The 72,089-nt window shown below is 40.1% G+C and overlaps 1 protein-coding gene and 1 pseudogene across 4 annotated transcripts; both read left to right on the plus strand.

Moving 5' to 3' along the window:
- The first annotated feature begins 26,266 nt into the window (after positions 1-26,266).
- LOC113067390 (zinc finger protein 93-like) lies at positions 26,267-56,960 on the plus strand. Of its 4 annotated transcripts, XR_003279340.1 has the most exons (5): positions 26,267-26,337; positions 26,432-26,533; positions 27,389-27,550; positions 50,108-51,592; positions 56,881-56,960. XR_003279340.1 is itself a non-coding variant. In XM_026239777.1 (4 exons), the coding sequence occupies exons 2-4, from the start codon at positions 26,449-26,451 to the stop codon at positions 51,526-51,528; spliced, it is 1,668 nt and encodes a 555-aa protein (XP_026095562.1). In that variant the 5' UTR covers positions 26,267-26,337; positions 26,432-26,448; the 3' UTR covers positions 51,529-52,624. The 4 variants fall into 4 exon arrangements, 3 of the variants coding, with proteins under 3 accessions (XP_026095562.1, XP_026095564.1, XP_026095563.1); XM_026239777.1 differs by lacking the exon at positions 56,881-56,960 and having other exon boundaries at positions 50,108-52,624; XM_026239779.1 differs by lacking the exons at positions 26,267-26,337; positions 26,432-26,533; positions 27,389-27,550; positions 56,881-56,960 and adding an exon at positions 46,317-46,392 and having other exon boundaries at positions 50,108-52,624.
- LOC113067425 (zinc finger protein 93-like) lies at positions 56,954-59,337 on the plus strand (annotated as a pseudogene).
- The last annotated feature ends 12,752 nt before the right edge of the window (positions 59,338-72,089 follow it).

The following is a 72,089-nucleotide window of genomic DNA, read 5'->3' on the forward strand; positions in this document are numbered from 1 at the left end:
CAGGTACAGAAAACAAATAATTAAATAAATTAGCACTGCATAGTCTTCACTGTAAAAAATAAATTAACTGTCAAACCAAAATGTATTCAGACACTTTCAACATTTCTTACATTATCACAGTTTATTTGCTCTAGTTTATGAAATGGTAATAAAATATGATAAGAAATCAGAGTTGAACTGTCAGAACAAATTCATCTTGATAATATCAGTTAACTTTGAAGAAAACAGAAAGGTGTGTAATGGATTACAATCAACCAAAATATATAATATGTCTAATATGTCACAGTTTTGTCATGCTCACTTACCTAAATCAATTATAGTGTCCTGCACCTATTAAAACTTTTTTTTTTTATATAATATATGGTGTGTGAATAATTTTTGCTTTGACTGTGCACTTATTCTTGTTAAAACTACGGAGTAATTCAGTCAAGAGCAGTGAGTGATTTTCTTAATTTAACTGTAAGATAACACCGTACACAGCGCGCAAGTTGAGATTATCCACATCTTGTGCTTGAATGATTTAAACTCTTTTGAATGTTTAAATTGGAAAGTGGCCAGGCTTAAAAACATATGAAAATGATAAGCTTTCGTGACGACACGCAGCAGTGGCCTATCAACTGTCCTGATCGTCTTTTTAGGCTAGCTTCAGCCAGACGGTTGAGATCGCCGGGGGCTCCCTCCTTGGCCGTGGGCCCCTATAATCGTCACCACCTTTCACCCCACTTGCGACGGCCCTGCAGCCAGGCGTTTGCAATCACAGGAACTTGAAGACACATGTACAAATGTGGAGGGATGACTGAATGGAGATAGCACCAGATCGGCTATGTATTATTTGGTTTTCCATCAAGATAATCATCAGGTCAATAAAAATTTAAATTAAAATTACAAATTAATAATCAAGGTCCATCACCCAACACAAATTCAATTTGCTGAATGCTTTAACTGTATATTCCTGCGCTCAAACCTGCCAATAGGTATATTTTAGGTAATTTGTAAATTAAGGCCTCATCAGTGTCATTCATAAATCTTTGTTGATTGTAATGTAATTATGTAATTAATCCATTCTGTAATTGAATATTTTCTTTCTGTAATTCAAAATAATACATATAAAAATAAATAAATATATCTCTCCACAGTGGCACCTCATGCTGAGTGTGTGTTCTCCTGAAGGTCAACAACAATCTCCTTTGTCTTCTCCACGTTCAGAGAGAGATTGTTGTCACTGCACCACCCGGCCAGGTGGCTCACCTCCCTCCTGTAGTTTGTCTCATCTCTGTTGCTAATGATACCCACCACAGTCGTGTCATCCGCAAACTTAATGAAGAGGTTGGAGCTGTGTGACGGTGTGCAGTCATGGGTCAGTAGAGTGAAGAGGAGGGGGCTCAGCACACATCCTTGGGGGACCCCAGTGTTCAGTGTGATTGTGCTGGATGTGTTGCTGCCGACCCGTACTGCCTGAGGTCTTCCAGTCAGAAAGTCCAACAGCCAGTTGCACAGCAAAGTGTTGAGCCCCAGCTGGATGATTCTGTTGAATGCTGAACTGAATTCTTGAACAGAATTTTGACGTATGAGTCTTTTTTGTCTAGATGTGTGAGTGCTGAGTGGAGGGCAGTGGTGATTGCATCATCGGTCGAGCAATTGGACCGATATGCAAACTGGAACATTTCAACCATCTCTTTCAATGGCCTCCTAATAAAAACTATCTCATCTGGTTGAAAACAGCAGTTCTCTTATTCTATTTCAGTAAAGAAAGTTCATTGCAGAAAAGCAGCAAGCTGTTTTTTTCTTTGTAAAATGCAGAAAGCAGCTACCTTTATTATCTAAGCATACTACAATAAAACAAAACAATTCTTCCTTTTATATAAGAATGATATGCGTATGATAAAATAAAGACTTCAATCATATTTTTTCTTCTGTATTTACATCCATAATTCAGAATATACTGGTAAAGGTGAATTAATTTTTCCCAACCAACATAAAAGAATTCTTATTATTTTAAATTTCCATTCTTATTGTAAAATGCCTATGGCTTTTGAATCAAAATTCCTATTAACGTGGTCACCCAATCTTGCTCTCATTCACCATTGCTCTACACCAGTTATAGTGGTGAGACGAGACACTTATCCCATGAGACGAGGTGAGATTTTTAGTCTGTTTTTAAAGTATATATAGGGAAAATTTGTCTTTTATTCAACTGAAAAACACAAAATGCAAAAAAAATTAGCTTAATTCTAAAATCAAATTGTACTTTATGAAATTAAATATGTATTTTAATCAACTGTATGCAGTTGTAAACAACATGTAAACTCTGTAAAAGGCTTTGTCACAAACTCAAGCGACAGGCACGTAATTGCACAAAATTATATAGTATACACATAATATCCCTTTAAAGTAGCAGTCAGTCAAGTGATGTGTAATGTACGAGTCGAAAACGTTAGGCACGTTATCCTTTCATTGAAGCAAGTGAACGATATCGGCGTCAGTGCGGAAAGTGAGGAACTAACTGATCTCTGCTTCATTACAGTTTGCACATGTGTTTTCGTCGCGAACGTTGATCTTCATTCAAAACAGCCAGCAAAGTCATCACTTCGACACGGTATTAGATCTGGCTTTTTCTCACACAGCTCTCGTCCCGGGTTGAACCCGGCAATGTTACTAGGTCCCCGACCCAGGTTCAGTGCCGGAATCAATCCAGGGACGTTGTTGCTTTCACACAGAAGGGGACCCGGCAATGTTCCGCCAATTTGCCGGGTCCGACGTGCAGTGTGAAAGGGGCTTTACAGTGCTGTGTATGTGATATGACCTTTGGATATGACGCTAGTTTTACTCAAATCAAATGGTTTAATGCTCATGAAGTGACTCTCAGAGCAGTTCTGGAGATGTTTTATATTTATAGATACTAGTCCATATTGTGATTTGATTTTAGTGTAATGAACTTCTTTTGGTTAATTTATTCAAAATTTGAGAAATTCCGCGACATTCCCAGTTGAACTGAATCCTGTTTTTATGACTGGATAAAGACTTAACTGTGCAATGGGCCTGAGCAATGGGCCTGATTTGAACATATCTTACATATCTTACATTATATACCTGTGGTGAAAGGGCCAGTGAATGCAAATATATCTGAAAGGTCTGCATTATTGGGTGGTTGTTCTGCATACTTAGTAAACAAACTACAGCTAGTCCAAAATGCAGCAGCAAGAGTTCTTACTAGAACCAGGAAGTATGACCATATTAGCCCGGCCCTGTCCACACTGCACTGGCTCCCTATCAAACATCGTATAGATTTTAAAATATTGCTTATTACTTATAAAGCCCTGAATGGTTTAGCACCTCAGTATTTGAATGAGCTCCTGTTACATTATAATCCTCTACGTCCGCTACGTTCTCAAAACTCAGGCAATTTGATAATACCTAGAATATCAAAATCAACTGCGGGCGGCAGATCCTTTTCCTATTTGGCTCCTAAACTCTGGAATAACCTACCTAACATTGTTCGGGAGGCAGACACACTCTTGCAGTTTAATTCTAGATTAAAGACCCATCTCTTTAACCTGGCTTACACATAACATACTAATATGCTTTTAATATCCAAATCCGTTAAAGGATTTTTAGGCTGCATTAATTAGGTAAACCGGAACCGGGAACACTTCCCATAACACCCGATGTACTTGCTACATCATTAGAAGAATGGCATCTACGCTAATATTTGTCTGTTTCTCTCTTATTCCGAGGGCACCGTGGCCACCAGATCCAGTCTGTGTCCAGATCAGAGGGTCACTGCAGTCACCCGGATCCAGTACGTATCCAGACCAGATGGTGGATCAGCACCTAGAAAGGACCTCTACTGCCCTGAAAGACAGCGGAGACCAGGACAACTAGAGCCCCAGATACAGATCCCCTGTAAAGACCTTGTCTCAGAGGAGCACCAGGACAAGACCACAGGAAACAGATGATTCTTCTGCACAATCTGACTTTGCTGCAGCCTGGAATTGAACTACTGGTTTCGTCTGGTCAGAGGAGAACTGGCCCCCCAACTGAGCCTGGTTTCTCCCAAGGTTTTTTCTCCATTCTGTCACCGATGCAGTTTCGGTTCCTTGCCGCTGTCGCTTCTGGCTTGCTTAGTTGGGGTCACTTCATCTACAGCGATATCATTGACTTGATTGCAAATAAATGCACAGACACTATTTAACTGAACAGAGATGACATCACTGAATTCAATGATGAACTGCCTTTAACTATCATTTTGCATTATTGAGACACTGTTTTCCAAATGAATGTTGTTCAGTGCTTTGATGCAATGTATTTTGTTTAAAGCGCTATATAAATAAAGGTGACTGATTGATTGATAAAAGGCTTTGTCACAAACTCAAGTGACAGGCAATTAATTGCACAAAATTATCCCTTTAAAGTAGCAGTCAGTCAAGTTTATTATTTAGTTAATTGATTTTCACTATTTTTTCCATTTAATTTTTCTCAACTCCTTTTTAATAGTATACATTTTCACCTCAATTTATTAAAAGTTTAACAAAAATTACATGTCTAGGGCATTGTGAAATGTAAAAAAAAAATGCTCACCATATTATTATTATTATTATTTTTTTTTTCCAAATTATGTGTTTTAGCATGTCTAACTTTTTGAATGCATAAAATAACATTAATTTATTCATTTTATTTTTTCTTTAAGTAAGCAAAGTAGTATGATTTGTTTTTCCCTCAGAAATTCTGTGTTGTGTTTTTACATTTTTCTGGTTATCAAAATGAAGGCATAAAACATTAATTTCATAATTTATAATTTAATAAACTCATAAACTCATTTACTGTTCTCCAGTGTTACACCAGCCACGGCCGTCTCTGTGACCTGATCACACTCAAGTGCCAGTCCATGAGGGCTGACCATCTCTTCCTGAGTGACCTGTCAGTTCTACTCACTCTTTCATTTAAACACTTTCTCAACACAGTAAAAAAGCAGTACTCTGCAGGAGTTCTGCCTTCCCGTGCAAAAAGCTGTGGTATCCAAAGAACTTTTCACGCTTTCTTATACTTTTATCTGCTTAACATCTATTGATTTCCATCTAGGCCCCCTAATCAATATACATAGACCATTGCATGCAATGTATATCTGTGTAACGTCTACTGATTTCTGTCAAGGTCCACTACATACATAGCTGGATTCACATTGATTATACTGGAACAATTCACATTTTGCCCAATAAAAGATCTTCCACAGAATGTGGAGTGGAGGTCATCCACCACTGAGCTTGGGTGTTGGGACAGTCCACGAGGGAAGGCACGTGCGAGTGCAGTCCTCAGTGTCACCAGCACGCCTCCTTGCTTGCCCCGTCTCCTGCAATGTTTTCTTCTGTATCGGAAACAATCAATGAGCTTGCATCAGTCCTCCGAGGCACATGCCGTGTACTGGGGATTGCATATCTTATGACCACCCGAGTGCCAACTAAATGCCCCAACATCCGACTTTATAAGACTTAACTTAATAAAAAAAAACTGTTGTCTAACATCAGTACACTGTTGACAAAACTTGCTAAGTGTCCCACTTATTTTTAGTTTGGTAACACTTTAGAATAAGGTTCCATTAGTTAATGTTAGTTAATGTATTAATTAACATGAAAAAACAATGAATAATACATTTATTACTGTATTTATTCATCTTCATTAATGTTCACTAATGCTAACAAGCACAACTTTTGATTTAAATAATGCATTAGTAAATGTTGAAATTAACATGAACTAAGATTAATAAATGCTGTAGAAGGATTGTTCTTGCTTAGTTCATGTTGACGAAAGTAGTTAACTAACATTAACTAATGGAACCTTATTCTAAAGTGTTAACTTTAATTCCTCTTGACAGCTGTTCCATAGAATCACACCTTTAACTGAAATACAATGGTATATTGCATTGGTCCTCACTTTGTTCTTTTTAAACATACAAGTTCCCCTTAAGTCATGTTGACATTCTCTTTCTGTAAACAACCCTTGGATTCTTTCTGGCAATTGATGATTTTTTGCTTTGTACATAATTTGTAATGTTTTTAGTTCTACTACTTCTTTAAACTTCAGGGCCTTTAGTTCAATAAATAGTGAGTTTGTTGGCTCCCTATAGTTGGTTTTCTTTACTAATCGTATGGCTCTCTATTGAAGCATAAATATTGGATTGGTATTTGTTTTATATGTATTTCCCCATACTTCCACACAATAAGTAATGTATGGAAGAACTAGGGAGCAATACAAGGTATATAATGATTTTTTTATTTAAATATGTCTTTATATAATATTGCAACTGACTTAGAAATCTTGTTCTTAGTATAGGATATATGGGGCTTCTAATTTAAGTTATTGTCAATTATCACCCCAAGAAATTTAATTGCAGACACCCTTTTTAATTGCCGAAATATATTTCAGATATTCTCACAGAATATAAACCTAACTGTCAGGATTCCACCATCATCATCACTCCCTCCACCCATTCGCTCGTCATCCCCTGAATATTAATTGTCATCACCTGCATCTCTTCATCCTCATCACCGTCACCTGCTATCCTTCATCACTGCTCACCCTTATATACCCGCTCTCAACCTTCAGTCTCCGTCTGATCTCGTCATTACATGGCTTACAGACTCTGTCTCAACACTCGCCTGAGAATCCGCAATTCTTCTGAGAACCCTCAAAGATCGGCCATTCTTCTTCTGCCTTCAGTCCTCATTCGGTGATCCCACTTCCACTTCCTGGGTTTAGAGATCGTTCAGTAAATCGTTATTGGTCCATACTCGCTCTCATTCTGATATTCCCGTCTGGTTCGGAGCATTCTGCGAATAAAAACTCTCAAACTGATCATCCTGTCTGCCTCCTGTCTCGTCTGTGACAGAAGATCAGACCGAAGATGCAGAATCCTACGGAGCCTGGAGGGAATCCATCTCAAGACCCGTTTGCCGAACTAGTGCGAGCAGTGCGCCAGTCAATCCTCTCATCTTTACCGGACAACCCTTCCCCCTTCCCAGAAGCCATCCTTCACTCTGAACGCCGACACCAACTTCCGCAAACACCCGCTACTTCGCCGGCTGTCTCTGCGAGTCCCATGGCCCGACCAGCGCCGTTCAGTGGTGAGGCGGAGGATTGCAGTGGGTTTTTGCTTCAGGTTTCACTGTATTTCCAAATGCAAGCACATCAGTTTACCAATGATTCCGCCCGGGTGGCCTTTATTATTTCCCTACTCTCTGGCAGAGCTCTCCAGTGGGCACAATCCCTTTGGAATTCAGATTCCCCAGTGTTAAAGTCCCTGTCAGGTTTCATATCTCATTTTAAGGAAGTCTTTGGCCAGGCAGTTTCAGATCTCTCAGTCCATGATCAGCTTTACAATCTCCGTCAAGGAAACTCCTCTGTCAGCACGTATGCCCTCCAGTTTCGCACCCTGGCGGCATCCTGTGGCTGGAACGAGTCGGCCCTGATTACCGCTTTCCGCCAAGGCCTGAATCCGAACATCCGTCAGCTATTGGTTGTTTATGATGACTCCATTCGAGTTTCTCAACGTTTATCTGCCTGTGACAATCCATCTACCACTGTCAGTCCTCCGTCCTCGATTCCCATTGCTTCTCCTCCAGCACCTGAACCTATGCAAGTGGACTCCACCCATCTCACTGCTTCTGAGCGCCAGCGTCGCATCCAGCTTCAATCAATCAATCACCTTTATTTATATAGTGCTTTAAACAAAATACATTGCGCCAAAGCACTGAACAACATTCATTTGGAAAACAGTGTCTCAATAATGCAAAATGATAGTTAAAGGCAGTTCATCATTGAATTAATTGATGTCATCTCTGTTCAGTTGAAATAGTGTCTGTTTTAATTTGCAATCAAGTCAACGATATCGCTGTAGATGAAGTGACCCCAACTAAGCAAGCCAGAGGCGACAGCGGCAAGGAACCGAAACTCCATCGGTGACAGAATGGAGAAAAAAACCTTGGGAGAAACCAGGCTCAGTTGGGGGGCCAGTTCTCCTCTGACCAGACGAAACCAGTAGTTCAATTCCAGGCTGCAGCAAAGTCATATTGTGCAGAAGAATCATCTGTTTCCTGTGGTCTTGTCCTGGTGCTCCTCTGAGACAAGGTCTTTACAGGGGATCTGTATCTGGGGCTCTAGTTGTCCTGGTCTCCGCTGTCTTTCAGGTCAGTAGAGGTCCTTTCTAGGTGCTGATCCACCATCTGGTCTGGATACGTACTGGATCCGGGTGACTGCAGTGACCCTCTGATCTGGACACAGACTGGATCTGGTGGCCACGGTGACCTCGGAACAAGAGAGAAACAGACAAATATTAGCGTAGATGCCATTCTTCTAATGATGTAGAAAGTACGGTGTTATGTGAAGTGTTCCGGTTCCAGTTTACCTAATTAATGCAGCCTAAAAATCCTTTAACGGATTTGGATATTAAAAGCATATTAGTATGTTATGTGTATGCCAGGTTAAAGAGATGGGTCTTTAATCTAGATTTAAACTGCAAGAGTGTGTCTGCCTCCCAAACAATGTTAGGTAGGTTATTCCAGAGTTTAGGCGCCAAATAGGAAAAGGATCTGCCGCCCGCAGTTGATTTTGATATTCTAGGTATTATCAAATTGCCTGAGTTTTGAGAACGTAGCGGACGTAGAGGAGTATAATGTAAAAGGAGCTCATTCAAATACTGAGGTGCTAAACCATTCAGGGCTTTATAAGTAATAAGCAATATTTTAAAATCTATACGATGTTTGATAGGGAGCCAGTGCAGTGTGGACAGGACCGGGCTAATATGGTCATACTTCCTGGTTCTAGTAAGAACTCTTGCTGCTGCATTTTGGACTAGCTGTAGTTTGTTTACCAAGCGTGCAGAACAACCACCCAATAAAGCATTACAGTAGTCTAACCTTGAAGTCATAAATGCATGGATTAACATTTCTGCATTTGACATTGAGAGCATAGGCCGTAATTTAGATATATTTTTGAGATGGAAAAAATCTCAGAGGCTCCACCTCTGTCTGTACTGCGGGAGCGACAATCATCTCATCTGCTCCTGTCCTGTTCGACCTCAACGTTCTGCGGTAAGCTCCATTCAGATCCCTCCTAAAGTGGAATCTTTAAACCGTACCATGGTTCACCTGTTAACCCCCCATATCTGTGTCTCAGCGCAAGCCCTCCTCGACTCCGGTTCAGCGGGGAACTTCATTTCAACCCAGCTCCTCCAAAAACTGAATGTCCGCAAGCACCGCAGCCTTCAAGAGCTCAGAGTTCAAACCATCCAAGGAAAGCCGCTAGGTCGAGGTCGAATCAGTCATGTCTCTCCCACATTAACGCTCCGCATTGGCTGTTTACACGCAGAAGAGATCTCATTCTTGGTGCTGGAGGAGTCTACTGCTGACCTCATCCTGGGACGCCCCTGGTTGATCCAACATCAGCCCACCATTGACTGGAAATCCGGGGAGGTTCTTCGTTGGGGAGAAAACTGTACACATACCTGTCTAGCTCCAGTCAAGAGGAACCCGAAAGCCCTATCTTCCCCCTCTTCTTCGTCTTCCGTGCTCAAACCCAAACTTCCAGTTTGTTCGACTTCAGTTGAGAATCCAGAGGTCCAGCATCAAGTAGAGATTCCTGCTGAATACAGGGGGTTCCAGGATGTGTTCAGAAAGTAGTTGGCGACCAAGTTACCACCTCATCGGCCATGGGACTGCGCCATCGACCTGCTACCTGGAGCCACTCTACCTAAAGGCCGTATCTACCCTCTCTCCATCCCGGAACAGAAGGCCATGGAGGAGTATGTGAAAGAAGCCCTTCAGCAGCAGTTCATCCGTCCATCGGTTTCACCCGCCGCTTCCATCTTCTTATTCGTGGCTAAGAAGGATGGAGGCTTGAGACCGTGTATTGATTACCGCCATCTCAACTCCCAAACGGTCAAATTTCGTTACCCCCTTCCTCTGGTCCCAGCAGCCCTGGAACAACTACGTGGGGCCCGTATATTCTCCAAGTTGGATCTGCGCAGTGCATACAACTTAATCCGTATCCGTCGGGGTGACGAGTGGAAGACTGCTTTCGTCACCCCTTCCGGCCACTATGAATACAGGGTAATGCCTTTCGGCCTATCCAACGCCCCTGCAGTCTTTCAAAATTACATGAATGAAGTGTTCCGAGAGTACCTCAATAGATTTGTTGTAGTTTACTTGGATGATATCCTCATCTACTCATCATCACTTCCTGAACACAGACGCCATGTCACTCTGGTCCTGCAGAAATTGAGAGCCCATCAGTTGTTCCTGAAATTGGAGAAATGTGAGTTTCACACCACGTCGGTACAGTTTTTGGGCTATATCATAAATCAGCATGGAGTGCAAATGGACCAGAGGAAGGTGGATACCATCCGGAACTGGCCGCAGCCCACTACTGTGAAAGAGCTTCAAAGATTCCTCGGATTTGCCAACTTTTATAGAAGATTCATCCATAACTACAGCATAATCAGTGCTCCTCTGACCTCCTCTTTGAAGGGCCAGACCAAGTCTCTATCCTTCTCCTCCGAAGCCATCCAAGCCTTCCAACAACTAAAAGACGCCTTTTCAACCGCTCCCGTCCTCGCCCATCCTAACCCAGATCTGCCATTCGTCGTCGAGGTTGATGCGTCTCCTACTGGAGTAGTAGCAGTCCTCTCCCAGCGGCAGGGTGAACCTTCCAGACTCCATCCATGTGCCTTCTTCTCCAAGAAGCTGTCCCCGGCGGAGCGAAACTATGACATCGGAAATCGGGAACTGCTTGCAATCAAACTTGCCTTGGAAGAGTGGAGGCATTGGCTGGAGGGAGCCAATCACCAATTTCAAGTAATCACCGATCATCGTAATCTGGAATACCTCAAAGAAGCCAAGAGGCTCAATCCTCGTCAGGCCCGCTGGGCTCTCTTCTTTACCCGTTTTGATTTCGTTGTTACCTACCGACCCGGCTGTAAGAATGGAAAAGCTGACACTCTCTCACGCCTCCATCATTCCTCATCTGAGGAGTACCGCCCTGAACCCATTCTCCCTCCAGCCGTGTTCGCCTGTCCAATCCTCTGGGACATAGACGATCAAATATCCAAGGAAAACCGTCTCCATCCCGCTCCGCCGGGAGGTCCAGAGGGGCTCACCTTTGTACCTCAACAATTCCGCACCGCCCTTCTGGACTCTGCTCATACAGCTCCGGGCTCTGGACATCCAGGTAGCAGGCGTACCCTCTCGCTCCTCAGTCAACGGTACTGGTGGCCATCTATCTCCAAAGATGTCTCCCGGTTTGTCCAAGGGTGCTCAGTCTGCGCCATCACTAACACGCCCAGAAAACTCCCGGAGGGTAAACTCGTACCTCTTCCTATCCCCCGTCGTCCATGGTCTCACCTTGGTGTAGACTTCATGACTGACCTTCCTAAATCTAACAACTTCACCTGTATTCTAGTAGCAGTGGATCGGTTCTTGAAGGCTTGCAAGCTGATCCCCTTACCTGGACTCCCTACCGCCTTTGAGACCGCGGAGGCTTTGTTCCACCATGTTTTCAGAAATTTTGGAATTCCCCGAAGATATAGTATCGGATAGGGGTCCGCAGTTCATATCTCGAGTATGGCAAGCCTTCTTCCGACTACTTGGGGTGACTGTTAGTCTCTCCTCAGGATACCACCCTCAGACGAACGGCCAGACTGAGCGGAAGATCCAGGAGATAGGACGGTACCTCAGGTCATATTGCCACCAGTACCAGGACAGCTGGAGTCGCTACCTCCCCTGGGCTGAATACGCCCAGAATTCTCTCAGGCAATCCACCACCGGGCTCACTCCTTTTCAATGTATCCTGGGTTTTCAACCTCCTCTATTCCCTTGGTCTGGGGAGCCCTCGGAGGTTCCAGCCGTTGACTATTGGTTCCATCAGAGCGAGAGGGTATGGGACTCAGCTCACGTTCACCTCCAACAGGCAGTGCGAAGGCACAAAACCCAAGCCGATCGTCGACGGACAGACCCTCCACAGTACCAACCGGGTCAGAAGGTGTGGCTTTCAACCCGTGACATCCGCCTTCGCCTGCCCTGCCGTAAGCTCAGTCCCCGATACATCGGACCATTTACCGTGCAGAGGCAGCTGAATGAAGTCACTTACAGGCTCAACCTTCCACCTCATTACAAGTTTTCACCTTCATTCCACGTCTCCTTGTTAAAACCTTTCATTGACCCTGTCACTTCTCCTCCCTCAGATCCAGGACCTAGGGACTTACCTCCTCCTCCCGTTCCAGTAGAAGAGGAGCCTATCTACCGTGTCCGCAACATCATGGATTCGCGGCGACGAGGCCCCCGGCTAGAATACCTAGTAGACTGGGAGGATTATGGCCCCGAGGAACGCTCATGGGTACCCCGCGAAGATATCCTGGACCCAACCCTCCTCACCCAGTTTCATGCAGACCATCCTGATTGTCCTGCACCCAGAGGTCGTGGTAGGCCTCGCCGTCGCCAATACCCCTCTTCTCAAGCGTCAAGAGCCGCCTCGGGAGGGGGGGGTACTGTCAGGATTCCACCATCATCATCACTCCCTCCACCCACTCGCTCGTCATCCCCTGAATATTAATTGTCATCACCTGCATCTCTTCATCCTCATCACCGTCACCTGCTATCCTTCATCACTGCTCACCCTTATATACCCGCTCTCAACCTTCAGTCTCCGTCTGATCTCGTCATTACATGGCTTACAGACTCTGCCTCAACACTCGCCTGAGAATCCGCAATTCTTCTGAGAACCCTCAAAGATCGGCCATTCTTCTTCTGCCTTCAGTCCTCCTTCGGTGATCCCACTTCCACTTCCTGGGTTCAGAGATCGTTCAGTAAATCGTTATTGGTCCATACTCGCTCTCATTCTGATATTCCCGTCTGGTTCGGAGCATTCTGCGAATAAAAACTCTCAAACTGATCATCCTGTCTGCCTCCTGTCTCGTCTGTGACACTAACAGAGCACTCAGATCATTAGGATGGAGTCCTATGCTTCCGCCAGCTGGAATGAGCTTCCAGAAGAGATCTGGGCCGTATTCATAAAGATTCTAAGAATCCTCTCAGAAAACTCTTAATTTAGCTTAAAAACTTTTACGTAGGAGTCTTAGTTTAAGAGTGATTCAGGACCGATCTGAGAACAACTCTGAGTAAGGAAAAGACAAAAACTTTCATCTTAGTGAGGAGGCGGGGTTGACCCTGTTGCTATGTATGACACAATCTTTTGAAGACTGTGATTGGTTGGTTGTCCAAGAAGAAAAAAAAAGTGTGATTTTACTTATAGGGTCTATTGTAATTCTCACTTTGAATTGACATACGTAATTTTTCCTATTTGACCGCTCTCTCTCTCTCTCTCTCTCACACACACACACACACACACACACACACACACACACACACATTATATGTGTGTATATAAATCCTTTTTTATTTACCATGCTTTTAATTTCCTATAAGGTATTTGCTTGGCTTAGAATGATAAAAATTGTTCCACTCTTTCTAATTACAGTGATTACTGTCCTATTTAAGTGGCGGTTTGAATGTTGGTTTTAATGTATCAAACATGGAATAAAAACGAAGTAGGGTGAGAAAGCCAAACTGGACAGAGGAACAGTGTTTACTGTTAGCCCAGTTAGTGTATGAACACAAGGCCATTCTTAAAGGAAAACCTGGGGTCGGGTGTCACAGCAAGGGACAAGAAGCAGACATGGGAGCGTATAGCACAAACTACTAACGGTTCATTCCCCTGCTTGTGTGCATCTATAAGCCTGCTATATTCATAAATGCAGTTTTTTGAGCCTGCAAGGTGGGAATGTCCAGTGGAAACGAAATGAACTGCGACACAATAAGATATTCTGAAAGTGCTGTAATTGTTTGTGTGATCACTCTGCTTACAGAAGGTTGTGACAGACCCAAATCATCACTATTGCATTGTTGCATTTTCCCAGTTGCCAAATATCGTAACGTAGTGATTACTTTAATTTCTGGCGCTATGGCATTTCTGTTATTTTTTTAGTTAGGTATCCAGGAGCTAAACCATTTAGGGCCTTATAGGGAAATTATGTTTGTAACTGATACGGATCTTAATAGGTAGCCAGTGCAGAGACTGTAAAATTGGGGTAATATGATCATATTTTCTTGACCTGATAAGGACTCTAGCTGCTGCATTTTGGACTACCTGTAGCTTGTTTATTGAAGAAGCAGGACAACCACCTAGAAGTGCATTACAATAGTCCAGTCTAGAGCTCATGAATGCATGAACTAGCTTTTCTGCATCAGAAACAGATAACATGTTTCGTAGCTTGGCAATGTTTCTAAGATGGAAGAATGCAGTTTTTGTAACATTGGAAATATGATTGCTGTCTAATATAACACCCAGATTTTTGACTGTAGAGGAAGTAACAGTACATCCGTCTAGTTGCAGATTGTAATCTACAAGATTCTGTGTAGTGTTTTTTTTTTTTTTGGTCCAATAATTAATATCTCGGTCTCATCAGAATTGAATTGGAGAAAATTATTGGTCATCCAATCTTTTACATTTTTAACACACTCTGTTAGTTTAGATAATTGAGAAGTTTCATCTGGTCTCGTTGAGATATATAGCTGAGTATCATAAACATAACAGTGGAAACTAATCCCGTATTTTCGAATAATATTACCAAGGGGCAACATGTATATTGAAAATATAATCCTTGTGGCACTCCATATTTCGAGCTTTCGAGTAATCGAGCTATGAGTATGTCATGATCTATGGTGTTGAACGCAACACTAAGATCAAGTAAGACTAGAAATGAGATGCAGCCTTGGTCTGACGCAAGGAGCAGGTCATTTGTAATTTTAACAAGTGCAGTTTCTGTGCTATGGTGGGGCCTAAAACCTGACTGAAATTCTTCATACAGATCAATTTTGTGCAGGAAGGTGCTCAATTGACCAGACAACTTTTTCTAAAATTTTAGACATAAATGGAATTTTTAAATGGAAAGATTTGAAATAGGCCTATAATTTGCCAGTTCACTAGGATCTAGTTTTGGTTTCTTAAGAGGCATAATAACCGCCAGCTTGAATGGTTTTGGGACGTGTCCTAAAGATAACGACGAGTTTATGATATTGAGAAGCGGTTCTTCGGCTACAGGTAAAATCTCTTTCAGTAATTTAGTGGGTACAGGATCTAATAAACATGTTGTTGGTTTAGATACAGTGATAAGTTTATTTAGCTCTTCCTGTCCTATGGTTGTAAAGCACTGCAGTTTATCTTTGGGTGCGATGGATGAAACTGAAGTGTTAGACGCTGTAGAATCTACATTCGCTATTGTATTTCTAATGTCACCTATTTTATTAGTAAAGAAATTCATAATAATTCATATTAAATGTTGATGGAATATTAGAATCAGGTGGCACCTGGTTATTCATTAATCTAGCCACTGTGCTAAATAAAAACCTTGGATTATTTTCTATGAGTTTTTGGATATGCTCTGCTCTAGCAGTTTTTAGAGCCGGTCTATAGCTGGACATACGGTGTTTCCACGCATTCTAAAGACTTCCAAGTTAGTTTCTCCATTCGCGCTCAAGACTATGAGTTTCTTTCTTGAGAAAGTGAGTATTACTGTTATACCATGGCACAGTAAATTTCTCTAACCTTTTTCAATTGGATGTGGGCAACAGCTTCTAATGTATTAGAAATAGTGCCCATGTTGCTCATTCCATCCACTATCTGCAACCAGAGTTTGAGAACTGCACCGTGTTTTCCGTGGTTGAAGAGGCTCCTTGATCTAACCACCGCAGCTGATCTGAAACAGAGAGTGCATCAGTAGCAGAGCCAAACAATTCCTTGATGTGGTTAGTGAAAGCTTTGATTTATGGCATTGTTGGCACTCCATATTGCCTTCAACCATGATAGAGTGTGACCAGACAGGAGAGAGAGACCAGAAAAGCTACCTTGGCACACCCTGTGGGGAATTTCTGCAGTTGCATCTTGATGTACATGTGATGTGCAGGGGTGGGAGACCAGGGATCCATGGGAGTATCTGTTATGGTCTGGTCTTCGGTCACAAATCAGGAGCACAGAGAGAGGTTAGTGTTTAGACAGGGTTTGTTGAATGGATGAATTGTAGAAGAGAGTCACAGCAGTAGGAACTGTCCAATTGGCAATAGCCAGGCTGAGGTGAGCAATTACGTAGTAAATGGACACTGAGACAACAACCAGGAAACTAGGAGTACAATGAGGGAGAAACACAGGGGGATCTTCAGAAGTTTTGGAGACAGAGTAAGCACAGGTTTGTTTGCAAAGGGTCTGGGAACAGTTCATAGAGGTGAACGGTTGACCAGATGCAGAAGTATTCATGTGGTGATGGTTTTATACTGAGGAGGGTTATTAAGTGCATGTGCAGGTGATCCGTACTCCGGTGATTGGGATCAAGAGTGATTGGGAACAGGTAATGTTGATTCCCTGACATTAGCACAATGCTGGGGCCTGTACCATGAAGCTGGATTAGGTGGCTAGCAAGCTATGTTTCATCTTAGTTTCCGCCAACCCTGGGTTTTGGGTACTATGAAAGTAGCTCGGCTTTAATCTGTGTTTGTTGCCATGGTATTTTACGCTGCATGGCTAACCTGCTCCGGGGCAGGTTATGTTCTGGATTCAAGATCTCAGACTGTAACTAACTCTAAGGAAAGAGTATATAAGTAACAATTTCTTTTGAACTTTATTTTATTAGTCTCCTCTGTTAATGTAATGAGCCCTTTATTTCCGCCTCTATAGTGGAACGCTAATTTTGCGTCTAGAAAGGCGGGACTGGTTAATGAGACGCACACACGGAAAAAAGGAGGAAATCATCTCATGTTGCTCTGAAACGCTCTGAAATCGTTAAGGAAAGGAGCGGATAATTAAGGACCTAGCTGGAACGGGAACAAGGTATTGTTTAGTGTGTTTAATGTTTATGTGCATTAATATGTAGGTTAATTTATTCGTCTTGAAGAAGTGTTTAAATGTGTATCACTTGTCATGTGAAGTTATGTTAACATAAGCTTTTCTGCATTGTTAATACTGACTAAGATAACGTCATAAAAAGGGTTTTATAAATGGCTATTTGTGAAGTTGTTATATATTGTTATAAATATAATATACTGTTTAATGTGGCCTTCAGCTAATGTTTGTGTTTGTAAGAGCTAATTTATGTTATTTATCTGTCCTTTAGCTCTTACAGTGTTTCAAGAAGAAAAAGGTGTAAGAAAATAAAAGCTTTTTGAAATATCAGTACGCTTCACCACTGTTTGGCTGGGGTTTAGCTTCACCCGCATCGATACTGATGACGTGTTGTCTACGACGGGCTACGGAGGGTCTTCACGGCGCCGGCTACAGATTCTGCTACATTGTGTCAGCATGGACTCATCAAGCTGCATCTTCAAGCCTCGTTTCTGACCTACGTTTGACAGCGGTCTCACGGATTCGATGCAATGGTCAAGTACAGCCTCATTCACGGACATTGATGTAGGTCTGTGAGTATTAACCCACTAATACAGTCTATAATACTGCAAAAGGCAAACAACGGATTAACGGCTTCTCAGACTGAACATTTAATACTTACCGGCTCATCAACGAGAGCAACAAAAATCTGTGGTTTCATTTGCACTCATGCTTGCGTTCATCCACATGGACTGTTTCTAATTAAGGACACATAGACTTTTTATTTTTAGTTTTGGACTTTGCATTTATCCATTTAGTTAACTGTTTTTTAAGGATTTTACATTTTCATTTCTTGCTTTTTGGATTTAAGAACTTTGATAACTTTGTTTATTGTGGTATTTACACTGACAGTTATTACAGTTATTTGAGTGTCTATATGTAAATGCATACTTGCTAGTCACTTTAAACTGATGTTCTGATATTTTATGTTTATTCAGTTCATAACGAGGTTATATTTGCTATATAATATTATATCTGCTAAAGGGTCTTCTGCCATTAGAGTTTAAAAATTTAAGGTGATAATTTCAGAGTCAGGTAATGAGACAGGGGTGGAGGAACAGATGGCTGGTTATCAGCATGAAGATTTACAAGGTGAAGTCCACATAATGGTAGACTCATCAGAGAGACCGTGTCTGAAGGAAACAAATGAAGCTAAACAACAAAGTCCAACTGATCTCCAAGGCAAGCTTAACAAGGATGATAATGCTCTTGAAGGTCCAAGACGCTCTGAACGCACACGCCATCCTACAGAGAAGATGCGTGCACTTCAATATGAAGAGGCCAAGAAAAAAGAGAAAAGGCTGTATGCCATGTACGAGCAGTGGAAGCTCCACACACGGAAGGCAAGTGATCAGCTAAAAACTTATATGTCAGAGAGTCAGCTCTGGCCTCTCATTGAAGAGCTTAAGAAAGATAAAGAAGATGTAATGAACATTTATTATGAAATTCGAAATCTCACTACACCCTCCACCGACATAAGAAGAAGAGTTGATACGTGTGAATCGGTAATCACAGAAATCATCAACATTGCCTACAGCAGAGCTATAGATGATGAAAGCGGGTTTAATGAGCAGCAGGAAAGACACCGCCTTCATGAACTGCTTCGCCATGACTATGCAAAGTCTGTCTATGGATCCGCAGCTTCTTTGATGAGTCACAGCCAGTCTGATCGTTACTCCACAACTTCAGTCATGACAGCAAAACGCGCAGATGCAGCAGCTGAACTAGCAGTGAAAGAAGCAAATTATCAGATGCTGCTAGAGGAAGAAAGGCAAAAAGAAACCATAAAAGAGTTAGAGGAACAACAACGCAAGGCTCTAGAGGCACGAAGGCGTGAGTTGGAGCGATTGCAGGCAGAAAAAGAGATACGGGCAGCTCAAGCCAAGTTGAAGATCTATGAAAAGGAGACAGAACACAAGGATGCTACCTATGTTAAAAAAGAAAGGAACATGGAAGTAAAGAATGTGTCTGGATCTACGGTGCCTCTCTCTCAAGATGCATTGCCCCGTTGTACAGACATTCCCTCTCTCGCTCAGATCCTTCAAGACAACATAGTCTTAAATAGGCTTCCTGTTCCTGAGCCTTTTGTCTTTAATGGCGATCCCATACAATTCATTGAATGAAAGTCAGCATTCATCTCACTCATTGACCAAAGGGCAATCACACCAGCTGAAAAACTATACTATCTGAAAAAATACATTGGTGGTCCAGCACGGCAGGTTTTAGATGGCAACTTCTACCGAAATGACAATGAAGCATACCAAGATGCATGGGACAAACTAAATCGTCGCTTTGGCCAGCCATTCACCATTCAGAGAGCATTCAGAGAGAAGCTCACCAACTGGCCGAGAATTCAATCTAAGGATGCTGAAGGACTGAGACGCTTCTCAGATTTTCTGAATGCTTGTCAAGATGCCATGCCTTATGTCAAGGGTCTCGACATATTAAATGACTGGGAGGAGAATCGGAAGCTTGTTCACAAATTGCCAGACTGGGCAGCTTTAAGTTGGAACCGACAAATCACGCAAAGCCTAAATGAAAATCAAGAATTCCCAAGTTTCAAGGAGTTTGCTAGATTCACGTCAAATGAAGCCGAGATTGCTTGCAATGCCATTACTTCCTTTCATGCCCTTCGTTCATCAGATTCTATCACCGAGAAGGGAAATCTCAGAGATGTGAAGAAAAACAAGGCTAGTGTTCTTACCACTCAAACAGTCACTGACAATGAAAACCACAAGTCAGTACAGAGGAAGGTTAAGACTTCATGTGTTCTTTGTCAAGATAATAGACACCAGCTTCATGAATGCTCCAAGTTCACTGAGATGGTGTTGGATGAGCGACGCAACTACATAAAGGAGAAGAAACTCTGCTACGGATGCCTGAAACCGGGCCACAGTGTGAGAAACTGTCTTCATCGTCATTTTTGTGACCACTGTAAGGGAAAGCATCCTACAGCTCTGCATGATGACAACTATAAAAGAGAAAAGTCTACATCAGAACCAGAGACAAATCGAGGCGCAGCTGCAACATCACTCAGTGTAGCAGGTGAAGGCTCATCTAACACATCAATGGTGATACCAGTCTGGGTTTCATCTAAAAATGATCCAACAACTGAGAAACTTGTGTATGCACTACTTGACACTCAAAGCGACACTACGTTTATTGACCAAGAAGTGAGTGATGGTCTTAATGCTGCAAGTATCCAGTGAAATTGAAGTTGACGACTATGAGTGGTAAAGATACAGTGCTAACAAACGAAGGTGTTTCTGGACTTCGTGTTAGAGGATACAGTTCCGCAGTTCAAGTTGATCTTCCGGTCGCCTATACAAAGGACTGCATACCTGTTAACCGCTCACACATCCCCACCTGTGAGACGGCTAAACAATGGAATCATCTTGCAGAGGTAGTGGATGAAATCCAACCACTGAAGGACTGTGTAGTAGGTCTTTTGATCGGCTACAACTGCTCAAGAGCTATGGCACCAAGGCAAGTCCTTTTAGGAGAAGACGAGGAACCCTTTGCTGTAAGGACGGATTTAGGATGGAGTATTGTAGGGCGCTCACTACAAACCCATGATGCGTTGAGCACACATCATTTGTGTCACAGAATTACAGTTAAGGAGCTACCTCCGATAACTCCTACCGATGTCATTCACATTTCAGAGTCTGACTTCAAAGATGGCAGTGACGACAGCAAAATTGTGTCACAAGACGACATCACATTCCTCAACATACTGGATGAGGGAATAAGGAAAAATATACATGGCCATCATGAGATGCCTCTGCTTTTTAAAACCAGACCCAGTTTTCCTGATAACAAAGGCTCCGCTATGTCACGCCTCCTTCACCTTAAAAGGAAATTGCAACGGGATGAAAGGATTAAGAAGCTTTATGTTGAGTTCATGGAGGAAGTAATCGGAAACGGAGATGCTGAGCAGGTCAAGGACGGTGGGAGTGAAGGAGAGAGATGGTACATTCCCCATCATGGCGTGCATCATGCGAAGAAGCCAGATAAACTTCGTGTAGTGTTCGATTGCTCAGCCAGATACAAAGGAACAAGCTTGAATGATCACCTCCTCTCTGGGCCTGACATGTTGAACAACTTAAGTGGAGTTCTCATCCGTTTCCGACAGCACCCCATTGCATTGATGTGCGACATTCAAAAGATGTTCCATCAGTTTCATGTGGTCGAAGCTGATCGCAACTTCCTGCGCTTTCTTTGGTGGAAGCAAGGAGATTTGAACTCACAGCCCAGCGAGTTTCGCATGAAAGTGCATCTGTTCAGTGCAGCTTCCTCTCCGGGGTGTGCCAACTATGTGATGAAACACCTAGCTAAAGAGAATCGCGACATATTATCGCGACTTTTATGTAGATGATGGGCTCGCAAGTGTTGAAAACACTGAAGATGCTATTCAGCTTGCCAGGGAAGCTCGTGAACTCTGCGCCATGGGTGGTCTCCGACTACATAAGTTTGTGTCTAATGACAGAAAGGTATTAGAGAGTATACCACCCTCCGAACGAGCAATCAACGTGAAGGATATGGATCTCTCATTTGATGATTTGCCACTTGAGAGAGCTTTCGGGATTCAATGGGATGTGGAATCTGACAGCTTTAGGCTTAACGTCAGTCTTAAGGAACAGCCAGCGACACGACGTGGTATTTTATCTACAGTGGCTTCTTTGTACGATCCACTTGGATTTGTGGCGCCAGTCATCCTCAAAGCGAAGATCATTCTCCAGGAGATGTGCAGACTGGACACTGGCTGGGACGATCCCCTCACTGACGAGCTTCGCCCAAAATGTGAACAATGGAGAAGTGATCTAGGCCATTTGGATAATTTCACCATATCCCGTACCTATTCACCTGCTGGATTTGGAAGGATCTCAAAGACAGAGCTGCATCACTTCTCTGATGCCAGTGTGAAGGGTTATGGCCAGTGTTCATACCTGCGACTCCCAAACGAAGAGGGTGATATTCATTGTGCCTTAGTTGTAGGAAAATCACGTGTCTCTCCAACCAAGGTCACAACCATCCCAAGATTAGAATTGACAGCAGCAGTTGTTTCCGTGAAGATAAGCAACATGCTTAAGGAGGAATTGGGATGTATAAATGCAGAGAAGTTCTTCTGGACCGACTCTAAAGTGGTCTTAGGTTATATAAGAAATGAAGCACGACGATTTCACACATTTGTGGCTAACCGGGTTCAGAAGATTCAGCTCAGCTCAGCCCCACAACAGTGGAGATATGTCCCAACAAGCGAGAATCCTGCTGACCATGCTTCTCGAGGCTTAACTGCCAGTGAGCTTTTGTCGTCTACCTGGCTCACTGGACCCAAGTTCCTATGGAACAAGGAAATAAAGTTGGCTACAGATGAAATATCAGAGTTAACCGTCGGAGATCCAGAGGTGAGGAGTGTTCTAGCGCTCAGTACCAAAACCACTGAATGCGTGAGTCTCATTGATCGCTTGTCTCAGTTCTCATCATGGTCGCTAGCTACGCGAGCAGTTGCACACATTCTCAGGCACATAAGCAAGAACAGATCAAACAGTCTCACCTCTGTAACAGAACGAGAAGAGGCAGAACATTGCTTAATCAAACATCTGCAGAAAAATGTGTATCATGAAGAGTTGAACCTGCTGAGCAAAGGGATCCCTCTACCACATCACAATCCGTTACATGCTCTTGATGCTTTTCTCCACGACGACGGTGTCCTCAGGGTGGGAGGGAGGCTGTGCAACTCCTCTCTTCCCAACTTCATCAAGCACCCTGCAATCATTCCCAAAGATCATCATATCACGAGGATGATTATTGCTTATTGTCACGAGAAGATGAAACATCAAGGTAAAGGTCTTACCATTAATGAAATAAGGCGCAGCGGCTACTGGATTATAGGAATCAATCGGGCGGTTGCGTCCTACATTCGTCAATGTGTCATCTGTAGACGGCAACACAGACCTATGGAAAAACAAAGGATGGCCGATCTACCCCCTGATCGGTTGGAGCCATCACCCCCCTTCACTTTCTGCGGCATGGACTGTTTAGGGCCGTTCATTACAAAGCAAGGAAGAAAAGAGAACAAGAGGTACGGTCTTCTTTTTACTTGCCTTAGTTCCCGTGCTGTTCATATTGAGATTCTTGAAGACATGTCAACAGATGCCTTCGATGTTTCATTGCCATACGTGGTACTGTTCGTCCGATCAAATCTGATCAAGGGAGCAACTTCGTAGGAGCCAAAAATTAGATTAGAGCTCTAAAGGAAGTTGATGCAGACCGTCTGGCTGTATTTCTTGCATAGAAGGTCCATTCTAAGGTCCACTTTTGCCCTTTCCTCTGGTAGATTAAATGATGCTTTACTACGGGCCTTTTTCTATGAGGCTATGGCTATAGTCAATAGTCGTCCTTTGACCGTTGACAATCTCAGTGACCCCAATAGCCTCGAACCACTCACCCCTAATCATCTTCTGACAATGAAATCTGTTCAGGCCTTGCCTCCTCCTGGTGAATTCGTCAGAGAAGATGTGTATGGCAAGAAAAGGTGGAGACATGTTCAATATCTCGCAGAACAGTTTTGGAGTCGATGGCGAAAGGAATACCTTGCCAACATTGCTCTCAGACAGCGCTGGCATGCTCCAAGAAGAAATTTACAAGTTGGAGATATTGTAATCATGAAAGTAGAGGATGTGCACAGGAACGAGTGGAAGTTGGGTAGGGTTTCAGAAACCACTACTGACAAAGATGGACTTGTTCAGAGGGTTAAAATCCAGCTTGGTGACAGTAAGCTTGGCAAGAAAGGTGAACACTTTCACAAGGTGTCCGAAGTTGAGCGCCCAGTCCAGAAGCTTGTTCTGCTGTTGGAGACTAATTAAATCTGCTCCTTCCCTCCATAGTACAAAATATTACATAGTTTTAGATAAGTTTCCAACATTAGCATAAGTTGTCTTTGTTTTTTATATGGGCTCAGGGAAGGCAATTTTCAGTTAAAATCATTCGTGCCTAAGGTGTTCTGTGTACCATCCCATTATTCACTCATGATTGGTGGGAGTGTAACTAACTCTAAGGAAAGAGTATATAAGTAATAATTTCTTTTGAACTTTATTTTATTAGTCTCCTCTGTTAATGTAATGAGCCCTTTATTTCCGCCTCTATAGTGGAACGCTAATTTCGCGTCTAGAAAGGCGGGACTGGTTAATGAGACGCACACACGGAAAAAAGGAGGAAATCATCTCATGTTGCTCTGAAACGCTCTGAAATCGTTAAGGAAAGGAGCGGATAATTAAGCACCTAGCTGGAACGGGAACAAGGTATTGTTTAGTGTGTTTAATGTTTATGTGCATTAATATGTAGGTTAATTTATTCGTCTTGAAGAAGTGTTTAAATGTGTATCACTTGTCATGTGAAGTTATGTTAACATAAGCTTTTCTGCATTGTTAATACTGACTAAGATAACGTCATAAAAAGGGTTTTATAAATGGCTATTTGTGAAGTTGTTATATATTGTTATAAATATAATATACTGTTTAATGTGGCCTTCGACTAATGTTTGTGTTCGTAAGAGCTAATTTATGTTATTTATCTGTCCTTTAGCTCTTACAGTGTTTCAAGAAGAAAAAGGTGTAAGAAAATAAAAGCTTTTTGAAATATCAGTACGCTTCACCACTGTTTGGATGGGGTTTAGCTACACAGACTGAAGGTGAACCAATCAGATGTGAGAGAAGTGACACATGTCTGACACAAAGTCACTCCACTTTATCTTGCTTCAAATTAAAGGTCACTTATGCTTAAAAAAAAAATAGAAGTCTGGCTTTAATGATAATAACTGAGTCATTTTATGATTTATAGAATTATAGTGATTCATATTATTATTCATCTCTTACACACAAGCAATTTTAGTTTAACAGTTATTATAATTTATTTTAAATAAATATTAATGTATACAGATCATGTAATATAAATAAGCTGTAGTATCAAAAGATTGAACTATTTTAAAAATTACAAATCTGAATTTACATGTTCAAGTCTCTATCACTATATATTTTCAAATGTATAAACTAAGTTAAAAAGTTCCACTTGTGACTACACTGATGGAGCAAGATCACTTATTTTATTAGTCCTCCTTCATTTTTCATATGACATTTAAATTTGTCATATTCTTCAATCTCTTAACCTTTAGCAAAACCTTTAACCTTTAGTTTTAAATCTCGCTGGGTCTCTCACGAGAAGTAAATCAAACTTGCTTTGTATTGCAAGGCCATGATTGGCTGTTCGCCAGTGATGTCACACATTCATGTGCACACGCTCCACACACTCAGGATCAAAGCCTGAATTGACAAAGAAAGTTGATGATCATCATCATGGTACCAACAAAGCCGGAATGGAGAGGTTTGGTTTTGTCAACTCAAAACTAATCCTATAACTCTGAATTTGTTCAGCTACCATCATGCTACAGGCCCCTGTTCTCACTCTCCAGTTTGCTTAATCCACTGAAGAGTTTTGGAAACTCCTTTTTCACTTTTTCTTTGTAGATTAAGCCGACAACATCCAGCCTAGCTACCAGTTGAAGTGTGGTAACTGCTGACCTTCCCAACAAAGGCATGTACAATCCATCCACAACATAAATGTCCTATTAGGGCTAGGGTTAGGGCCTAATCCTAACTCACTGAGGTTGGCTGAAGGGGACACTTCATCTACAGTGATATCGTTGACTTGATTGCAAATGAATGCACAGACACTATTTAAACTGAACAGAGATGACATAACTGAATTCAATGATGAACTGCCTTTAACTGCCATTTTGCATTATTGACACACTGTTTTCCTAATGAATGTTGTTCAGTTGCTATGATACAATGTATTTTGTTTAAAGAGCTATATAAACAAAGGTGACTTGACTTGACTTGACTTTAGAGACGTTCAAATTAAGTTCACATGTAAAGTATAGTGTAGTGCATTTTAGGATTGCATATATGTGTGTGTCTGTGGTTTTTTTCTGGCTGTAAAAAGATTGACAAACCTTTTTTGTAATCAAGCTCCTTACAAATAAATAAATAAACAAATAAAAGTAAATAGTTTCTGGCTCCTTAAATGGTCTTTGCACACAAACATTAGTGTTCAGAATCCTTGTTCGTTTCAAACTCTTACTGGAGTTTAACATTGGCCAACGTTTATTAAAACAAATATAGTGGAGGAATTAATCTCTGAACACCCCTGATTATGTGTTTTATTATTCGTGTGTGTTTGATTTGAGCGCATGAACGGGACTTTTATTTGGGAACGTCTGTGTGACGTCATAAGGCTGCGCTGTAAACCAGACTTGGAGCCTCTTTTACTGTCTATGCTTGGAGCTTGTAATTCGACTGAAGAAAGGTTTGTGTGTTAAACATTTCAAACATAAGTGTTTCAGTGAAAGCGAACTGTTTTCCACAATCCAACAATCAGTTCCGTTTTCTTCTCTCTTTAGATACACGTGACATAAAGATGTCGTTTATTAAAGAGGAGAGTGAAGACATCAGGATTGCAGAAGCGTTCAACATCAAACATGAAGATACTGAGGAACAAAAAGGTTTGTGTCTTTTGATATTTCTGAAGAATGTCCTCAATTAAAGCCAATAAGACACAGATCCTGTTAAGATTATTATGGGGTGAAATGTCCTTTCTAATGAGGTCTCCATAAGCCCCATCTACAGAAAAACAAAAACAGGCTTAATAAATAAATAAATATTTATCGACCTCAGTTGGGACTAGATACTTGATTGACATGTCTATGGGAACAATAAAATATGTGTAATAAGACTGAATTTGATTTTAACGTGATTAAAATTTTATTGAAAAAAAAAATTCTGTAATGTTTTATAGTTACACAATAATTCTTTATAGCATAGCAAACAGAAAGTGACATTATGAGTAACTTTGATCTATCTCGCGATAGGTTAAGCACTGTCAAAAAGACAAGACTGTTGTTATAATCTCTGTGAAATGAGTGACTTTCAGCGAGGACTTATCTGAACGCCTCTGATTGGCCATTGCACTCCTAAACTCAACAGAATCGAGGTCCTAAAACTGCAGCCTCCGATTGTGCAGGAATACCCTGCTCGATGAAACAGGGCTGAAAAACAGTAGAAACATTGAGAACGATACAGTAAATAACTAGTGTAGTTATTTACCTGTAGCTGTTAATAACGATGGGTGTCAGCAGATTTCTGTTTATGCTTTCATTGTTCATTCTTACTGTTATTTAGAAATGCATAGATTATGAGCATTAGCACACATGTGAGAGCAGTGTTACTGAATGAGCAGTTTAATCTGATGTGCTCTACACTCTTTTAATAAAGTGATATAATGATTCACAAAGAGACAACACTTCTTGATTTCTTCTTGATTTCTTGTTGATTATGGTAAATCTGCTGCTTCCACACAGAAATTCAGCTGGAATATTCCCATCCGTTTACAAGTGAAGACGAGCATCAAAGCTTCAGGAATAAATCTGTAAAGACTGAGTTTATTAACGAGGAAAGAGAGGAGATGGGAGATCCAGAACCCTGCAGAATCAAACACACTGAACACACTGAAGAACTAACAGGTTGGTGTTTATTCTTTATGATATTTTATTAACAAGGTTTGGGAGGAGCGCGTCAGATACTTAGCCTAATTAGCACAGGTGGAGCACACTAGGGTATAAATACAGCTGACTTACCTCCATCCATTAAAGCTTTATCAGCATCCACCCCATCTCCTCCACTTAGAGTTCATATTACACTTTTATATGGGGGGGGGGGGGGTTACTCTAAGTTCGGGCCATTCCTCATACAGCAATCCAAATATCATTATAATACTTCAGGACACTTCCTGTGAACTGGGTATTTTTGTTGCAAAAAAAAATTTATGTTAGACAAAAGTGTTGTTGAACAAACACATTTTAACTTTCTTCCTACAACAAACATGGAATTTGTGCCTATGATGTTTATAAAATCATAATTTGTAGATCAATATACCTCATTCATGGAAAGTTTCAGGGACGTACTGTATAAAGAAATAAAGAAACAATCAAGTTAAAATAAGTCTAGCTCTCTCTGTTCTAATTCTATTTTATCTGTTTGTTTTATTTTTATGAAAAAAAAATACTTGTCCCTCTATCACTTTTACTCTGTTCATTTTCTTACTGCTTGTATTTAAAGAACGAAAAGAACAAAATCCTCTACAAAACACTAGCTTTCTATGGTCTTTTTTCTATTCTGTCTACTTGTTTTCTGTGTATGTGTTTGTGTAAATATATATACATTAGTGCTGTGTATTGCCAAGAATCTGTCGATATGATGCGTATCACGAGACTGGGGTTACGATACGATACATTGCGATACATTGCGATACTGTCAGCTACGGTCAACACAATTCAAGTTTATTTGTATAGCGCTTTTTACAATACAAATTGTTGCAAAGCAACTTTACAGAAAATGAAGTTTCTACCATATTTTGTAGTAGCTGATCAGTGGTGACTCAGTTTATGTACATATGGCAGAAATGTAAAGGAAATCAATTAAAGACGTAATCAAACAGATGATGATGATAAACTTAAGAGAAATTATGTGATGCAATCAAACTTATAGCAAAATTTGGTAGTTCTTTATGTTGTAAGAACACACCACCATATGCAAACCTTAGCAATAAGTAACATTTTTTTTAACCAGAACGCAGTGGGATCTGCATTAGGTGGGGTTGTTGGGAATTAAAGTGCTTGCAAGAGCCTTTAGTTAAATGTATAATACGCATAAAATGTATTTTATAAAAAGACTATATATATAAATTTAGTTTAAAATTGTCAAAACCACGACGCGAGCACCGCCCCAACTGCACAAAACACCCCCAAAAAGAGCTAAGAGCGCCCCTACCGCCCATCTCGACCCGCCCTGCGCAAGACCCTCTTCAGATGGGACGCGGCGGGACCAAGGCAGCGCCATTGCAACGGACCTACAGTGGAAGTTACCACAAAAGTACAAATGATGATAGCACACTTCAGCTTTGTACACCAAACCAGGAAATGGGACAATACTTTCATCCTCAATTACTAGCAGCGAATAGCAATATTAATGCTAACATTAGTGGCGTGCCCTAATGCTAGTACTCTTACTGTCATTCAGAGATGAAGACTGCCATCTAGCGGTCGGGATGTAAACCCAAACTAAACATCTGCCATGAATGTCTTGCAGAGACATCCACACCAGGAAATGTAAATCTAGGGCTGTTAAGATCCTCAAAGACTCCACCCACCCTGGAAACCCACTGTTTAATCTGCTACAGTCAGGCAGACGCTTCCACAGTCTGATGGCAAAAACAGAGATACTCAGAAGTAGTTTCATCCCTCGTACTATCAGACTACTAAACATGGATATTAAACACACTGCACTTTAGAGACTATTGCACTTTTTTGAGATAACCTAGCTTTGTAACTCATCCTGACTGCACAACATCTGTGTAGCAGTTTCTGTTTAGCATCTCTGCACATCATCTGCTCATTGTCCCCCAGGTCAATTGGGAAACTTCTTGGAGGAGTTGGATGTGCTGCTATCAAACTTTCCTGAAGATGGTACTCCTCTGGTACTGCTTGGTGACTTCAACATCCACCTAGACTCTTCAGTTGCTCCACTGTACACCTCAGACCACTTCCTCATTACTGCTAACCTAGCACTTACTCCTGAAGTGGCACACACTCCTAATGCAGGTCACCTTTCGACGAAACCTACGCTCCCTCTCTCCAACTGTTGTGATGCTCAGACACTCTTCAAAACTTTCTCTTCTCTTCTTAATCCGCCACCACCACCTCTTCCATCGACTCTCACAGCTGAGGACTTTTGCAGTTTTCTTCACAAAAATGACAAGAACCATCAGTGACCAATTCTCCACACCGCAGACTGAGGATAACTTCACAACGACTAATGCACACTCTCTCTCCTCCTTCCAAACTTATCCTGTCATATCATCACTTGATCTGATCCCCACTCAACTCCTTCAAGCGATCTCTTCTTTAGACATACCTTCACAGGGCTCCAAACTGCGACTAAAACGGTCGCATTTGTGACCATAAATATTAAAATGCGAGTGAAGTTTTTGCTGAGGTCGCCACTGGCGACAAGGCATATGTATTTACATGTTATCTCTTAAAAAATTGCATGTAATGCCTTTTTTCCTGATTGTTGTACATTCACATCTTTTATGTTCACGCATTGAGAGAATGCGCATCGAAGTTTTAGTGGGAAAAAGAGTTTTGAACAGTCCTGATCTGCCGCGCAGCAGCGCTGACACACATCTGATAAACGCGCGAGAGAGAGAAATGATGGAGACTTGAAGAGAAAGTGCAGAAAAACAGAGTCTATTTCGTTCATAACTTGAACAAACTACAACAGGTAAAGCTGTCATCTGTGTGGATATTGGCAATATCGTTAACAGTTCTCGTTTATAATCATAAGGCTTCTTCTTAAAAAGATCTTAGTCTGTGCTGTGTTCTGTTAATGCATTAACTTAATTATTTGAAGGGCACTTGCCGTCCAGTAATCGCTTTGTGCTTTACTTTTTAATTTGCAAAGTATCAGCTTTAAAATGATTCCAAATTCATAACAAAATTCAAACTATAAATACAGTTTTGGTGCTCTTTAAAGGTGCCATCTGTAATGTTTGGCAAAAAAAATCAAGTCATACTCCACATTCCATACCAGATGGGGGCAGTATGCCTCAATAAAGTGAATTGGTCTACTCTAGAGTAACAAACAAGAAACGGCATAGTCTCTATGCTGCGCCCCTACCTTCACAACAACACTACAGCCATAGCTGAAGCCTAACTGTGCGTTCACACCGCCGGCGTCTAGAGCGTCAAAAATCGTTCTTGCCGCTCTGCTCACGACGCTGCAGAAAGATTTGTGAGCGCTCAGATGCTCTAACGTAGATCGAATGCTTATTTTGTATTTAAAGCGGCCGCAAAGCAAACAAGCTTGTTGATCTCATGCAGACTAACCACAAGGAGTTATAACCTCATTAAATATTGTTGTGGACGAAATATTAGGATCCTTTACTTAAAATGAACAATCTCAGACACCTTGGTCCACGTATCACTTTTAATTAATTTTTTTATGTCCCTGTACGCAAACAGGGACACATCATAGATTAATATAAACGTTAAACAGCAATAATCAACCTGTCCTTTATTCTGCTTGAGAACTAATGTGCCAACTCTCAAGCATTCACCATGAGACACACGCAATTGACTCTTTTCACACACTTTCACGCCACACATCAATTTTTTCACGCACAGAAAAACCACGAAGCAAAGAGGACACGGAGACCAACAGACTAGACAGAGCAGGTTAGTTATGATACATAGGGCTTTGCAAAAAATCGAATGCGATTTTCATGCACCTCTCATCAGTAAAGACGCTCCTGTAATTAGAAGTATATCTCCAGCATGTGCATTCAGATCAGGGTTTCCAGGTTTTCACAACAAATCCTGCCCAGTTGCTTCTTAAAACTAGTCCAAAACTAGCCCAATCGCGTTTACGGGAGGTTCCCCAATAAAAATTGATTCCCGGTGTTAAAATATAAATTTTTGGGAAGGGTTTCCCTGGTAAAATTAGCATTTTAGGGGCTAAATATAACGTTATTGGGATTGCTTCAAACCGCGGACATGAAAAACAACTGCAGACTTGGCAACACTGGTTCAGGTGGAGCGGCAGTAACTGCACAGAGCCTTAGTCTACCGACAACTAACACAAAATCGCTTTCAAAATCGACAAAGAATCACCTGCGATTTTAACATCGATTTTGTGTAGATTGTCAGTGAATGTAGCGGGTGTTGGTCTCTTGCCAAGGGCTTCAGCTATCCTTTGTCTCTCTTCCCTGAACTGAAAGTAGTGGGCTGTACTTTCCACACGATTGACATCAGGTCCAGGTACGCCCTGCGAGTTATTCGTGTATTGCAGGTTGGCTGGTGGTTATGTTGCCAGCATACCGCCTCCCATGGCCAAAACTGGTATTACCACACCTGTCGGGCCGGGGCTAGTAATGCTAATGCTAATTAAGGTTGATAAGGTTGATGCCTTTGCTAAGCAACCATGACCTGCTCTCTCCATGAAGACGCGTAAATTTCAGCAAAGGATAAATGGATTTGCAGCACTAAAAATCGCTTGCAGTAGCTCTGTTACTACATTTATTTAAAAATGGCTATCCACATACAGCTATGATCAGCTGTTCCTTCATCTTGGCTGAGCTTTCAACTTTGGTACTGGAAAGCCCCCTAATGCGGCAGGCGCAATCGCGAGTAGTGCCTCAGTTCAAGCAGCACGTGAACCTATAATACCTTGCTCTTTACTACTGGAGTACATAATGAACATGAATTTACATCAAAAGGTAGGCTATTTTATAAGAGATTCTACAGTACAACACTTTCAAACTGCGGAAAACGTGTAAAGCTTGTTAACATTGCTACGTAATATTAACCTCAGTAACATTTCGATGTCCATCATCAGTCAGCTAGAAAAATAACTATAAAGAGGAGCATTTTGCTATATTTATGAGCTATTTAATTTTTATATTTTTACTTAAAGCTGCAGTAGGGAACTTTTGTAAAAATATATTTTTTACATATTTGTTAAACCTGTCATTATGTCCTGACAGTAGAATATGAGACAGATAATCTGTGAAAAAATCAAGCTCCTCTGGCTCCTCCCAGTGCTCCTATTGCCATTTGCAGAAAGTCATGCGCTCCCGGTAAAAAAAAAAAAAATCAGAGCTGTGGTCCGTAACTTTGTTTGTGTTCAAATTGTGGAAAAATGAACATAATAAGCGAGTACATCATGAATCCATTTTCCAAACCGTGTTTTTAGCTTGTCCTGAATCACTAGGGTGCACCTATAATAAGTGTTTATATTCAGACTATTTTAGATTGCTTCGGGGATACCGCGGCGAAGTAACCAGTACCTTTGTGATTCTTCATAGACATAAACAGAGAGAAGTAGTTCCGGCTATGATGTTCTTCCACAAGACGCAAGCAGTTCGGTTTATAAACCGCTAGAGCGTCAAAAGTTCCCTACCGCAAATTAACTGTTGTCTACATGATTCAACTCCTCCTATAAAATGTAATTTTACTAATTAAGAAAAACAGACTGAAAGTGTGAAATACATGCACTCCTAAAAATAAAGGAGCTTAAAAGGTTCTCAACAAAACAATTTTAGTTCCACAAAGAACCATTCAGTCAAAGGCTCTTTGAAGAACAATCTCTTTCCGACCTTTTCATAATTTGTTATTGTCTTCAAATGTTAAAGGTTCTTTATGAAACCATTTAGACAGGGAAAAAAAGGTTCTTCTATGGTATCATGAAGCACCTTTATTTTTAAGAGAGTATGACACATTTACAGGATGCATTGAGGAGGACCCCAAACTATACTCAGGGTCCAAGTGATACTTATGGGCCATGATATTGGTACAGATTTTGTGTAATAAACAACGCATGACTGTATATTTCGTGTTGGAAAAGACATTTAGCTCCCACTTTAAGTGGACCTTCATTCCCAGGTCATCTACAAGATGGATTAAAATGTTGATAAAGTCAACAAAAGATGAGACATAAACATGTAAGTATGATTAAAAAGTTAAAATGTAAAATAAAAAATTTAAATAAAACACATAAAACATGTTTTCTGCGGCACCTAAAAAAATCATTTGGCACCTAAGTTTTTTTCTTATAGGAGCCAATGGCTCCTAAGTCGATTTTTTTTGTTTTGTTTGGAGCCCTGCTTCACTTACTCACATGATCAACTCCTCTCTTCACTCTGGGACATTTCCCTCAGCATTTAACCAGGCTCGGGTAAGCCCACTGCTCAAGAAACCATCTCTAAATCCAGCGCTTCTTGAAAACTACAGACCGGTATCCCTTCTTCCATTCATTACAAAGACACTTGAGCGAGCTTTGTTCAACCAGCTTTCTATGTTCCTTGAACAGAACAACCTCCTGGACAGCAACCAATCTGGCTTCAAAAGTGGCCACTCAACTGAGACTGCTCTGCTCTCGGTTACTGAAGCCCTGCGACTAGCAAGAGCAGCTTCAAAATCCTCGGTACTCATCTTACTAGACCTGTCTGCTGCTTCTGACACTGTTAATCACCAGATTCTCCTGTCCACCCTCAGAAAGATGGGCATCTCTGGAACCACACTCCTGTGGTTGAAGTCCAACCTCTCTGATAAATCCTTCAGGGTGTCTTAGAAGGGTGAAGTTTCTAAGTCACAACAACTTGCTACTCTGGTTCCTCAAGCCTCAGTACTTGGACCATTTCTCTTTTCCATCTATATGGTCATGTTATTAAGATCTGTCATTCAGAAGCATGGCTTTTCTTATCACTACTATGCTGATGACACCCAACTCTACTTCTCATTCCAACCAGATGACCGAACAGTAGCTGCTTGCATTTCAGCTTGTCTGGGTGATATTTCTAGCTGGATGAACGACCATCACCTTCAGCTTAACCTTACTAAGACAGAACTCCTGGTGATTCCAGCTAACCCATTGCTTCATCACAGCTTCTCTATTCAGCTGGGTTCATCAACCATAACTCCTTCGAGGACAGCCAGAAACCTAGGAGTTGTGATGGATCATCAGTTAAGCTTCACAGACCACATTGCTACAATGACCCGGTCCTGCAGGTTTGCCTTATACAACATTAGGAAGATTAGACCCTTCCTGTCAGAGCAAGCCACCCAACTTCTTGTCCAAGCTCTTGTTCTCTCCAGACTGGACTATTGTAATGCTCTCCTGGCTCTTCCTGCATGTACTGTCAAGCCCCTGCAAATGATCCAGAATGCAGCAGCGAGGGTTGTCTTCAATGAGCCAAAAAAAGCTCATGTTACTCCTCTCCTCATCAGGTTACACTGGCTATCAGTAGCCGCTCGCATCAAATTCAAGGTACTGATGCTTGCCTACAAGACGACCACTGGCACGGCACCAACTTACCTAAACTCACTGGTTAAATCTTATGTGCCCTCCAGAAGTTTGCGCTCTGCAAGTGAACGACGCCTTGTGGTGCCATCCCAAAGAAATTCAGAATCACTCTCACGGACCTTTTCCTGGACTGTGCCCAGCTGGTGGAATGACCTCACAATCTCAATTCGTACAGCTGAGCCTTTTACTCATTTTCAAGAAACATCTAAAGACTAATCTTTTTCACCAGCACTTAACCAACTAATACTAGCACTTTTCTTGTCTTTCACATATATATATAAAACACCTGGCTAAGTGTTCTGTACTAGACTAACTGAGACTTGTCATAGAACTTTTATACAGTTGTTCTTTTGTTGATTTGATTGCTTCTGTTGTTGCTAAATTATTAAATGTAAATCATCTGAGAAGTGGCTTAAGTTATATTGTTTATCTCATTATTTGAATTTAAATTTGTATTTAATAATCTTATTTTTCTTTCGAGCTTCTGGCTTTGCTACCGTTCGGACGTTCTAGCTTACTGCTCTGCGCTTTGCTTCTTTCTAAGATTTTTCTAAGAATTTTACTTCACTTTCCAGTAATTGTTCCGGAGCTTGTTCTGCCGTAAATCTTTTACTGCTTGCCATTTTGATAAAACAAGTCTGTAATAATGTTATATCTCTCTTGAATTTATCTCTTTGTGCTCGCTAATACTCTGATCGCTCTCTGTAACACACCGATCGCTTTCTGCTTTCTCCACCCTGATGCTGATTCTCCGAATTACATGCTTATTGATTACATGTCTTTTACTATAGTCCAGCCAGCTTTTACAAGGCTACAGCAGAGCTACAGTGTCCTCTGAATGGCTAGAAGACATAATGGTAACCTTCCTCTGATTGGGTTAGAAAAAGATTCCTCCCAGCCGCAATTTTTCCATTGGTTGTTGCAATTTTATTGAAACCTTTTTAAAAACGGTTTTAAAATATTGTCATATTCTAGTGAATCAAGTATATGTACTTTCTCATATCATTAGCTAAGTGTATTGTCACACCCCTAGTGTCGATAAGCGATTATATAGCTCATAATTTTCCAAGTGTATGATACAGCTTTCTTTCTTCAGGTCAATCATATATTCATGAAAAAGAAAATCAGTTTGAATAAAGAAAGCAATAAGTTTGCCATAGTATCCTTTCAAATGTAAAAGTTGTCACAGTCATAGCATGCTTTGCATGTGGTGCCCCGCCGGTAAAAAGTTCAGGCTCAGGATTGTTTTTTTGCTTTAACCCCTGCCTCCGTCATCCTGCAGCAGAGTGTGTCAATCCATTCAGCACACACACACCTGGTCCGAGCCATCATGTGGTTGACATGTCCCACAAGGACACTGATAACTCACAACATAAGCACTGCAGACGGACACTATCCCAGCTGAACCCTTCATCTGCTGAGGGTGAACCAAAAACAACTGACAGCAGCTCTCAGTGATACATGTCGGGTCCCCGTTATATAGCAGCAACATTCACAAATGTTTACAGAACAAGCGGGAACCCAGTGTGCCTGTAGCTAGAAAGTCTAAGGCCTTCTCAAACAGAAGGGCAAACTCATCTTATCTGCGGCCTATTATGGATCAAATTAAGATTGATGTAAAGACACAAAGCACAGCAATCAAGTTAGCACTTTTAAAAATTCGCTCACTAAAAAATAAATCATTTCTAGTCAATGAATTTATAGCCACAAACAATCTGGATTTTATGTTTCTAAATGAAACATGGCTAGAAGACAGCTGCAATAGAACAGTCCTTAATGAAGCAGCCCCTCCTAACTTCAATTACATGAGTGTCTGCAGGACTGTTAGGAGAGGTGGGGGTGTAGCTGCTCTATTTAAAGATGTCCATCAATGCACGCAAGTGTCATTTGGTCTGTACTTGTCTTTCGAATATCTAGGGATTGTGCTGAAAGGTGCTCCACGCATTCTGTTTATTATTATTTACAGGCCTCCAAAATACTCTCCAGCCTTTGTTGAAGAGTTCACAGAAATGTTATCAATGATTTCCACAGAGTTTGACTGTTTTGCAATGGCAGGGGATTTTAATATTCACACAGATAATGCAGAAAACAAAACTACAAAAGAAATGATAACGGTTCTAAACACCTTTGACCTGATTCAGCATGTGCATGGACACACACACAAAGGTGGACACACTCTGGATCTAATCATCAGTAGGGGTCTAAACATTTCATCCATTGTTATTAAGGACATAGCACTATCTGATCACTTCTGTATTTTCTTTGATATATTGATCTTTGCTACCACTGAATCTAGATCTGTCTCTGTCAGAAGGAGATGCATAAACGAGAACACAAGTGTACTATGGAGGCTATATCTTTAACACCAAGCATTTCTGCAGACTCTGTTGATATTCTCCTGGATTCCTTCAATTCAAAAGTTAAGAATGTTATTGATGATATTGCTCCAATAATAATCAGTAAGAAAACAGACAGAAATCAGTTTGGAGAAGATCAACAGCAATTCAGACTATGAAAAGACAATGCAGAAAAGCAGAGCAGATGTGGAGGAAGACAAAACTTGAAATTCACTATAGCATCTATAAAGACAGCCTTCATGCTTTTAATGTGAAACTACCCACAGCTAGACAAAACTTCTTCTCAAACCTTATAAACAGTAACTTAAATAACACTCGTACTCTTTTTGCCACTGTTGAGAGACTGACAAACCCCCCAAGTCAGATTCCCAGTGATATGCTCTCAGATAGCAAATGCAATGGGTTTGCTTCCTTCCTCCTTTTCTGAGAAGATCATCAATATCAGGAAGGCAATTAGCACATCCTCAAGTAATGCAGAGATCAGACAGATTCAGCCACAATATCAAAAAGATAATGTTTATTTTTGTAGCAATTGATAGCAAAATTCTGGAAGACATAGTGCAGCACCTAAAATTGTCAACCTGCTATCTTGACATATTTCCAACAACTTTTTTCAAAAGTATGCTAAACTGTTTAGAAGCAGATCTTTTAGAAGTGGTGAATGCCTCACTTCTTTCTGGGACATTTCCAAACTCCCTGAAAACAGCAGTTGTTAAGCCCCTCCTGAAAAAGAGCAATCCTGATAACAACATTTTGAGCAATTTTAGACCAATATCTAATCTTCCTTTTATAGGCAAAATTATAGAAAATGTAGTTTTTAATCAGCTGAACAAATACTTAAACTCAAATGGATACCTGGACAATTTTCAATCTGGTTTCGACCGCATCACAGCACAGAGACAGCACTCATTAAGATAATAAATTATATTCACTTAAATTGTGACTCTGGCAAAATATCGGTGCTGGTACTGCTAGATCTCAGTGCTGCGTTTGACACTGTCGATCATAACATACTACTAGAGAGACTGGAAAACTGGGCCGGGCTTTCTGGGATGGTACTCGAATGGTTCACATCATACTTAGAAGGGAGAGGCTATTATGTGAGAGGAGAGCATAAGTCTAAGTGGACATCCATGACATGCAGAGTCCCACAAGGCTCAATTCTTGCACCGCTCTTGTTTAGCCTGTATATGCTTCTACTAAGTCAAATAATGAGAAAGAACCAAACTGCCTATCAAAGCAATTCTGATGATACCCAGATTTACCTAGCCTTATCTCCAAATGACTACAGCCCCATTGACTCCCTCTGCCAATGCATTGATGAAATTAATAGTTGGATGTACCAGAACTTTCTTCAGTTAAACAAGAAAAAACTGAAGTCATTGCTTTTGGAAACAAAGATGACGTTCTCAAGGTGAATGCATACTTTGACTCTTGGGGTCAAACAACTAAAAATCAAGTCAGGAATCTTGGTGTGATTAGATTCAACTTTATTGTCATTATGCTGAATACAAGTACAGAGATAATGAAATGCAGTTAGCAACTAACCAGAAGTGCAATGATGTAGTGTTTTATATACATCTGAGTGAAGAGTAAGAGTAAGTGAAGGTATAATTTACAGAATGTGCAGTGGAGCTGCTATATACAGTATTGAGCAGAATATTTACAGAATATAAATAGGAATGTAGTGTAGGGATAATATGAACATTATGAACAGAGCAATGCAGGATTAGGGCTCCACATTAGTGCTTGTCCACTTGTCCCAGATTTGTAAAGTGGACCACTCCCAATTTGTAAAGGGGCAAGTGAAAGAGAATTTTACTTGCCTGACCGGTCAAGTAACCTGATCAAAATTTTAATAAACAATAACTAGAGCAGCACCGAAACTTTGGTGAAAATTATTCTAATTTTATTACCTTCAGTGTAAACAGTGACCATTATTATTCTGAAGTAATGTATTGATCACATGTAAGAATTCGACGTAATGTTAATTTAATCAGTTTCGGAAAATATTGTCCTTCATAAAGTAAAAAAGGTGTAACAGCAATCAACTTAAGGGAAATATAAAAAATGTGCTGATTAAAGTAATACCTGATAGAGTACTGATGAGACTGCTTCAAAATAAATTATGTTTGTGCCAAAAAAAAACAAATTTAATTTATTAAATTTTAAATGCAGAACTGAAATCAATTAACAGCATTCTCACATGTGTGTTTAGACTGTCCAGGTGGGTGAGGGCAGAGTCAAATACCGGTGAGATGGTGTCTTCTGTTGACCGATAGGCAAATTGGAATAGGTCAAGTCACCTTTATTTATATAGCGCTTTAAACAAAATACATTGCGTCAAAGCAACTGAACAACATTCATTAAGAAAACAGTGTGTCAATAATGCAAAATGATAGTTAAAGGCAGTTCATCATTGAATTCAGTGATGTCATCTCTGTTCAGTTTAAATAGTGTCTGTGCATTTATTTGCAATCAAGTCAACGATATCGCTGTAGATGAAGTGACCCCAACTAAGCAAGCCAGAGGCGACAGCGGCAAGGAACCGAAACTCCATCGGTGACAGAATGGAGAAAAAACCTTGGGAAAACCAGGCTCAGTTGGGGGGTCAGTTCTCCTCTGACCAGACGAAACCAGTAGTTCAATTCCAGACTGCAGCAAAGTCAGATTGTGCAGAAGAATCATCTGTTTCCTGTGGTCTTTTCCTGGTGGTCTTCTGAGACCAGGTCTTTTACAGGAGATCTGGATCTGGGGCTCTAGTTGTCCTGGTCTCCGCTGCCACTTTCAGAATTTAGCAGTAAGAAATTACTTGTCATCTAGTTTTTTTATATCAAATATGCATTTCATTAGTTTTTCAAATTGGTGTGTTTCACCGGGTGTAGTAAGTTCCTGTGCGGCAAGGAAGAGGACAAAGGGGTCGGCCGGACTGCTGACGTATTTATTTAACAGAAAACAACTAAAACTTTGCAAACACCAAATGGTGACTTTTATTCTGACACGTTGGCAGAGCGCTTTCGGTTTACTACTACCGGTTTCCGTCTCCGGTTCGGGTCAGCAGTCCATCTCTCTCTCACTTGCTTCCGTCTCTCCTGGCATTTTATACTCTCTCCACGCCAATTACTGGAACAAGAAACAGGTGATGATAATTTTTGCCCAAACCACTCACTTACCACTCATCTCCTGATTCTCTCTCCCGCTCTCTTGCATGTTCTTAAAAACATTTTCCTTCTCCTGCCCCCCCCCCCTTCAACTCTAATAGCTGACGATTTTGCCAAATTCTTCATTAATAAGATTACCAATCTCAGTGCACAATTTCTGACACCACAAACTTTCAAACACATCTTACCAGCAAACACACTTATTTTCAACATTCTATCTACTCTGAGGCAGAAGTCTCTAAACTTATCTTTACCAATCACTACTTGTCCACTTGATCCTATTCAATCTCATCTCCTTCAAGCCATTTCTTCTGCCATTGTACCTGCACTCACATCGTTAACATATCCCTTCACATTGGTGTTTTCCCCTTAAACATTTAATCCGACTCATACAACCCAATTTCTTAAGACCTTTGGACCCTTCCCCCGAAATGCAACGAACACCTCAAAAAGGCGGAACAGGCCTCTGGTTTCATAGCAACCAATGTCGAACTATCTGATAAAACTTGTTTTATGGCTCAAAGGAATAAACGGAAAGCAACCATTACTCAACTGTGTTTAGATAGAGACAAGTGAGCAGTAGAACAAATTATCATGGCTGGCCTCCTTGGTCAAACAAAGTCCTGTTGGGAAACAGTCTGATTCATTAAAGCTTAAGTTTTATTTACTGGTCAAATATTATCTTTGTATAGGGGATTTGACACAGATAAATAACAGGAGGCATTTTGTAGAAGAACTTTTTTGTATCTGCTAAATGGATTTGTATCAAGTCTGTGGTCCTGGTTGGGATTATGACACATTGAATGCTTCTACAAGGTTCATGATTTGATTGTTGCTATGGACAGCCTTTGACGGGAAGTATATATGTTTGATGTCATCTACAATTATTGGGTTTCATTTACAATCAAACCTCCCCATCCTTTGATTCCTTGAAGACAATCAAGACTTGCATCTTACATCAACCTCCCACTTGGAATTTCAACCTTTCCCATAGGACAAGCCCATCCTGAGTGGCGTAAATCTTCTCAGACTTTAAAAGGCTCACACACAGTTCCGCCCAGATTATTTTTCTTCTGCCAAGTCTTCTCTGTCCGTGTGGAGAGTCTGAGCTGGTATGGGCATGCCTTTGTGGGCCCCAACAATAGCTCAGACAGTCTGTGGGTTGGTTAGATTGTGAGGATGTGAGCTAGAACACTTCTAAGGAAACCCTAAGCCTTCTGCCTTGACTTTCCATTCACCAAAGATCCTTGGGCTCAAAATGGTTCTTTCTCATGACTTAACTTCAGCCAACCTACTGGAGCCCCAAAGTGCATCAGGAATCTTTTTCAAATAGGCAAGATATTCAAGTATCAAACTTAGTCTTATTAATTGGCACATTAAGTATCATTTGCATAGGCATGGGCCAGTATGAGATTTAGACGGTATGATAATCTTTAGCAAAAATATCACTGTTTTACAGTATCACTGTATTGTTGTTACAGCTCTGAAATATATATATTTTTTTAAATGACTGGTAATTTTTTGTTTTCTTCGCTTGGCACAATATATTTTATTTTTTAGCAACATGCTGAATATTTAAAACAGTAGAATTTATATATTTTTTTTCTTTGATTTGTTTCCTAATAAGAAAAAAGATGTCTTCAGCGTCTCTGGCCTGTGTCAATGGGCATTTAATAGACTTAATATGTTCACATAAATGGCATTGTGCAAGTCTAGAACAGAGAGTTGCAATAAGGCAAAAAAAAGCCAGTTGCCGATCGCGTAAAGGCTAAAGTATACTTCGGACATCCGCGCTCCGTCGGCATTAGGTTATTCTCATCATCAAGAGAGCTCATGCACAGCCGCGCACCCCTGTGGAGCTGCACATGTGTCGAGCCCATATGTCCGCGCACCTCTGCGGTTGAGTATACTTTTGAAATCTCAGCAAACGTGGCTGTGAGTGAGACCAAAAGGAATGCTAAATGTCCCTAATCGTGCTCGGATTAGTATTGTACAGTAAGAAAGTTGTTTTCCTTAAACAGGAAAATATGTTCTTAATATTGATAGACAGTCAACACTCAGATGTCAAGTAAATGCTTTCAGTGGATCTCCTAAATATTTATAATGAATTATAACTAGTTATGATTAATCATATTCCTCATTTGAACTGATTAGCTGATGACACTGAACTCTACCTCTCATTCCACTTGCTTGACATTTCTTGCTAGATGAAGGACCATCACCTTCAACTCAACCTGGCTGAGACAGAACTGCTTGTGGTTTCAGCAAACCCATCACTTTACAAAAATGTTGCCATCCAGTTAGGATCATCAACAATAACTCCTTCAAAAAGAGCTTGAAACTCTGGAGCTACGAATGATGATCCGTTGACTTTCTCAGACCACATAAAACGTTCTGGTCTTGCAGATTTGCCTTAGAAAATAAGTTCAAGCCATGAATAAGAATCTGAAAAGAAAGAAGCTTCAAATTAATATTTTAAAGTGTGTGAATAAATCCAACCAACCCTATAGATTTGTTTAACTTCCCAAAATCCGTGACTGACAGAGGAGCATCTTGGCTACAGGGATTTAAAACTTTACCAAGACTCAAACTGACACAGACAGAGACTGGATTTTTTCGAACAAGTAGGGTACAAGTGATTTCAAAACATTTCAGCCGGTGAGTGTATATATCTTGGATATATTATTTACCTGATATAAGATGCATTTGGTTTTGATTCAAGCGCTTCATTGTAGTACGTGATATCTCTTCAGCGCATAGCGCCAGCATAAATAACACCAAACTTAATACATGTTTATGTGGTTAGTTTAGCTACTCACATTGTCAGGTGCTACAGCACTCACAGTCAGCTTCGACGCGCTGAAGGCTCATTGCAAATCGGCCAATGTGTGTAACAGACCAGAAATTAGAGATTCTTCCAATAACCAACAGGTCTGGTGTACTGTGGGCTGGCACTTCATTGCCAATCGATCGGGGCATTCCAAAACAAGCACGGAAATCAAAATGAACTAGTACTGTACTGTGTCGGAATTTCTGAGCAATACGATACCAATTAACAGGCGTGCACATTATAAGATAGAAGACACTGTTAAAATAGAACGTATCAGGACGTTTTGAAACTCACCTATGCTCTTGCATAGTGCGCGTAATCAGGTTGTATCTGAAGGCATGCTGAGCGCCAGGTACGCGGCTACACGTGCTGTGTGAAAAACCTTTAGCATTTTGCAACGACTTCAGCGCGTATGAGTGAGCGCTAACCTGTAGTGGAAAACGCAGGTTTTAAGAACTGCTTATGTAATTGAGCCCCGTTACAATATTCCTTCACGAGGCCATTTCAGCCAGACCGTAATTCCTGCTTTGTTCCAAAAAACATAAGCCCTATCAGAATCAGAATCAGAAAGAGCTTTATTGCCAAGTATGCTTACGCATACAAGGAATTTGTTTTAGTGACATAAGCTTCCAGTACACAGAGACGACACACAGACAAAAAAAAAAGAGAGATTTACAAATTGGCAAATAAATAAGTGTATAAATGATAATGGAATAGGATTGAGTGAGATGCAGGAATGTTCTAGGATGGAGGGTTAACAAATAAATATAAGGATATTGCACGTTTATAAGCATAAGTAGGGAACATTTAACTGTTCATGAGGTAGATTGCCTGGGGGAAGAAACTGTTCTTGTGCCTTGCTGTTCTGGTGTTTGCGGCTCTGAGGCGCCGGCCAGATGGCAAAAGTTCAAAGATGGGGTGACTTGGATGTGAGGGATCCAGAGTGATTTTCTGAGCCCTTTTCCTCACTCTGGATGTATACATTTCTTGAAGGGTGGGCAGGGGAGCACCAATAATCCTTTCGGCAGTCCGAACAGTTCTCTGTAGTCTTCTGATGTCTGATTTTGTTGCTGAACCAAACCAGACAGTTATTGAAGTACAGAGGACAGACTCAATGACGGCTGAGTAGAACTGTTTCAGCAGCTCATGTTGCAAGTTAAACTTCCTCAGCTGGCGAAGGAAATACAACCTTCGCTGGGCCTTTTTAACAATGGAGTCAATGTGATTGTCCCACTTCAGGTCCTGAGAGATGGTGGTTCCCAGGAATCTGAATGACTCCACTGCAGTCACAGTGCTGTTCATGATGGTGAGTGGGGAAAGTGCAGGGGGGTTTCTCCTAAAAGTCCACGATCATCTCCACTGTTTTGAGTGTGTTCAGCTCCAGGTTGTTAAGATGGCACCAGACAGCCAGCTGCTCAACTTCTTGTCTGTAAGCAGACTCATCAACGTCCTGGATGAGGCCGATGTCTAGTGTCGTCTGCAAACTTTAGGAGCTTGACAGAAGGGTCTTTAGAGGTGCAGTCGTTGGTGTACAGGGAGAAAAGCAGAGGGGAGAGAACACATCCCTGAGCGGCACCAGTGTTGGTGGAGCAGCTGTTTGATGTGAATTTCCCCAGTCTCACTAACTGTTGCCTATCTGTCAGAAAGCTGGTGATCCACTGACAGATAGAGCTAGGAACAGAGAGCTGGGTTAATTTGCTCTGAAGGGCTGTTGGGATGATGGTGTTGAAAGCCGAACTAAAGTCCACAAATAGGATCCTCACATAAGTCCCTGTTTTGTCCAGATGTTGCAGGATGAAGTGCAATCCCATGTTGATTGCATCATCCACGGACCTGTTTGCTCGGTAAGCAAACTGCAGGGGGTCCAGTAAGGGTCCAGTGATGTCCTTCAGATAAGCCAGAACCAGTTTTTCAAACGACTTCATGACGACAGACGTTAGAGCCACATGTCTGTAGTCGTTAAGTTCTGCTATCTTGGGTTTCTTTGGGATGGGGATGATGGTGGAGCGTTTGAAGCAGGAAGGCACTTCACACAACTCCAGGGATCTGTTGAAGATCTGTGAAAAGATGGGGGCCAGCTGGTCAGCACAGATTTTCAGACAGGCTGGTGTAACACCATCTGGGTCTGGTGCTTTTCTTCTTTTGTTCTTTCTGAAGACCTGTCGCACATATAGAGAACCAATTGAGTAAAAACACACTCAATATAAAGAGTTATAGAGTTCCATATAAAAAGTAACATCTTTGTATTTGTTCATAACTACTACAGAAATATAACATTTTTTTTTTTATAAGGAGCTGTTTTTGTTTTATACAGTATGCTGCTAAGAAAACACCATAGAAGATGGGTAAAGAATAGCTCCATCATTTTTCAATGTAAAAAAAAAACAAAATAAAAAAAACATACTTGGTTAGTTTTAATAAATAATTTTTTTTTTTTTTTTTAATCAAGGAAATTTATCTGTCAATTTTCTTTTTGCTGTATCTAAAACGTACCAAACCATACCGAACCGAACCGTGACACCAGTGAATCGTATCAAACCGAACCGTGAATTTTGTGAACCATTACACCCCTAATATATATATATGGTTACATGCCAACCAGCAAATCAACTCAAAACACCTGCAAAGGTTTCCTGAGCCTTCAAAATGGTCTCTCGGTTTGGTTCACTAGGCTACACAACCATGGGGAAGACTGATGATCTGACAGTTGTCCGGAAGTCAATCATTGACACCCTTTCCAAGGAGGGTAAGCCACAAACATTCATTACCAAAGAAGCTGGCCGTTCATAGTGCTGTATCCAAGCATGTTAACAGAAGTTGAGTGGAAGGAAAAAGTGTGGAAGAAAAAAATGCACAACCAACCGAGAGAACCGCAGCATTATGAGGATTGATTGTCAAGCAAAACCAATTCAAGAATTTGAGTGAACTTCACAAGGAATGGACTGAGACTGGGGTCAAGACATCAAGAGCCACCATACTCAGAAGTGTCAAGGAATTTGCTGAACCACATACAATGTCAGAGGCGTCTTACATGGGCTAAGGAGAAGAACTGGACTGTTGAACAGTGGTCCAAAGTCGTCTTTTCAGACGAGAGCAAGGTATGTATTTCATTTGGAAGCCAAGGTCCTACAGTCTGGAGGAAGGGTGGAGAAGCTCATCGCCCAAGTTGCTTGAAGTGTTGCCACAAACTGATCACCTCCATGCTACGCTGAATTTGAGGCAGTTATTAAAACAAAAGGAGCCCCTACCAAGTATTGAGTACCAAAGGTGCGTAGGCACCTATTGTTATCGTTGGCATTGTTTTTCTTTTTCTTCTGCTGCTGCATGTCTATTGCAGCCCATAGAACCGATTGCGGAAAAGTTGTGAAACTTGGCACACTGATAGAGGACAGTCCCAACATTAACCAGAGCCAAATTGAAGTCTGTAACTCAAACTCTCTAGCACCACCACTTGTCCAAAGTTGCACTCATGTTTATGCTAATAACTTTTGAACTGCAAGCCAGACAATTTAATTTCTTTTTTTCTCTGAATCCTTGGCTCATGCCAAGTCAAATTCAAACCAACCCCAAAATGCAAAAACCAAACCAAAACTGGGTCAAATGATCTTCAGACCATGCTGGCAAAAAGTTATGGAATTCAAGTTGATTCGTCAAACCATTTTCGAATAACACATGAACAAATATGATGAAAAGCACGCAATATTGCATGTGAGGCTCTATCTTGGCCATGGTTTGGCATATTGAGACCAAACTTGGTCTCTCTTATAACAAGCATAAACTGAGACTACCTGCAGTGTTTTCGACGCAACGCCACCTAGTGGTCAGGAGATATGAAAATTGCATATTTTTGCTTATAACTTCTGAATGAGTTGGCCAAAAGATGGATTCATTAGATTCGGTGGCTCATGTCGAGTCAAATGATATACAATTTTCCCATGTCAGCCATTTTAAATTGTTCTAATTATGTATTCTTTGAACGCATTATCGTATTATGAAAATAATTGCAAAAATCTTAGTATTCAAAAAGTTTCGGGCCAGCGCCACCATGTGGATTAAATGTTATAATGAAATATCTAAAAAATTTTGAAATGAAAGTAAAATTTTTGGGTCATTCTGAGAACATCAATACCAATTATACCAAAATTGGCCATACTTCCTGTCCACCATTTTGATTAATGTTGAAAACCTACTTTTTCTAAATCCTCCTAGACCTTAAATCCAATTTTCATCAAATTTGGCTCTGATCATCTTCAGACACCACTGGCCAGAAGTTATGGATTTCGTGTATATATACGAAACTGTTCTCATTTAGCACATCAACAAATTTGCTGGTAAGATTCCAAAATGCATTTGAGACTATCTCTGCAAAGACATATTTGCACCAAACTTGTATGTGCCATTGTCACCTCACACAGACCATGCCACATTAATTTGGTAACTGCGTCAACTATTGATCAAGAGTAATAAACCAACCATTAATACTTAAACTAATAAAAATGCTATCTTTTTATTGCATTAGCCTATTGCAATGAAACTCGTCTCAAAATATTCCCTGGCTTATGCAGACAACGTGCCAAAGTGATTTATTTGGATTTATGTTAAAAACCTACTTTTTCGAACTCATCCAACCATTGGTCCAAATTTCACCAAAATCAAGTCAGATGATCTTCAGACTGTGCTGACAAAAAGTAATGGATTTTGTGTCGATAGACTAAAAGGTTCTAAGCATATTACTAGTGGTTGTATTTATGATTTTTCAGTCATTTAAATTACAATCATCCTAAAATTGCTATAATTGCTCATTGTTGCATTTGGTCTGATGCTCCATGCAATGATTAGCTCCTCAATTTGCCGGTGGAGTGCTTGGCCCCGTAATTGCTGCTTGCAGCTATATTTAGGGCCCAAGCACATACGGTTTTTCTTCTTCTTTGTCCACCACAAGTCCCATAGAACAGATTGCAGGAAAGTTGTGAATCTTGGCACACTGATAGAGGAAAGTCCCAGCATTTAACCAGAGTTAAGTCAAACGATCTAGCATCAACACTTGTCGAAAGTTGCACTCATGTTTATGCTAATAACGTTTAAACCGTAGGCCAGAAAATGAAATTTCCTCTGAATCCTTGGCTCATGCCAAGTCGAATGAACCCCAGAATTAAAAAAATTGCAAGGTGTAGTTTTTTTGCTACTTTCAAACCTACTTTTTCGAACTCGTCCTAGACAGTTTGTCTGATTCTCACCAAAATGAGAACGGATAGGTGTATTGAGACCAGACTTGGTGTGTGTTATAACAAGCATGACCTGAGATTACTTGCAGTGAAGTAAACCAATCATTAACCATTAATAATTACACTTATAAAAATGCTAATACATTTTTTATTGCATCAGTCTATTGCCATGAAACTGGTCTGAAAATATTCCCTTCCTTATCACGACAACATAGATACCAAAAATGCCACAGTATGCTGAACTTCCTGTCTGCCATTTTATGTTGAAAATCTACTTTTTAGAACTCCTCATCAACCATTGGTCCGATTTTCAGCTAAATTGAGTCAGACGATCTTAATACTGTGCTGAAAAATTATGGATTTTGTGTCGATAGACAAAAATGTTTTCACATACCACAGCGATGAATTTGAGGCATGATGCTAAAATGACACTTGAGCCTGTGTCTCTGCAATGCTTTGGCATATTGACACCAAACTTTGTGTGTGTCATTGACAAGTCACACAGAGTACACCAAATGTATTTGATAACAGCGCCACCTATTGGTCAAACTTGATAAGCAAAGTAATAATGCCACTAAAGGTTGTATTTATGTTTTTTTTTTTTTTTGCCATTTCAATTAAAATAATCCTAATATTACTGTTGCACATTGCCCATTGATGCATTTGGTCTGATGCTCCATGTCATGCTTAGCTCCTCAATTTGCCATTTGGAGTGCTTGGCCCCGTAATTGCTACTTGAAGCTATATTTATTATTATTTTTGGTCTTATGAAATATTCTAATTAGTTGAGATTATTGGATTTTTGTTAAATGTGAACCAAAATCATCACAATTTTGATGGGTGCTAGGGCGCGCTACCATTACAGAAATGGTGCCCGTACAGAGACTTGAACTTGAACATTTATGTCTTGAACCTGAAGATTTGACATGAACTTGAATATTTATTTCTTAACATTGAACTTTACTATTTATCTCATGAATTTGACAATTTGTCTCCCTTTAACATTTAACTTTAAAATTGTAGGTTATTCTTAATATGGAATACTTGATGTTGCATTTTCAATGTGCTGTGTGGAAGAAAAAAAGTGAAAAGTATTGAAAATTGAGACATTGAGAAATTGTACTCTATCCATTGTATTTTTTAAATTTTATTTTATTGTATACCCCCCCCCCAAAAAAAAACACAGTCATTTCAAGTCACTCATCTCATTTACTGAATATTCACACAACATTTGACAAACAAAACCATGGCCACTATCCCTCCTTCATCTTTGACCTCTGTGGAAATTGAACTTGTGCGTTGCCAACACTTCTTTTCTTGTCTACATCACTTGGCTGCTGATGTAAAATGTTGAGGAATTCAAACAAATAATAATAGATAAATATAACAAAATATAAAATAAAGACTGCAAGTGATGTCACTAGCGGAAGCACGAGTGCAAGTGCAAGTCTGCAGCCAGACACTCGCAAAGTTATCAACATTTTTTTATAGTCCACTTTCTGTTGTTACATCAGGGTTCAATTTTTTTTATGTCGTTTAACCTTTTTATGAGTTACTAACAACATAACTGTTTTTGCTTTTATTTCAGTGTTAATTGAAGAAAATGAGGACAATGAAGAATTAAGAGAAGTTGAGCACTTCAAAGTTGAGGGAAAAAATCACTTTAAAACTGAAGAAGAACCTTTGAAGTGCTTTCAAAGCAAACAGTTCATATTAAAGAAAATGAGAGCCGAGAAATCTTTCACCTGTACTCAGTGTGGAAAGAGATTGACATGCAAATATAATCTTGATGTTCACATGAGACTTCATACCGGAGTGAAACCATACAGGTGTTCACACTGTGAGAAGAGATTCAGTCGATCAGATCACCTGAAAAGACATGAGATAAATCACTTTGAAAAGAAACCATACAAGTGTTCACACTGTGACAAGAGATTCAGTCGGTCAGATCGCCTAAAAAAACATGATATAATTCACTCTGGAGAGAAGCTACACAAGTGTTCACACTGTGACAAGAGATTCAGTCAGTTAGATCACCTAAAAAAACACGAGATAAAACACTCTGGAGAGAAACCGTACACATGTGATCAGTGCGGGAAGAGTTTCTCACAATCAGCAAAACTTATGCATCATATGAACATCCACACTAGAGAGAAACCATTCACTTGTGTTCAGTGCGGGAAGAGTTTCTCAAAATCATCAAAACTTAAGCATCATATGAACATCCACACTGGAGAGAAACCTTACACATGTGATCAGTGCGGGAAGAGTTTCTCACAATCATCAAAACTTAAGGAGCATGTGAACATCCACACTAGAGAGAAGCTGTATTCATGTGGTCACTGCGGAAAAACATTTTTGTGGGCTACAAACCTGACTACACACCTAAAAGTTCATTCTAAGGAGAAACCACATTCGTGTTATTTGTGTGGAAAGAGTTTTTCATTATTACAAAGTTTAAAATTGCATCAGAAAATACATTCTGGTGTGAGAGAGTACGTGTGCTATGGGTGTGAGAAGACCTATACTTCAGCGAAGTGTTTAAAAAAGCATGAGAGGATTCACACTGGAGAAAAACCTTACAAGTGTTCACACTGTGACAAGAGATTCAGTGTTTCATCAAGTCTGAAAACACATGAAAGGATCCACACTGGAGAAAAACCTTACAAGTGTTCATACTGTGACATGGGATTCAGTATGTCATCAAGTCTGAAAACACATGAAAGGATTCACACTGGAGAGAAACCTTACAAGTGTTCACACTGTGACAAGACATTCAGTCAGTCAGCAAATCTGAAAAAACACGAGAGGATCCACACTGGAGAGAAACCTTACAAGTGTTCACACTGTGACATGAGATTCAGTGTGTCATCAAGTCTGAAAGCACATGAAAGGATTCACACTGGAGAGAAACCTTACAAGTGTTCACACTGTGATAAGAGATTCAATCATTCAGTAAGTCTGAAAACACATGAGAAGATCCACACTGGAGAGAATCCATTTAACTGAACTGTATCTGGGACGTGTTTCAATAATTCATCTTCTCTACACAGTAATACAAAGAACATTCACAGTAAGTAGATCATCTTCAGATTCAGCACTTTCAGATCTGATTCGCTTCATCAAATGTTATCAAACGATAACACATCAAGCGTTGAAATATCGTCTGAATACATCTGTTCTAACCAGACATTACAATTGACTTGACGAAGAAATATCATCTAAAGTTTTCACAGTGAGTAAAAGTTGATCTTCAAAAGTTGATTCAACTGTGAGATTAAGATAAACTCAAAGATGGAGTTCCTCCCCAAAGAACAATGTCAAAATGTTTTATTCTTATATATTGTTTTATTTTTGTTTGACATTTTATTTCATGATATAAATGATATCAGTGTACTTTTCTTTCAATTGTCTTATAATGCATATGTGTCACTTATAGTTTGCTTTCTCTTTTATTAAGGTAAGTAGAAGTTTTTACAAACCGTTCTTCTTCGAGGAGCTGTAGAAGAGACTGTAACACTTAATAAAGACTGAGATTGTAACTTTGTTCTTTACAGTTGTTTTTACAAAATAACAGACATAATTAAAATGTAACCTTTGAATGATTGTGTAAATTACATTAATTTCATGATGCACACAATTGAAACGCCCCTCCACCACCACCACCAAAATTGTTAGTCATGGAATCCCTGATGTCATCCCGGGAACGGTTCTAAACGGTGCTAAATATCCTCAAACTAAAGCACAAAGATCTGGCAAACTATCCTATCTGTTGTTGCAGCATTGAGCAATTTAGCCAATTAAAGACTCATTGTGCTCATAAGTTTACATACATACTTGCAGAATTTGCAAATATGTTAATAATTTTAAAGGGGTCATATGATGCTATTTCAACTTTTCCTTTACAATCTCTTTGTGCATAAAGAAGGTATTTAAAGATAAATTGTTTATCAAAGTTAACCGTCTGGAGTCGATCCTCACGTATATGCGTGTTGAGGCATCTTCTCCTGATAACCCCAAAAAGAACTTAAATTACGCTTTCAGTTTTGATCGTACAGATAAGAGCAATACACAAATCGAATCTGTAAAGGGTCTACTTTTATTTGTATCCACACATAATAACAATAAAACTTTGAACATTTATAAAATAAAGAAAACAAACAAGGTGAGCTGTCTGCAGTGATCTTCATTTAGAAACCTGTCATTAAAATGAACTGTAACTCATTGAATACTCAACGAAGAGACGTGAGAGATACCATGGCCACTATGAGAGATACTTTCCAAGGAGGGTAAGCCACAAACATTCATTACCAAAGAAGCTGGCCGTTCATAGTGCTGTATCCAAGCATGTTAACAGAAGTTGAGTGGAAGGAAAAAGTGTAGAAGAAAAAAATGTACAACCAACCGAGAGAACCGCAGCATTATGAGGATTGATTGTCAAGCAAAACCAATTCAAGAATTTGAGTGAACTTCACAAGGAATGGACTGAGGCTGGGGTCAAGACATCAAGAGCCACCATACTCAGAAGTGTCAAGGAATTTGCTGAACAACATACAATGTCAGAGGCGTCTTACATGGGCTAAGGAGAAGAACTGGACTGTTGAACAGTGGTCCAAAGTCGTCTTTTCAGACGAGAGCAAGGTATGTATTTCATTTGGAAGCCAAGGTCCTACAGTCTGGAGGAAGGGTGGAGAAGCTCATCGCCCAAGTTGCTTGAAGTGTTGCCACAAACTGATCACCTCCATGCTACGCTGAATTTGAGGCAGTTATTAAAACAAAAGGAGCCCCTACCAAGTATTTGTACCAAAGGTGCGTAGGCACCTATTGTTATCGTTGGCATTGTTTTTCTTTTTCTTCTGCTGCTGCAAGTCTATTGCAGCCCATAGAACCGATGGCGGAAATGTTGTGAAACTTGGCACACTGATAGAGGACAAGTCCCAACATTAACCAGAGCCAAATTGAAGTCTGTAACTCAAACTCTCTAGCACCACCACTTGTCCAAAGTTGCACTCATGTTTATGCTAATAACTTTTGAACTGCAAGCCAGACAATTTAATTTCTTTTTTTCTCTGAATCCTTGGCTCATGCCAAGTCAAATTCAAACCAACCCCAAAATGCAAAAACCAAACCAAAACTGGGTCAAATGATCTTCAGACCATGCTGGCAAAAAGTTATGGAATTCAAGTTGATTCGTCAAACCATTTTCGAATAACACATGAACAAATATGATGAAAAGCACGCAATATTGCATGTGAGGCTCTATCTTGGCCATGGTTTGGCATATTGAGACCAAACTTGGTCTCTCTTATAACAAGCATAAACTGAGACTACCTGCAGTGTTTTCGACGCAACGCCACCTAGTGGTCAGGTCAGAAGATATGAAAATTGCATATTTTTGCTTATAACTTCTGAATGAGTTGGCCAAAAGATGGATTCATTAGATTCGGTGGCTCATGTCGAGTCAAATGATATACAATTTTCCCATGTCAGCCATTTTAAATTGTTCTAATTATGTATTTTTTGAACGCATTATCGTATTATGAAAATAATTGCAAAAATCTTAGTATTCAAAAAGTTTCGGGCCAGCGCCACCATGTGGATTAAATGTTATAATGAGATATCTAAAAATTTTGAAATGAAAGTAAAAATTTTTGGGTCATTCTGAGAACATCAATACCAATTATACCAAAATTGGCCATACTTCCTGTCCACCATTTTGATTAATGTTGAAAACCTACTTTTTCTAAATCCTCCTAGACCTTAAATCCAATTTTCATCAAATTTGGCTCTGATCATCTTCAGACACCACTGGCCAGAAGTTATGGATTTCGTGTATATATACGAAACTGTTCTCATTTAGCACATCAACAAATTTGCTGGTAAGATTCCAAAATGCATTTGAGACTATCTCTGCAAAGACATATTTGCACCAAACTTGTATGTGCCATTGTCACCTCACACAGACCATGCCACATTAATTTGGTAACTGCGTCAACTATTGATCAAGAGTAATAAACCAACCATTAATACTTAAACTAATAAAAATGCTATCTTTTTATTGCATAAGCCTATTGCAATGAAACTCGTCTCAAAATATTCCCTGGCTTATGCAGACAACGTGCCAAAGTGATTTATTTGGATTTATGTTAAAAACCTACTTTTTCGAACTCATCCAACCATTGGTCCAAATTTCACCAAAATCAAGTCAGATGATCTTCAGACTGTGCTGACAAAAAGTAATGGATTTTGTGTCGATAGACTAAAAGGTTCTAAGCATATTACTAGTGGTTGTATTTATGATTTTTCAGTCATTTAAATTACAATCATCCTAAAATTGCTATAATTGCTCATTGTTGCATTTGGTCTGATGCTCCATGCAATGATTAGCTCCTCAATTTGCCGGTGGAGTGCTTAGCCCCGTAATTGCTGCTTGCAGCTATATTTAGGGCCCAAGCACATACGGTTTTTCTTCTTCTTTGTCCACCACAAGTCCCATAGAACAGATTGCAGGAAAGTTGTGAATCTTGGCACACTGATAGAGGAAAGTCCCAGCATTTAACCAGAGTTAAGTCAAACGATCTAGCATCAACACTTGTCGAAAGTTGCACTCATGTTTATGCTAATAACATTTAAACCGTAGGCCAGAAAATGAAATTTCCTCTGAATCCTTGGCTCATGCCAAGTCGAATGAACCCCAGAATTAAAAAAATTGCAAGGTTTAGTTTTTTTGCTATTTTCAAACCTACTTTTTCGAACTCGTCCTAGACAGTTTGTCTGATTCTCACCAAAATGAGAACGGATAGGTGTATTGAGACCAGACTTGGTGTGTGTTATAACAAGCATGACCTGAGACTACTTGCAGTGAAATAAACCAATCATTAACCATTAATAATTACACTTATAAAAATGCTAATACATTTTTTATTGCATCAGTCTATTGCCATGAAACTGGTCTCAAAATATTCCCTTCCTTATCATGACAACATAGATACCAAAAATGCCACAGTATGCTGAACTTCCTGTCTGCCATTTTATGTTGAAAATCTACTTTTTAGAACTCCTCATCAACCATTGGTCCAATTTTCAGCTAAATTGCGTCAGACGATCTTAATACTGTGCTGAAAAATTATGGATTTTGTGTCGATAGACAAAAATGTTTTCACATACCACAGCGATGAATTTGAGGCATAATGCTAAAATGACACTTGAGCCTGTGTCTCTGCAATGCTTTGGCATATTGAAACCAAACTTTGTGTGTGTCATTGACAAGTCACACAGAGTACACTAAATGTATTTGATAACAGCGCCACCTATTGGTCAAACTTGATAAGCAAAGTAATAATGCCACTAAAGGTTGTATTTGTTTTTTTTTTTTTTTGCCATTTCAATTAAAATAATCCTAATATTACTGTTGCACATTGCCCATTGATGCATTTGGTCTGATGCTTTATGTCATGCTTAGCTCCTCAATTTGCCATTTGGAGTGCTTGGCCCCGTAATTGCTACTTGCAGCTATATTTATTATTATTTTTGGTCTTATGAAGTATTCTAATTAGTTGAGATTATTGGATTTTTGTTAAATGTGAACCAAAATCATCACAATTTTGATGGGTGCTAGGGCGCGCTACCATTACAGAAATGGTGCCCGTACAGTGACTTGAACTTGAACATTTATGTCTTGAACCTGAAGATTTGACATGAACTTAAATATTTATTTCTTAACATTGAACTTTACTATTTATTTCATGAATTTGACAATTTGTCTCCCTTTAACATTTAACTTTAAAATTGTAGGTTATTCTTAATATGGAATACTTGATGTTGCATTTTCAATGTGCTGTGTGGAAGAAAAAAAGTGAAAAGTATTGAAAATTGAGACATTGAGAAATTGTACTCTATCCATTGTATTTTTTAAATTTTATTTTATTGTATACCCCCCCCCCCCAAAAAAAAAACACAGTCATTTCAAGTCACTCATCTCATTTACTGAATATTCACACAACATTTGACAAACAAAACCATGGCCACTATCCCTCCTTCATCTTTGACCTCTGTGGAAATTGAACTTGTGCGTTGCCAACACTTCTTTTCTTGTCTACATCACTTGGCTGCTGATGTAAAATGTTGAGGAATTCAAACAAATAATAATAGATAAATATAACAAAATATAAAATAAAGACTGCAAGTGATGTCACTAGCGGAAGCGCGAGTGCAAGTGCAAGTCTGCAGCCAGACACTCGCAAAGTTATCAACATTTTTTTATAGTCCACTTTCTGTTGTTACATCAGGGTTCAATTTTTTTATGTCGTTTAACCTTTTTATGAGTTACTAACAACATAACTGTTTTTGCTTTTATTTCAGTGTTAATTGAAGAAAATGAGGACAATGAAGAATTAAGAGAAGTTGAGCACTTCAAAGTTGAGGGAAAAAATCACTTTAAAACTGAAGAAGAACCTTTGAAGTGCTTTCAAAGCAAACAGTTCATATTAAAGAAAATGAGAGCCGAGAAATCTTTCACCTGTACTCAGTGTGGAAAGAGATTGACATGCAAATATAATCTTGATGTTCACATGAGACTTCATACCGGAGTGAAACCATACAGGTGTTCACACTGTGAGAAGAGATTCAGTCGATCAGATCACCTGAAAAGACATGAGATAAATCACTTTGAAAAGAAACCATACAAGTGTTCACACTGTGACAAGAGATTCAGTCGGTCAGATCGCCTAAAAAAACATGATATAATTCACTCTGGAGAGAAGCTACACAAGTGTTCACACTGTGACAAGAGATTCAGTCAGTTAGATCACCTAAAAAAACACGAGATAAAACACTCTGGAGAGAAACCGTACACATGTGATCAGTGCGGGAAGAGTTTCTCACAATCAGCAAAACTTATGCATCATATGAACATCCACACTAGAGAGAAACCATTCACTTGTGTTCAGTGCGGGAAGAGTTTCTCAAAATCATCAAAACTTAAGCATCATATGAACATCCACACTGGAGAGAAACCTTACACATGTGATCAGTGCGGGAAGAGTTTCTCACAATCATCAAAACTTAAGGAGCATGTGAACATCCACACTAGAGAGAAGCTGTATTCATGTGGTCACTGCGGAAAAACATTTTTGTGGGCTACAAACCTGACTACACACCTAAAAGTTCATTCTAAGGAGAAACCACATTCGTGTTATTTGTGTGGAAAGAGTTTTTCATTATTACAAAGTTTAAAATTGCATCAGAAAATACATTCTGGTGTGAGAGAGTACGTGTGCTATGGGTGTGAGAAGACCTATACTTCAGCGAAGTGTTTAAAAAAGCATGAGAGGATTCACACTGGAGAAAAACCTTACAAGTGTTCACACTGTGACAAGAGATTCAGTGTTTCATCAAGTCTGAAAACACATGAAAGGATCCACACTGGAGAGAAACCTTACAAGTGTTCATACTGTGACATGGGATTCAGTATGTCATCAAGTCTGAAAACACATGAAAGGATTCACACTGGAGAGAAACCTTACAAGTGTTCACACTGTGACAAGACATTCAGTCAGTCAGCAAATCTGAAAAAAATACGAGAGGATCCACACTGGAGAGAAACCTTACAAGTGTTCACACTGTGACATGAGATTCAGTGTGTCATCAAGTCTGAAAGCACATGAAAGGATTCACACTGGAGAGAAACCTTACAAGTGTTCACACTGTGATAAGAGATTCAATCATTCAGTAAGTCTGAAAACACATGAGAAGATCCACACTGGAGAGAATCCATTTAACTGAACTGTATCTGGGACGTGTTTCAATAATTCATCTTCTCTACACAGTAATACAAAGAACATTCACAGTAAGTAGATCATCTTCAGATTCAGCACTTTCAGATCTGATTCGCTTCATCAAATGTTATCAAACGATAACACACCAAGCATTGAAATATCGTCTGAATACATCTGTTCTAACCAGACATTACAATTGACTTGACGAAGAAATATCATCTAAAGTTTTCACAGTGAGTAAAAGTTGATCTTCAAAAGTTGATTCAACTGTGAGATTAAGATCAACTCAAAGATGAAGTTCCTCCCCAAAGAACAATGTCAAAATGTTTTATTCTTATATATTGTTTTATTTTTGTTTGACATTTTATTTCATGATATAAATGATATAAGTGTACTTTTCTTTCAATTGTCTTATAATGCATATGTGTCACTTGTAGTTTGCTTTCTCTTTTATTAAGGAAAGTAGAAGTTTTTACAAACCGTTCTTCTTCGAGGAGCTGTAGAAGAGACTGTAACACTTAAGAAAGACTGAGATTGTAACTTTGTTCTTTACAGTTGTTTTTACAAAATAACAGACATAATTAAAATGTAACCTTTGAATGATTGTGTAAATTACATTAATTTCATGATGCACACAATTGAAACGCCCCTCCACCACCACCACCAAAATTGTTAGTCATGGAATCCCTGATGTCATCCCGGGAACGGTTCTAAACGGTGCTAAATATCCTCAAACTAAAGCACAAAGATCTGGCAAACTATCCAATCTGTTGTTGCAGCATTGAGCAATTTAGCCAATTAAAGACTCATTGTGCTCATAAGTTTACATACATACTTGCAGAATTTGCAAATATGTTAATAATTTTAAAGGGGTCATATGATGCTATTTCAACTTTTCCTTTACAATCTCTTTGTGCATAAAGAAGGTATTTAAAGATAAATTGTTTATCAAAGTTAACCGTCTGGAGTCAATCCTCACGTATATGCGTGTTGAGGCATCTTCTCCTGATAACCCCAAAAAAAGGACTTAAATTACGCTTTCAGTTTTGATCGTACAGATAAGAGCAATACACAAATCGAATCTGTAAAGGGTCTACTTTTATTTGTATCCACACATAATAACAATAAAACTTTGAGCATTTATAAAATAAAGAAAACAAACAAGGTGAGCTGTCTGCAGTGATCTTCATTTAGAAACCTGTCATTAAAATGAACTGTAACTCAGTGAATACTCAACAAAGAGACGTGAGAGATACATCTATAGAAAGCTCGAAATGTCTACTTTTAACTACTAAGTTAAAAAAAGCAACTACTAAGCAAGTGCTACCGAAAACAAATATTCTGTGATAAAGTAATCCATATGAAACCAACGAGATGTCCAGTCCTTCACGTCTCCCTTAATTATATCTTATGCGACCACGCTACTGACTAGAACATGCTATTGAGATCATAATGTTCCACATGAAGCTTGCGGCTTGTAAACGTCCATACCACAGAAAAAAAAGTAGCGAGACTGTTCGTTTTATTTATTTTATTTTACTGTTTGCTTCACGCTGTTACAAACAATGCTATTCTTTCCATTTTTCAAAAAAAGAAAAAATATTCTCAGTACTTTTCAACATGAATAATAATAAATTTAGCTGAAAGCAGCAATTCCGGCACCAAGCACTCAACTGGCAAATTGAGGAGCAAAGGATGGAATGGAGCATCACCCCAAATTTCTTTGGGGAAAACAAGATGGCGCCATTGTGTGTGGCTTGCCGTCTGTCACTGTCATTGCTGTGTGTGTTTCTGCTGTTTGTTTTATTTTTTGCCTGGGATGTCGACTCTCTATTGGTGTACGATCGCCAAACACTGCTGGATCTGTGATTACTGCTGAAAATATACTAAAATAGGATGATGTTGGACGTGAAACTTTGCCCCCCCCCTCCTGGCGAAGCTCCCAGCTCACCTTTGGTGTGCCCCGGCTCCACCTTCTCGATGTAAGCGCCGAAGAAATTGCACCCGCCGTCGGGGAAAACGCAGCGGCCGGCAGGTGAGGTAGAAGGCCCGTCTTGCATGTTGTTCTACTCCTTTCTGGACCTAGTTTGGAGTCGTGCCTAGTCTCGTTATACCTCAACGCTCTCTGGACCCTGTCGACGCCTGGCTGGTACTTGTCGTCGGCCCGGAAGAGGTGTTCCAGTCCCGTGGCCCCTGCTCTCCTCATCTCCGCTTGCGCGGAATGAATCACAGCAACTTGCGCTCTCTGTCGGGTTTCACGAACATCCAGTGACGCGAACCCGCCGGCCAGGTTTGGGCTGGTAAATGCTAGATCTCTAGCAAGTAAGACTTTTGTATTAAAGGATTTTTTCATGTCCCGAGGATTGGATTTCCTCTGTGTAACTGAGACATGGCTGAGCGATGGTGAGTCTAGCGCTTTCACTGAATTTGTACACCCAGATTGCCTCTACTTTAACTCCCCGCGAACATCTGGCTGAGGAGGAGGAATAGCGACTGTATATAAGAGTCATTATAAATGTAAACAGATTTTGTTGTCCTCCGCTTTCAGCAGCTTTGAACTGAGTTTATTTGAGATGGGTCGCCCCCACACAGTGTTTTGTGTGGTGGTCTATCGGCCCCGCAAGTACAATAAGGACTTTTCAAATGATTTTTCTGATTTTCTGGCTGAAATCATGCCTAAATATGATCGTGTTCTTATTGTTGGGGATTTTAATGTTCATGTGTGTTGTCCTGATAGACCAATGGCAAAGGGTTTTTTAAACCTAATTGATTCTTTTAATCTTGTGCAATCTGTGTCTGGACCCACACACACAAGAACATGGACACACATTGATCTTGTTTTATCATATGGTTTGCCTGTTCTTAATCTAGAGATATGTGACGCAGTGTTTTCTGACCATATGCCTGTATTATTTGAGACTGCTCTTGCCTGTCATACAGTTAAACCTCGCGGCGCTGAACGGCGCTGTCGCATGATTAACCCTTCCACTGCTGTTCAGTTCTCAGTTGCGTTCAGTCAGAACTCCATCACTCCCGAGCCTGTATTGCATACAGATGAGCTTTGCTCATGGTTTCACTTCACCTGCCAAACTGTTTTAGACACTGTGGCTCCATTAAAATCTAGGCCGCCTAAAACTAAATCTGAGCCCTTGTTAAATGACATGACTCATGCTGCCAGACGTGAGTGCCGTAGAGCTGAGCGCAAGTGGAAGAAGGACAAACTGCAGGTGTCTCTTCAAATGTTAAGGGATTGCTGGCGTCATTACCAGGAAACTGTGAAAGATGCCAAAAGAAAACATTTCTCAGATATTATTCTGGCAAATTGTCACAAGCCTCGTGTGTTTTTTAAAACCATTGACTCACTTTTAAATGACCCGCAGAATGCTTGTATGGAAGAATCCCCTGTTATGTGTGAAAACTTCCTTTGCTTTTTTTTATTGATAAGGTCACTTCTATTAGGTCTCAAATTGTACCTTCAGCTTCAGACCCTTCGATCTCTGTCCCCTGCTCAGCTGTCTTTGATCATTTTGAGCTTCTGACTTTTTCCTCTTTAGAGGAGGTTGTTGGTCATTTGAAGCCCTCGGGTTCTCCAAATGATGCTGTCCCCCCTCAACTATTTAAGGAGGTTTTCCCCACTGTAGGACCATCTGTTGTAGCAGTTATAAATAGTAGTCTGTCTTTGAGTGTGGTCCCTGAAATTTTAAAACATGCAGTAGTTCAACCTCTGATTAAAAAACCTGCTCTAGATCCGTCAGTTCTTGCTAATTTCAGGCCTATTTCCAAATTGCCTTTCCTTTCGAAAATCTTGGAGAAGATTGTGTACAGTCAATTATTGGCCTTTTTGGAAGAACATAATATTCTAGAGGTTTTCCAGTCCGGTTTTAAGACCTTGCACAGCACCGAAACTGCTCTTTTAAGAGTTTTTAATGATATCTTTTTAGCTACTGACTCTGGTGACTGTGTTATCCTTGTGCTTTTAGATCTAACTGCTGCATTTGACACAGTGGATCATGAAATATTGATTTCACGTTTAAGGCAGTTGGTGGGCATCAGTTGCATAGCACTGGAGTGGTTTAGGTCATACTTAGCGGATCAAACTTTTTGTGTTAGCTTAGGTGACTCTATCCTCCTCTGCTCCTCTCTTGTGTGGGGTCCCACAGGGCTCAGTCCTTGGCCCTCTACTTTTCTCTCTGTATTTGCTTCCACTTGGTTCCATACTTAGAAAGTATGTCATTTCATTCCACTGTTATGCAGATGACAGTCAGATTTATGTACCTCTTAAAAAGAAAAATTATAACTCTGTTGGACAACTACTCAATTGTCTCGACGACATAAAGGCCTGGATGGCTTTGAACTTTTTACATTTTAATGATAAAAACACAGAAGTGATGGTTTTTGGAGGCACCACTGGGACCCCGCCTGTAGATCTGGGCTCCTTAGCACCCTATATTAAACCTAGTATTACAAACCTAGGATTTAAAGTGGAACCTGAGCTTAAATTTGACAGCCAGATCAAAGCTGTTGTCAAATCAAGCTTCTTTCATTTAAGGCAGCTGGTCAAAATAAAGCCAATTGTCAAGACAACATTTTGAAACTGTAATCCACGCCTTTGCAACTACATGACTGGACTACTGTAATATACTATGTGTGGGGGTTAGTGGGTCCTCCATCACCCGTCTCCAGATGATACAAAATGCGGAAGTATGTATTTTAACGGGCACACATAAACATGAGCACATTTCCCCTATTTTAGCTTCATTACACTGGCTGCCTATTCATGTTAGGATCCATTTTAAAATTCTGTTATTTGCTTTTAAATCACTAAATGGTCTTGCTCCATCATACCTCTCTGAGCTTCTACACTCTTATAAACCCGTCCGCTCTCTCAGATCAGATGATCAGCTGCTCCTGACTGTGCCTAAAACTAAGCATAAGCTCAGAGTGGACCGTGCCTTTGCTGTGTCTGCCCCTAAACTATGGAATGATCTGCCTTTGCATGTTAAGCAGGCCTCTTCTTTATCTGTTTTTAAAACCCTTCTTAAAACCCATCTTTTCTCTTTGGCTTTTGACACCTAGTAAGATGTCGACTTTATTTACTTGATTCAATGTGTTACTTTGAATGCTTTTGAGTGGTTATAAATGGTACATATGTTTATTATATATATTTTATTTTTTTCTGTACAGCACTTTGGTCAACTTTGGTTGTTGTAAAGTGCTTAACAAATAAAGTTGGTATTGTATGGTAAATGGAACAATAAGCAATTACAGCAATTTTAGGATGATTGTGTATGAGGATGTATTTAAAATGGATGTAAAATCATAAATACAACCACTAGTAGTATGATTAAATGGCCTATATCTTTTAACCAGCAGGTGGCGCTGTAATCAAAAAAATGTTGTCTGTTCTTTGTGAGGTGACAATGGCACACACAAAGTTTGGTGTCAATATGCCAAAGCATTGCAGAGTTAAAGGCTGAAGTTTCATTTTGGCATCGTGTATCAAATTCAGCGAAGTGTTATTTGAAAATGGTTTTGACTATCAAAACAAAATCAATAACATTTTGTCAAGACAGTCTAAAGATCATCTGACTTGATTTGGGTGAAATTCAGACAAACAGTTGATGAGAAGTTTAAAAAAGTATGTTTTTAATATAAAACAAAATGGCAGACAGGGAGTTTATTTATGTTGTTGGCATAAGCCACGGAATGTTTTGAGACTAGTTTCATTGCAATAGGCTGATGAAACGAAAAGTTATTAGCAAGTGTAATTATTAATGTTTAATGATTGGTTTATTACTTTTGACCAATAAGTGGCACTGTTTCAAAATTGATGTGGCATTGGTCAGTGTGAGGTAACAATGACACATATAAAGTTTGTAAGTATGTCAAAGCTTTGCAGAGATACAGTCTCAAATGCATATTTACAGGGAAGTCTTGGCCTAGTGGTTAGAGAGCTTGACTCCTAACCCTAGGGTTGTGGTTTTGAGTCTCGGGCTGGCAATACCATGACTTTGGTGCCCTAGAGCAAGGCACCGAACCCCAAACTGCTCCACGGTCACCGCAGCATAAATGGCTGTCCAATGGATGACAAGGGAAAAATGGATATCATTCGACTCGACATGACTCACTGAATCTAAAGAAACCAGTTGTTTGTTTTGGCCAAACCACTCAGAAGTTATTTTCATTTTCTGGCTTATGGTTCAAAAGTTATTAACATAAAAACATAGAAATTTTGTACAAGTGGTGGCACTAGAGAGGTAGAGTTAGAGACTTCAAATTTGCTATAGTTAATATTGGGTCTGTCCTCTATCAGTGTGCCAAAGTTCACAACTTTCCCGCAAGCGGTTCTATGGCCTACCATAGATAGGAATCCCCCCCCCCCCCAGACCTGTTGCTTTCTGCGTTTCCACCGCGGGGTAAAGTACTGGCAAGATTAGGCAAATAGACTTGTGACGTAGGTCTGCGCGCGTTTCATAATACAAAGTACGCTGATTTTGAACGTGCATCCTCGGTAGTGCGGACTTTGTGCATTCGACTCGGGAGTGTGATGTCCATGCCGACGCAAGTCCGGTAAATCTGCAAACAGCAGCGTACTTGATAACATCAGTCAGCTGACCATGGCTACTGCAATTTTCCTCTCTGTATATTTACAATAAAACAAAATAGGATATCAAATACCACTGCGCCTTTCGTTAAGAAATGTACTTAGTTCAGGGATATGTGTATATATACAGTCATTACAATGAAACAAAATATTATATCAATTTGCCTTTATTATTTTCATTTTAACATATAGATAAGTTGAATATAGACCAAAGATAACCTTTTAGATTTACCCAAAACAAATTATATTTTATGTTTAACCACTTAAGGAGGTTAAAATATTTTTATTAATATTATTATTATTTTTACTTGTATATGGATCTATATGGAGTATAACAGCATATTATATTTTGTGTGTGTGTGTGTGTGTGTGAGAGAGAGAGTGTGAGAGAGACCTCTGCGCACTTACCTTGATGTATTTGAGAAAATCAAAATGTACAGCTCAGCTCTCAAAACTACATGGAGTAAACAAAAACAGTGTATTTACGCACCTGCTGCCTTTTAATGGTGGTGATAAGTACAGACTAAACAAAAACAAGATACGTGAATTTAAACACATGCCATCCTGCTTGTTATTCGATGCAGAGCGCAGACTTCTTGAGGGCACATAAGATTTAACCAGTGAGTTTAGGTATGTTGGTGCCTTGCCAGTTATTGTCTTGTAGGCAAGCATCAGTACCTTGAATTTGATGCGAGCGGCTACTGGTAGCCAGAGGTGGGTAGAGTACCCAAAAACTTTACTCAAGTAAAAGTAAAAGTAATTCTAGAAATATTTACTCAAGTAAAAGTAAAAGTACTAGTCTTGAATAGTTACTTGAGTAAGAGTAAAAGAGTATCGGATAAAAAATCTACTCAAGTAGTTAGTTACTAGTTACTTTGGGTCATATATACGGAGCCTATTTTTATTTAGATATATAGATAAAATGTATGTAATGTATGTGTGTGTGTGTGTGTGTGTGTGTGTGTAAATGTATATATTTCATCAGCCTTTACTCCAATTTATGTAATTTATTATAAAACCCTGTCTGTTTACTTAATTAACAGAGATGTCATGCCATAACATATTTTTAATACAACTGACTTTATATTAAATGTGAATTTAACATTGAAAGTTAATGTGATATAAATATTGCTACTAATCTTTCATTGTTCAGAAAGAGAGCAAATAACATTTACATTATTAAAGATCATTTTCACTGACAGTCTAGAGTTCAATCACTCTCAGAAACTCCCATTAAAATCACTGAAACTGTTAACACTGTGAAATCAATATCTTAATTATAGATTCGTACACACATCTGCACTTTGTTGTTTCTGACGAGAGAATTAGCCAGGAAGAGGTATTCAGTCAGTAAGCGAGTGAAGGAAGCACCGACATTTCAGCGATGACTCATCGGAACACCTCTGATTGGCCATTGCATTCAAAAGCTCAACAGAACCTTGTGTGATTGGTTAATGTGCAGCGCTGTAAAAACGCGTCTGTCTCTGGCTCAGCGCCAGCAAGCGATCACAGATCTGAATTTAGCAGCTGATGATATGACTCGCTGAACATACTCGTACCGGTGTGATTGTATTAAAATTAATAAAATCTTAATCGGCTATTTTTTGTCTTTTGGAAGATGCATTCAACTTGAATCCCCTCTGTTATAAGCCACACACGTACAACAAACTAATGTAACAGTGGCATCATGTACTGTAATCGAATGTAGCCCAAGTTATTACCTGTTAAACAGTAGACAGCACACGCGTTCATCTAATAAGGATCTCCATCGCAAGCAAATAATGGCTTTTGCAGATTTGCTTTCAATTCAGTGAAGTTCCATAGCCCCGTTTTCAACGCTGCTGATGATCTTAAACGTTACAACTCTCTGAGTGAACCGCTTCAGACGCTCAGCGCGTGCGGCAGGGAAGTGAACGACTCATTCAAACTGATTCACGAACCAATTCACTCGCTTGCCAATTGGTTTCATCAAGCCTTTGAACAGAATTGACTCAAAAGAATGAATCATTCGCGAATGGGCATCGCTCATTGCCCAGAGAAAAGTAGACGGCGCGTTTGGAATAAACTGAAGCATTTATAACATTTATTGCATGAAGATAAAGTAACGAGAGGGGCGTCGCCCACAGTAACGAAGTAAAAGTACAGATTTTTCCCCAAAAATTTACTCAAGTAAGAGTATAAAGTACCCATCTTTAAAAATACTCCGAAAAGTATTAGTTACCACGAAAAATTACTCAAGTAAATGTAACGAAGTAAATGTAACTCGTTACTACCCACCTCTGCTGGTAGCCAGTGTAACCTGATGAGGAGAGGAGTAACGTGAGCTTTTTTTTTTTGGAGACAATTGAAGACAACCCTCGCTGCTGCATTCTGGATCAGTTGCAGAGGCTTGACAGTACATGCAGGAAGGCCCGCCAGGAGAGGATTACAATAGTCCAGTCTGGAGAGAACAAGAACTTGGACAAGAAGTTGGGTGGCTTGCTCTGACAGAAAGGGTCTAATCTTCCTAATGATGTATAAGGCAAATCTGCAGGACCAGCTCGTTGTAGCAATGTGATCTGTGAAGCTTAACTGATGATCCATCACAACTCCTGGGTATCTGACTGTCCTTAAAGGAGTTATGGTTGACGAACCCAGCTGTATAGAGAAGTTGTGATGAAACAATGGGTTAGCTGGAATTATCAGGAGTTCTGTCTTCATAAGTTTAAGCTGAAGTTGATGGTCATTCATCCAGCTAGAAATGTCACTCAGACAGGCTGAAATGCGAGCAGGTACCGTTGGGTAGTCTTGTTGGAATGAGAAGTTGAGATGACAGATCCTAATGACGTCATGTAGATGGAGAAGAGAAATGGTCCAAGTACTGAGCTTTGAGGAACCCCAGTAGTAAGTTGTTGTGACTTAGAAACATCACCCCTCCAAGCCATGCTGATGGATCAATCGGAGAGGTAGGACTTAACCCACAGGAGTGTGGTTCCAGAGATGCCCATCTTTCTAAGGATGGACAGGAGAATCTGGTGATTTATTAATGGTGTCAAAAGCAGCAGACAAGGTCTAGGAAGATGAGTACTGGGGATTTTGAAGCTGCTCTTGCAAAGTCGCAGGGCTTCAGTAACCGAGAGCAGAGCCGTCTCAGTTGAGTGGCCACTTTTGAAGCCAGATTAGTTGGTGTCCAGGAGGTTGTTCTGTACAAGGAACATAGAAAGCTGGTTGAACACAGCTCGCTCAAGTGTCTTTGCAATGAATGGCAGAAGGGATACCGGTCTGTAGTTTTCTAGAAGTGCTGGATTTAGAGATGGTTTCTTAAGCAGTGGGCTTACCCGAGCATGCTTAAATGCTCAGGGAAATGTTCCAGAGTGAAGAGAGGAGTTGATAATGTGAGTAAGTGAAGGTATGACTGAAGAAGAAATCGCTTGAAGGAGGTGAGTTTGGATAGGATCCTATATCTGAAACCATATCTGTTGTCGTGGCAAAATTTAAATCAACTCTCATCAGCATAAGAGACAGACTCATTCTCAGGTATAATTAAAAAGAAAGCTTTTATTCTTTGCAAAGAAGGTCAGACAGTAATACAGCAACACCGAGTACCTGCAGAGTAAAACCGACCCAGGAAGAGGGCAGTCCTCCATTTTATATCCCTTTGCTCTTCCAAGGTTACAGAGTCTTAGCAGCTGTAAATTTCCACACATAACAAGGAACACTCTCTATGGGCGGTTTCTCACACATTTAGTACTTAGGTGACCCCCTCGGGTCATCCTCAGACATTGTCCCCCCACTATATGGTCCAATGACCCTCTCAGGTCATTCTCAGACATCTGTTTCCCACCCAGGTGTCACGCTTCTGAACCCACACAGCAATTCTAAGAAAACACATGCATATATAGGCATACAGAAGCAATGTTAAATTAATTTTTCCACCACAGTGTCTAATGACTCCTTTGAACCGATCCACTTTAATGAATGATTTAAACTGATCTGGGTCGAGTTTCCCAATAACAATGTATCTTAGCTCTGAGGAGCGCTCTCTACATGCAAGTTTACAAACACTCACTGCAATTCCACACGCTTTTCCCAAGAAATTTACTTGACATGAACGCGTTCTATGTGCTACTTAAAGGGTAACTAAACCCCTAGCCAGAGCCTGACTCCACTCACTGGCAATATTTTTAAAATGCTGAAAAGTGGGCAGAGCACAGATTAGATAGAGGGAACGAACCGAGGGCGGGGCTGAGCGGGTGGGGCATGAACCTGAGAGCCGAAGTGACGGAAGTAGCTTTGCAACAGAGCGTTCGTTTGAATTATAGGACTTTTCTCCCCCATGGATGTTGAGGTGTCTGTGGTAACAGGGCCAGGGCCTGAACCATATCAATTCGAGCCGTTGGCTCAAACTGCGGTTTTAACTCCCGCACTGCGATCGGCACTGCGCCGCTTTTCAGCGCGAGCTGTGTGGAGAAGCTCATTTCCACCTCCATTTCATTGGAGAAGCAATCCAGTTTTAAATGCAGTTTGCACACTCCAGCTCTAGGCTGGAACTCGCGGTCTTCCAGGCCAAGTGCATGCAACCACTGGCACCTAATTTTCAAGTCTGCTGGAAAACTATGCAGTCCAGCAGTGCTGTTGCAACCAGCAATACTCCACCTACGTACCATCCTGACCACTGTAAATAAATCTATGCTAACTTGAAACTATCCTAACACTACTGGTATAATGAGCATACTCGCACCCAGAGGTGGGTAGAGTACCCAAAAACTTTACTCAAGTAAAAGTAAAAGTAATTCTAGAAATATTTACTCAAGTAAAAGTACTAGTCTTGAATAGTTACTTGAGTAAGAGTAAAAGAGTATCGGATAAAAAATCTACTCAAGTAGTTAGTTACTAGTTACTTTGGGTCATATATACGGAGCCTATTTTTATTTAGATATATAGATAAAATGTATGTAATGTATGTGTGTGTGTGTGTGTGTGTGTGTGTGTAAATGTATATATTTCATCAGCCTTTACTCCAATTTATGTAATTTATTATAAAACCCTGTCTGTTTACTTAATTAACAGAGATGTCATGCCATAACATATTTTTAATACAACTGACTTTATATTAAATGTGAATTTAACATTGAAAGTTAATGTGATATAAATATTGCTACTAATCTTTCATTGTTCAGAAAGAGAGCAAATAACATTTACATTATTAAAGATCATTTTCACTGACAGTCTAGAGTTCAATCACTCTCAGAAACTCCCATTAAAATCACTGAAACTGTTAACACTGTGAAATCAATATCTTAATTATAGATTCGTACACACATCTGCACTTTGTTGTTTCTGACGAGAGAATTAGCCAGGAAGAGGTATTCAGTCAGTAAGCGAGTGAAGGAAGCACCGACATTTCAGCGATGACTCATCGGAACACCTCTGATTGGCCATTGCATTCAAAAGCTCAACAGAACCTTGTGTGATTGGTTAATGTGCAGCGCTGTAAAAACGCGTCTGTCTCTGGCTCAGCGCCAGCAAGCGATCACAGATCTGAATTTAGCAGCTGATGATATGACTCGCTGAACATACTCGTACCGGTGTGATTGTATTAAAATTAATAAAATCTTAATCGGCTATTTTTTGTCTTTTGGAAGATGCATTCAACTTGAATCCCCTCTGTTATAAGCCACACACGTACAACAAACTAATGTAACAGTGGCATCATGTACTGTAATCGAATGTAGCCCAAGTTATTACCTGTTAAACAGTAGACAGCACACGCGTTCATCTAATAAGGATCTCCATCGCAAGCAAATAATGGCTTTTGCAGATTTGCTTTCAATTCAGTGAAGTTCCATAGCCCCGTTTTCAACGCTGCTGATGATCTTAAACGTTACAACTCTCTGAGTGAACCGCTTCAGACGCTCAGCGCGTGCGGCAGGGAAGTGAACGACTCATTCAAACTGATTCACGAACCAATTCACTCGCTTGCCAATTGGTTTCATCAAGCCTTTGAACAGAATTGACTCAAAAGAATGAATCATTCGCGAATGGGCATCGCTCATTGCCCAGAGAAAAGTAGACGGCGCGTTTGGAATAAACTGAACGAAGTAAAAGTACAGATTTTTCCCCAAAAATTTACTCAAGTAAGAGTATAAAGTACCCATCTTTAAAAATACTCCGAAAAGTATTAGTTACCACGAAAAATTACTCAAGTAAATGTAACGAAGTAAATGTAACTCGTTACTACCCACCTCTGCTCGCACCCTGTCACAGTGTCTGGGTTGTTGTTCCCCGGGGTTCCACTAGATGTCCTCCTTCTCACGGTGTCTGTCCCAGATCACTTCCTGTTCCCTTATATGGTCACCTTCCTCCTTGTTGCGTTATTGATTGTTCCCCCCACCTGTCTCCTGTTTCCCCATTATCCTTCTGTGTATAAATACCCAGTCAGTCTTAGTCTATGTAACGGAGTCCTTGTTTAAATGTTACAGTTACTCATGCCCGTCATTCGTGTCTTGCCTTGCATCATGTTCGTGTCTTGTTTATGTCTGTTTTGATCTTCTGGTTTTGACCCTGCCTGGACTGTTTACTCTCTTGGATTACCCTTATAATAAACGGCTTACCTGCAATTGGTTCCTTCTCCTGTGTTTCCCTTAACACGTTACGTGACACACCCTAAAGAGAGCAGCCCGAAAAATGGAGCGCAGCTGGAGGAAAACAAAACTAGAGGTATTTCGTATTGCTTGGCGGGAAAGTAGCATATCCTATAGAAAAGCATTAAAAACTGCTAGATCTGATTACTTTTCTTCTCTTTTAGAAGAAAACAAACATAACCCACAGGTGCAGTATGGAGTACCTCAAGGCTCAGTATTAGGGCCGCTACTCTTCACGCTTTATATGTTACCCTTGGGAGATATCATCAGGAAACATGGTGTTAGCTTTCACTGTTATGCTGATGATACTCAGCTCTATATTTCCTCGCAGCCCGGTGAAACACACCAATTTGAAAAACTAATGGAATGCATAGTCGATATAAAAAATTGGATGACGAGTAATTTCTTACTGCTAAATTCAGAAAAAACAGAGGTGTTAATCATAGGGCCTAAAAACTTTGCTTGTAATAACCTAGAACACTGTCTAAGACTTGATGGTTGCTCTGTCAATTCTTCGTCATCAGTTAGGAACCTAGGTGTGCTACTTGATCGCAATCTTTCCTTAGA

The sequence above is a fragment of the Carassius auratus genome, linkage group LG28B (genome assembly GCF_003368295.1).
Source record: "Carassius auratus strain Wakin linkage group LG28B, ASM336829v1, whole genome shotgun sequence".
NCBI lineage: Eukaryota > Metazoa > Chordata > Actinopteri > Cypriniformes > Cyprinidae > Carassius > Carassius auratus.

Excerpts from the sequence above, each read along its gene's own strand:
- LOC113067390 (XM_026239777.1), top strand. The coding sequence starts at position 26,449 with ATGTCGTTTATTAAAGAGGAGAGTGAAGACATCAGGATTGCAGAAGCG. Across the intron at positions 26,534-27,388 it reads AGATACTGAGGAACAAAAAG|AAATTCAGCTGGAATATTCC; the intron begins GTTTGTGTCTTT and ends GCTTCCACACAG. Across the intron at positions 27,551-50,107 it reads ACACACTGAAGAACTAACAG|TGTTAATTGAAGAAAATGAG; the intron begins GTTGGTGTTTAT and ends CTTTTATTTCAG.